This window comes from Chanodichthys erythropterus, chromosome 15 (genome assembly GCF_024489055.1).
Source record: "Chanodichthys erythropterus isolate Z2021 chromosome 15, ASM2448905v1, whole genome shotgun sequence".
Lineage (NCBI taxonomy): Eukaryota > Metazoa > Chordata > Actinopteri > Cypriniformes > Xenocyprididae > Chanodichthys > Chanodichthys erythropterus.
In genome coordinates, this window is record NC_090235.1 from 34,723,532 (window position 1) to 34,795,620 (window position 72,089).

A 72,089-nucleotide genomic window follows, 5' to 3' on the forward strand; every position below is an offset into this window, starting at 1 on the left:
AGTAATGAATTTGCGTTGTGTTATGAATTACATGCTAAAGGCGCAGTCACTTTTAATGTTTACCAAAGTTTTGTAGGTGAACTCTAGTAATTTTTAACAGGAATCCACACAATTAGGAATTTTGCGTGAGGGCACAAGATTTCCACATGCATGTTTTATGACAGGTTCGTGTTAAGGCAAGCTCACACTACATGACTTTTGGCTGGATTTTGCTGTCGCAGACAGATTTCCAAGGTCCCCCAGATCGCAGCCAAATCGTTGCTTTTTTAATTTCCACAATTCCCTGTCTTATCATATCATTCCTCTAGTTCAAGTTCACTTCCAGATCTAAATCCTGCGTGTGAGCCCTATAAAGTTGGAGGCCATATTCTAGTGTGGTTTCCACATCTTAAGAATGAAAAAAAAGAAACTGGGACTCGACTCACGCATCCAAGCAGGAAGTATTAGTCAAAGTACCGTGTGTTGCCAACCCAGAGGGAGTGAGCCCCAGCGCTCTCTCTTTGGACAGGCTCCCGTAGCCCCGAGCCAAACGCTTTTCCCTCCCTCCTCTCTTCCTCACATGCGGTGACATTGGGAGGCCACATTGTTGGCGGTGTCCCAGGTGTGAGGAGGAGACGCATTCCTGGGATGGCCATCGGCTCTGCCGGAGCAGGAACGCCCAACCGCCCCCTCTCCCACACTTTCCCGCCCCACTCAGACAAACAGTCTAAAAACTGTGACTTATGTAACAAAACACCAGCCAGCTAAGAGAGAGGAAGGATGGTTGTTGAAATTAAGAATGCCAGAGAACTAGCCAATGATAAAGGGAACTTGAGGACATATCAGGAAGGAAGAGAAAAGAATGACAATTTTAATTGGGGGAAAAAACTATGCTATCGTAAACACTTGCTATATGACTCAAATTTCTCCTATCCCAGCTTAATATGCACAGATGACTGTAAGTAATAATATGTAAGTTATCTATTTCCCTGAGAAGTGTAAACACTGCATCTCTGTGGTGTTTTAAGAACATTAATCTGTTTGTTGGGGAATAGCCTGATATTGCAAAATTGGCTCAAACAAATGGCAAATGGAGTTTGAGTTTTTTGAGTTAAAAAATATTGAGGACATATCAGGATATTGACGTCTGCCATTGGTGAAACAAACAAAAATTGTTTCACCAATGGCAGACTGGGGGAGTGTTCGGGAAACCTCTTTAAAAAGTCAATATTTTTGCAATTCTAATTGGCAATAGTGCCAAAATCGAGCACTTCAGTTTTGAATAGTTATGTTTATTCTTATTTTAGTTAGTTTTTATAAATTTAGTCTTAGTCCTGTGTCAAATGAATTTTTTATTTTTTATCACATTTAGTCAACCTTGCTCTGGTTTTGTTTAGTCAAATTTTAGTTGACTAAATGTTTGGAAATTTGGCGTTTTAGTCAATGAAAACTTCTTGTCATGCTGCGTAATGGTTAAATTGATAATCATGATTATTTTGATCACAGTGATTGTTGTTAATTTTTAAATTAAATCAGAATTATTGCAGTTACACCTATAAGCACAAACCAAGAGAATGTAAACTCATATGCATGATTTATTTTACTTCATCTAGTGTACTAATTTATTATAGGCTATTTATCATATAAATTAACACTCTCTGACTGGTAAAACAAGAAACTTCTGAAAAACTGAAAACAGTGAAATTTTGAATTCCTAATAGTAATCATTCCAAATTACACACATATAAAATGTGTGTATATATATATATATAATATTTAATTGTAACAACAGCAAAAAAGACTTTGTATTGTCACACAGAGGTTGTGTAAGTGCGTTTATTTAGCCACCACAATCACAAGTATAGTCAAGATCCATGTTTGGATTTATTACAGCTGAACACTATGAAGTCACTATGATCGCAGATTTAGTCGCGGCAAACAGCACAAGCGGCTCATGACAGAACACAGACTGACTGAATGACACTTTCATTTAAGCTGAATATTTCAAATGCATATCTCTGAACTCCAGCTTACTTGTATGTCAGTGCTTTCAGATCATTGGCGGCATTTCCACAGTGTAGAGAGAGCGCATGCACATAGTTGCCAGATTGCAAAAATTAAGCAAAGCATTAGGCAGAAAATGTATCCTTTTAACTCTTTCCTTGCCATCATTTCTGATAATTTTCACAAAACTGTCATGGCCCCCAGAATATTTTGTTGTATGAATATCTGAACATGCAGAATATCAAAAGAAAGAACAGTGCACTTTAAAAAAAAATAAATAAATAAAAAATAAAAAATTCATAAAAAAGCAGCATTTTGAACAAAAACCTGAGTCTCCTTTTTGTCTCCTTTTTTTTCAAAACAAACAAACAAAAAAAACCCAGAGATTTTGGTGAAAAAAATTTTTTTGTTTTTTTTTAACTACATTTTAGTCTTGTCTTTTTTTGTCAATGATATTGCATGTTGATATAGTCACAGTTATTGTTTAATGACGTTGATATCGTCTTGTCATCGTCTTGCCTTAGTCATGGAAAAAAGGTTGTTGACGAACATTTTTTTTATCATAGTTTTCTTTAACAAAATTAACTCTAGTTGTTCCAATCACTTCCATGGCCACAGGTGTATAAAATCAAGCACCTAGGCATGCAGACTGCTTCGACAAACATTTGTGAAAGAATGGGTCGCTCTCAGGAGCTCAGTGAATTCAAGCGTGGTACCGTTATAGGTTGCCACCTGTGTAATAAGTCCATTCATGAAATTTTCTCAATACTAAATATTCCACGGTCAATTGCTTCCACTTTGCATAACAAAGTGAAAGCAATTGGGAACAACAGCAACTCGGCCACGAAGTGTTAGGCCATGTAAAATCACAGAGTGGGGCTGGTGCATGCTGAGGCACACAGTGCTCAGAAACTTTCTGCAGAGTCAATAGCTACAGACCTCCAAACTTTGTGTGGCCTTCAGATTAGCTCAAGAACAGTGCGTAGAGAGCTTCATGGAATGGGATTCCATGGCCGAGCAGCTGCATCCAAGCCTTACATCACCAAGTGCAATGCAAAGCGTCGGATGCAGTGGTGTAAGGAGCAGTGGAGACATGTTCTTTGGAGTGACGAATCATGCTTCTCTATCTGGCAATCCGATGTACGAGTCTGGGTTTGGGGGTTGCCAGGAGAACGGTACTTGCCTGACTGCATTGTGCCAAGTGTAAAGTTTGGTGGAGGGGGGATTATGGTGGGGTTGTTTTTCAGGGGTTGGGCTTGGCCCCTTATTTCCAGTGAAAGGAACTCTTAATGCTTCAGCATACCAAGACATTTTGGACAACTCCATGCTCCCAACTTTGTGGGAACAGTTTGGGGATAGCCCCTTCCTGTTCCAACATGACTGTGCAACAGTGCACAAAGCAAGCTCCATAAAGAGCGAGTTTGGTGTGGAGAAACTTTACTGGCCTGCACAGAGTCCTGACCTCAACCCGATAGAACACCTTTGGCATGAATTAGAGCAGAGACTGAGCCAGGCCTTCTCGCCAACATCACTGCCTGACCACACAAATGCGCTTCTAGAAGAATGGTCAAAAATTCCCATTCACACTCCTAAACCTTGTGGAAAGCCTTCCCAGAAGAGTTGAGGCTGTCATAGCTGCAAAGGGTGGGCCAACACCATATTAAAGCCTACGGATTAAGAATGGGATGTCATTAAAGTTCATGTGCATGTAAAGGCAGGTGTCCCAAAACTTTTGGCAATATAGTGTGTGTATATATATATTCATGAATATTCATGTGTATATATATATATATATATATATATATATATATGTGTGTGTAAATATTCATGTGTATATATATATATATATATATATATATATATGTAATGTATGTATATGTAAGCAAATGTAAGCAATTAAGTACGAGACGAGAGGCTGTGCTGTATCGTGAATAAGTCACGGCTGAAGGGCGTTGTAAGGCACGACATGAAGCGGAGTGCCTGCAACCCCTTCAGCCGTGACTTATTCACAATACAGCACTAGCCTCGAGTACCTTATTGCTTTTATAAAATGGTTACCACACAGTACAAATATTAAAGCCAGACATATGTATCAATGCAACTTTCATGAAGTAAACTTTTTCTAAAAGCCTTTCTTCCTCTGGTAAAATTGTTCCTGACCATGAACAGCAACAGAAGTTGCATTATTACGCCATTAAATGGTGGCAAAGACTGTCTTTATGAGTGTGCCAGTCAGTAGCAAAGACTTTTACTTTGAAAAGACTGAATTGTTTTGAAAACGGAACAAGACGCAACTGACAAATACTTTGACTAGCGCTGTCAGTCACAGGAAAACCCCTTAACTGTTAAAAGGACAAGATGATACATTCGACATTTAAATTGATTTTTTATTATGAACATAGGCCTGACCTGAAGGAAAATGCTAAATCTGAATGCAGGTTATAAACTGGCTCATTCAAACTTTTCCTCACAACATTCTTCTTCTGACACAATACAATAAACCTCAATGAACAATATCAATTGAGAACATACAATTTATGTATGTGAGTGGTTGCTGGGGGTGTTGTGTAGTGATACACAGAACCCTTGGGAGAAGAATCAGAATCAAAAACAGGAACTAACCGTTTTATATTTATAAAACAGCTCTTTAGGGTTCTCGAATCTGATTGGCTGATAGCCATGGAATATTTTAGTGATAACAGCACTCCTACCTTTTCACCATTTGTATCACTCCGCTTGAAGCAGCTGTCATGGCAGCCGAACAAATCCACTGTTGTACCACAAACTGTAGTTTAAGAGTTTGTGAGAATGTAGTTGTTTAGACCTGAAATATTTACTTTTACAATTTGTTTATTAGACGTTTTTGTGGATGCGATCTCCAGGCCGTCAGCGGCCAGTCAGTGCTCGTGTACATGCCGAGAACAGCTTCATCTCAGTCAGTGCTTCGAAGATTTGCCACTGGCTTTCATATTGGTTGAACATCAGATATAATTAATTCTGGATACATAAAATGGGCAATCTTCAATCTTATTCATTTATAACTTGTTCCTGAGAAAATCAGATTGGGCTATGTTAAATTTAATAATTTAATATTAATTATTAAACTGGCTATGTCGTTGGCAATGTTATCTTAACTGGTAACACTTTACAATAAGGTTCATTAGTTAACATTAGTGCAATTAGTGCAACCTCACTGCATCTATGCAGTTGTGCTTTTTAGCATGGTACCATTGTGATTGCTAGTATGTTCAGTGAGGTTGCTAGGGCATTGATATGGGGCTCACTGACTTGATATTAAAGAGACCTATGTCTGTATGCCTTTGTTCAAAGAGGTATCCAATATTTTAACAAATTTTACTCAAATACATTTGGTGGATCACTTATTCTATCACTTGAACAATGTGAAATCTAGTAAATTGTGAATGAGTGAGAGGATCTGGACAAGTTGTATACATGAATGTTTAAAATACAGTAATGCTTCTGATGCTTATGCTGTCTCATGCACCTCATGAGTTCAACACCACAGTGAAATGCTGTAATGGACATAAGCAGAGGCAAATCTGACAGCTACTCGGTTGATTTTAGTTGTACGAGAAGGTCTCTTGGCTGATGAAAACACTAACTTAGAAACTGATGTTGATATACTGTACCATATATTGACTACACACTCCGAGCAAACTGATACAGTTTCATCACTTTCTAAACAAAATAAAACAACAAAAAATAACAGTGTGGACAGTTAGTCAAAAAGAATTGAAAACTGAAGATTGAACAAAGCCACATACACTCTTCAAAACAAAGGTTCCAATGGGTATTTTCGAGGTGATGCCATAAAAGAACCATTTTTGGTTGCCCAAATAACCTTTCAGTCATCAGTTCTTAAAAGAACCATAAATAAATAAATACAATTTGAATATACAGAACTCTATAAAGAACCTTTTGTGCAATGGAAAAATTCTATGGATGTTAAATGTTCTTAATGGAGCCATCGATGCCAATAAAGAACCTTAATTTTTAAGTTTAGCCTATATGTGACTAATTTACATCATTCAGTGTAAATCTGTTGGATTTGAGGTATCTTTAGCACAAAATACACACCAAAGGGACTAGAGGTTTGTTCAAATGACTAATCCGAAGAATGAGCAACAGTAGTACTGATGCTTGCCTTAGCAAACACCACTAATTAGAAAAGTACAAAAGGAAATGTGACAGTAAACAAATAGAGATAAAGAACAGAAAGTAGGGTTGTGGACAATGCAGTCCTACATCTAGCTGTAAATCATTTTAAGCGTATTTATTTGATGCCCTAGTTTTGCTTCCCTATGACAGACCCCTTAGTGCAAAGCACTCTGGTTTTCGTACAGTGTAATCTCACTGACAGAGCTCTGATGTGAATGCTTGAGGCCCGGTTCAAACCCAACAGCAATTGCATGTTTACTTCCTTTAATTTGCTGTCAAAGATATTCTCTATCACCTCAGTGAGTGTGTGCGTAAGTGTCAGAATAGTGAGATAGAAACTGAACAGTTGAGAAGAGCAATTAAATATGGAAGATCTGGTATGCAGAGATACAGTAGTGTGATAGAAAACTCCTAGCTGAGACTACAGAAAGGCTGTGCATTGTATAGTATGTGTGGCCTTCAGATTTCAGCTTTAGTCTTTAAACAATCATAGCCAGATTTTAGCAAAAGAAAGAAAAAAGTTAGTTAGTTTTCTTTCCCCCCCAAGAATCTTTATCAATTTATCCTGACACCACAATCAACACAGGTTTTCAGTCCTGGGTCTGTTGGTAGCCTGAAAGGTTTGTACTTTGAAGAATTCCGCCTCAGGGCAAACTGTTCCAATGCCATGTATCTTTCGACAGTGATGAAATAAAGAAGCTTTGACTTGGTCCCTTGCATATTTATTCAAATATTTCACCAGCCATATATCTTCAGTTTGACAGAAACAGGGTCACATAAAGAAAGGAATCCTGATTTGAACTTCACTAACATTATGAATGTAACAACATGGGTGATGTTCTCTAAGATTATCATTGATTTAAAAAAAATATGTTTTTTAGATGCATATTAAAAGGTACTGTCTTGTACATATTGTACCTTTACTAGTATTCCACGTAAAAAATTAAACAACAAAAACACTCAATTCTTTAACACTCAGGCCTAGATGGAATTTCTATTTTCTATTCTGATTTGGGATGGCAATATGAAAGTGTATACTACTAATCAAGAAAAACATAATTTCCCCTGTAGACAATGTGTAAAATGTGTAAAACTGAGCTCAGAGTACTGCATATGCTCTAATTGGTAGCATTTTGAGTTCCTACTCTGTGAAATATTGCGGAGCTTTACTGTGGAGTTCTGCAAGTGCAGATTCCGTGTGGGCCTGCTAATAAGCTTAGATCAATTGTAGTGAGGGAGGATCAAGTCTAAGCTTCTTTACCACACGAAAAAAAGGAGTTTAACATTTAAGTAACTAAATCACAATTACAAATGAAGCTGCGAAGGTGGGTCACATTAGATTTGTCACCTTAGCCAATTAGCAGTATGCGTCAGCTGCAAAAAAAACTATCTGAGAGTCAGGCATGTGGATGAGTTCCAAAAGTTTTTCAGAGAGGCCGGATTGCAAGTGCATCATATCATAAAGCCTTGAAATTTCAAACATTTCTACCATTATTGGCCAGGAAAAAAAAAGTATACAATTCATTACTTTTTTTACTGTTTGTGATAACTTGCCCAAATAGCTGCCAGTAAAACAATTTAAGCAATACAAAACAGTTTAAGAAATGGAGGGGAAAATGTTAGAGATATTACAACCCGAATTGGGACATTTTTTAAATTTGAATAAAATGAAAACTAATATTTTATTCACAATAGAACATAGATAACATAAATGTTTAAACTGAGAAATTTTTACAATTTTATGCACAAAATGAGCTCATTTCAAATTTCCATGCCTGCTACAGGTCTCAAAATAGTTAGAACAGGGTCATGTTTACCATGGTATAGCATCTTCTCTACTTTTCAAAACAGTTTGAAGACATCTGGGCATCAAGGTTATGAGTTTCTGGAGTTTCAGTGTTGGCATTTGGTCCCATTCTTGCCTGATATGGGTTTCCAGCTGCTGAAGAATTTGTGGTCATTTCGTTTAATGATGCACCAAATGTTCTCTATAGGTGAAAGATCTGGACTGCAGGCAGGCCAATTCAGCACCTGGACTCTTCTACGATGAAGCCATGCTGTTGTAATAGCTGCGGTATGTGGTTTTGCATTGTCCTGCTGAAATACACAAGGCCTTCACTGAAATAGACGTTTTCTCGAGGGGAGCATATGTTTTCTCTAAAACCTTTACATACCTTTCAGCATTCATAGTGCCTTCCAAAACATGCAAGCTGCCCATACCATATGCACTTATGCACCCCCATACCATCAGAGATGCTGCCTTTTGAACTTAATACGGATAACACGCTGGAAGGTCTTCCTTCTCTTTAGCCCAGAAGACAGAAAGAGTCCATTTTAAATGAGCCTTGGCCCACAGGACACGACAGCACTTCTGGACCATGTTCACATATGGCTTCCTTTTTTGCACGATAGAGCTTCAGTTAGCGTCTGCAGATGGCACAGCGGATTGTGTTGACCGACAGTGGTTTCTGGAAGTATTTCTGGGCCCATTTAGTATGCAGTGTCGTCTGAGGGCCTGAAGACCACGGGCATCCAATAAAGGTCTTCGGCCTTGTCCCTTACGCACAAGATTTCTTCAGTTTCTCTGAATCTTTTGATGATGTTATGTACTGTAGATTATGAGATTTGCAAAGCCTTTGCAATTAGATGTTGAGGAACATTGTTTTTAAAGTATTCCACAATCTTTGTATGCACTCTTTCACATCTTGACTTCTGAGAGACTCTGCCTCTCTAAGACATCCCTTTTATAGCTAATCATGTTACAGACCTGATATCAATTAACTTAATTAGTTGCTTGATGTTCTCCCAACTGAATCTTTTCAAAATGTCTTGCTTTTTCAGCCTTTTGTTGCCCCCGCACCAACTTTTTTTGAGACCTGTAGCAGGCATCAAATTTGAAATGAGCTCATTTAGTGGATAAAAGTGTAAAATTTCTCGGTTTAAACATTTGTTATATTATCTATGTTCTATTGTGAATAAAATATTGGGTCATGTGATTTGAAAGTCTTTTAGTTTTCATTTTATTCAAATTTAAAAAACGTCCCAACTTTTCCGGAATTCGGGTTGTATACAAAAAATATCAAACAATTGTTTTGGCTTACAGAAAGAGTAAAATATGTCACAACCAATTCGTATGTATTTTACGAGGTGACTAATTCATACAAATTCCTACGAACTTATTTGTATGAATTCATACAATTTGTCTAATCCCCAGTGACCCCCTAGGTTTAGGGGCAGGGTTAGGGGTAGGTCATTCGTACGAATTTGACAACTCGTGAAATACGTATGATTTAGCAAAAATCGTATGAGTGAGGTCGCACCAATTTGTACGAATTAGCCACCTCGTAAAATACATACGAATTGCCATGAGTTAGCGTTAATAAAGCCAAAGACTTTATGTATAAAAAAGATGGTGCACTTGTATTATTATGAATGAGAGATCATTATGTCTGCAGTGGCCATTAGAAGCTATAGTTCCTATAGAAACAGTCAGACATGCTTAGACTTGCCTTGCGCATTAGCTTGTTCCAGCCTGAAAAATGCAGTTTTTTAGTCATTCTAGAGTTTAGAAACAAAATTTATGAAACAGTTGTCAGATTTCACTGGTGATTTCAAAGCCCATGTGACAACTTGACCTTTATGAACTTAGCCCTTATCCTGAGAAAGAAGGTTTTTTTTTTTTGTTTTGTTTTTAAACATTGATTGTGAAGTTATGGAAGAATTGCAAGATATAAACTCGCAAAATTGTGAGATACGACCTTGCAATTCTTACTTTTCTTCTCGCAATTCTCACTTTTCTTCCAATTGCGTGTTTATATCTCACAATTCTGACCTTATTTCTCAGAATTGTGAGTTTATATCCTGCAGTTGTAAATTTAGAACATGCAATTGAATTATTACTTTTTATTTATTTTTTTTATTCTGTGTCGGAAACATTATTTCAGTCAGGACCACTTAAGTCAAAAATTACAAGAGACAAAATTTAGTCAATTTTTATTGCCATATTTGCTAAAGTTACAATTTGGCGGTATGGCTCTGTTCTAAATTCCCCGTCCTTTCATGAGCTTCATGAAAGCCAAGACCGGGAACAGCAGCAGCTTCTGGGGACAACCTCCCATTTTTTTTAACTGGGAGAGCAGCAGAAAATCCCCCTATTGAGAACAGAGCATGCATCAATGACATCAGAATGACACTGATTAAGTTATACACAAGTTTAAGGAGGAGCTGGGGAGGAGGTGGGTTGCAAGCAGCGTGCAGTGGAAGCAGCCAAGCAGGCAGAGAGACGGAAGCTGCGTTTAAGTAATGCGCCTTATTTTAGATTTGCCAATGGAGTCCATAGAAATTGGATCAGCTGATATGGGTGGGGTTGGAATTTGAGAATCAGCTGATAGCGGAGCTTGACTACGAGGCCTGCCTGAACTAACGCTGACGCTTAATTAAGGTGACTGTCAGTGTTTTTTTTTTTTTGTTTGTTTTTTTTTTTTTGCTATACAACTGCAGGAAAAAAAAAAAATATGATGCTGATACTGAAATTGTGGTTCGGTGGACATAATTTACACAAAAAATATTATATTGTATTATATATTATTATTATTTTTTTGTACTTGGTGTTTTATATCTACATTAAATCTTATATAGTATCTGTGACAACTAGCCCTGGTCTCCTCTATATCTCAGCGAAGGGTCTTATGTTTTTGCCCCGGGCTCTTTCCATTAAATCTGTTAAACTGGCTAAAGCTCAGTGTTTTCATTCCATACTGTAGGAGTCACACCACATTCCTGTTACAACTTCATTGTGGTGCATAAAAATCTCCTTTCCAAAACCACAGGCCCATGTGTTATGAATTAAACCTCTGTTTGTTCTCATTTACAACATTTCTCTCTCTTATCCCTACCTTCCTCTGCATGTACCTCTCGCTCTCACTCTCTTTTCCACATTTTGTGTTGTAAAAGCAGCATTTAATCATGATGAAAGCATTCCACTACAAAGCATTGGAGGATTAGGTTGCCATTGACGACCAGCTGTCAATGGTCCACCGTTACGTCACCGTTGGGGGATTTTCCACCCGAAAAGGGGGTTACGGCTTTTATACATGCAGATTGTTACCGCCCACCTGTGCCACAGGACAACCAATGATGACAAAGCAGCGTCTGGAGGCGGGTGATGATTTGCGGAACGCGTCTGTGAGCCCCTCCCGCCTGTCAGATTCAATAGAATCTGATACGCGCGCTCTGGCTCGCGGCGTGGGCGGAATCCCCTCGGTCAATTTATCAGCGAGTCACACACGAACTGTACACTGAATGTCACACTCACTCGTGTCCCGCCCACCGCACTTGTTCATAGACAAGAGAAACGCTTGCCAAGAGCCATCATTTCCAAAAGAAATACACCCCTCCTCATCCGAAGCACGTTTGGCAGCTTTTTTTTTTTTTTTTTTTTTTTTTTTTTTTGGCGCTGCAATGTCTCTCATGGATAATATGATGTTGGGGTGGAGATTATCTACTGACATGCATCCATGAATAGCTGCTCTTGACTGTTTTTCATGGGAATTCATCATGTGGGCAGTAAAACCGTGTTAAATGCATACACGGCCAGTGCAGGTCGCGCATGGCAGCGGGAGCGCGGGGATTTCACGCACTCTGGTCACATCCCTCCGCCTGTCAAAGCAACAGGTTGCATTGCATTTCCGAATATGAACAGACAAAATGCTGACAAATAAATGCAATAATTAATACATTCAAGTACAAATGCATTCGAATTTCGTTCTTTCTTCTCCTTCTTAAAAAAAATAAAATAAAAAATACTTTAAATCTTTTGAGATATATGGCAAGCTGCTTCAACATTCATTATTAACAAGTAGGCTATTCATTTATTCATATATTGTAGTATAGCCTACATAGTGACTGGTAAACAGTCAGCACAGTAGTCTTTTACAGTTTCATAACTAGATACTACTTGCTATAGCGTCTATCTATTCAGTATGTTGCTTATAATAATTGTTTAAATATAGCACTTATTAATTTCCTAATCACAACCAATGACTATTGCATTATTACCTCTAACAAATGACATTTTTTGCCACTGATATATTTTCCACAGATCACAATTGAACTATTCAACTAGTATTTATTTGTACTTATTACAGTTTTAATATTGATTTATCCTTTTTCGTAACTAGTTATTAGTAATAGTAATATCAATGTTCCTAGTAATACTGAACAGACACGACTTGTTTAGACAGCAATGTATTCCATTTGGCACTAGCAACATTTTTGCTCATCATGTAAGATTTTTGAATTAAAAATTCACATAGTGTCCTAATTACAGTAAAATCAGGCTTTAAAATATGATTACGCAACTTTTTTTTTTTTATTAAAGTAGTTCGTTTTAAAGAATAAATGTTTATACGACTTGCCATAAGAGATGGACGTGCAAGGAAATTCTGCACATGTAAATCTTTCTAAAGAGGCATGAATGTTGTGTGGTAGAAGATGCGCGTCCTCCGGATAAACCTGTTCTGGAGGGAGTGACTTGATTCAAGCGCCGTCCAATTATCTGATAGCAGCATTTATCCGCCGCTACAGCCCCGTCTAGTCATCCGAAAACAGGCGTGAACCGACGTGGAAGGAATGCTCGTCTGAATATTTTATCTAACGAAAAGAAAGAAAATAAAAAAAAAAAAAAAAAACGTGTGGAGAAATATATTATCGTGGAAAGACGCGGCTGAATTGTGCCGCTCCATTCACACGACCCTATTTTTAGGGCGCTCTCGCCGTGTCTACTATCAGTAATAGTGACTGCGCTCGCGTGAGAGACCGCTTACAAATCTGCAGAGAGAAAAAAAAAAAAGGACCGGAGAGCTCCAGACAAACGGAAACTGTGGCCAGACTCCAGAGGAAGTCAATTGATTTCGCCCTTCTTGATGAGATAGATTTACAAGCTTTGCCCAGCGTGTCTGTCAGACCGTCTGTCAAAGCAATCAACAGTTGGTGCGACCGCGCGATTAAAGGGACTTTGCATGCACGAGACGCTTCAGTGATGGGTGTGTGATTTCAGCACCTCAGTCCTATGGACACCCGCTTGCGTGTGACTGAATTGTTCAGTAATATGGAAGACAGACTGTTGCATATCGTGATGCATTGGATGCTTTTGCGTGTTTAGTACATTACAGCAGACTAGAGACACAAGAATGAGCAGTCTATTCATGGCTCCCGGTGCTTTTGCTTTTATTCACGTCTTGCATTTGGTGTAAATAGACTACAGACAGAGAGATCACATACAGTCCATCTTTACTGGATTTAAGGGTGCATTGTTGTTTTACCCTTGACCTTGCCTTTTGACGCTCAAAAGCATAATGTTAATGATGGAGAGCAGCGGGATAGACGCGCATCAGGTTGAACTGGACGCCGACTACGAGCCGCACTGCCGCCCGAGGTCATGCACCTGGCCGCTGCCGTGTCCGGAGGAGGAGACCCGAGCGTTGCCTGTGAAAGTGGAGCCGCGCAACGTGCCGGCGTGCCGGAGCGGAGGGGCGCCGACGGAGTTCAAGCATCCAGCCGGCGCCCCTGCCCCTATCGCGGCCGCCCCTGCGTGCATGTCCGGCGCCGCGCTGGATGTGGCCGGCCAGCTGCGCAAATCCAAGTCGTCGCGACGGAACGCATGGGGCAACCAGTCATACGCGGATCTGATCACGCGTGCCATTGAGAGCACCCCCGAGAAACGGCTCACCTTATCGCAAATCTATGACTGGATGGTGCGATTTGTGCCCTATTTCAAGGATAAAGGAGACAGCAATAGCTCAGCCGGCTGGAAGGTACAGTTCCCACCTGATCATAATAGTCATATTTTAGAATTTCATGTTCTGCGCTCGCCATGTAGGTATCTCGCGTTATACAAAAGGCTGTTCGCTTATGTCAGACAGGCTACCTGACACGTTGTGGTGAAGGGAAATTCTCTGCTTTCCAATACATCATACATTTCCAGAGCAATGAGTAGAATGGGGAGGCGAGCAGAAGGAGTAGAGTTCAATGAGTTCATTGCTCTTACAATATTTTAAATGTAAAATTTTGGCCGTTTATGACGCAACAATGGCGTTTATGACGCATTGAGCTTGATTATGACGCCTTCATCGGAATGATCTGTAGTGCGCGGGCCGCGCTCGTAAGGCAGGTCACCTGGGGGACACGCACGGGTCCGGTCAGCTTCCCCGCGCGTCGGCCACGCATGCACGCAAGCACGCCTGTCTGTCTGCTTTGAGATCTCCAGCACGCACCCTCCTCCTCCTCCTCCTCGTAACCCCCTCCCTCCCTCTCTCCCTCTGCTGTCTCCTGTTCAGCCCTGACATCCATCCAAAAGACTATGGGAAATAAAATAGGCGGTATAAAATTGTAATTAAAACATTACATAATCGAAAAGGGTTATTTAGTGAAGCAAATACAACCGCATAATTGCACCACATTGGTTGGCAAAAGAATAAACCATGCTGAATGTTTCAGCTGTTCAGTTTTTGTGTGTCATATGGTTGTGTCAAAGGTTTTAATTAGATCAGATTTGATATTTTGAACTATGCATGCTCTCAATATACATGCTTCATTCAGAACCCAAGGGACCTTTGTCTGTCTGTCTCTCTGTTTCCCTCAGCACCAACATCTAACTTCGAAAATGATAGTCAGGCACAGCTGAATTTGAATTCTGTTTCTCCCTGTGGTTTGTGGCTTTCTGTCAAGCATTTTAGTTCACCGAGATAATATCATAAAACATCCAGAAAGGCAGACAATTATGAAGTGACTTCTTTCAACCGATCAGTGGCTATTTATTGTATTTTTTGAGAATGGCCTTTAATAAAATACAAAACCTTACAGAATATAAAGCCGGAAAAACATCTTATTTTTGTACAAGGGAACTTAGTTAATATTCTAGTTAATGTTTCAGAATTAATACAGGTTAAAAACATGTTAATGTATGTATATATTAAATATATCAATTGATCAATTTACCCTCATTATTTATGGTTTAAGAGGATGGCGTGCTTTTGTTTGAATTCATCATGTCTTAGAATGTTTTTGTTTGTCAAAGTGTGTGCAATAGTTGATACACACAGGCCTTTTATTACATCATCAAAACAACAGGAGATTTTAATATTTCTAAATGGGATATTTACTGTACCTCACGCTAGATCCTTGTTTTTTCATTGGATACAGGGGACAAAGAGATGGGCTAAACTAATCTTAAGCCTGTAGTTTTAAACTGAAATTAAATCTGGTTTAATTCCTTACGACTTGTTTGTGCTGCCCAGGGATCCACAGCTGTATGTCGCTCATATGTTCCCATAAGGCGAGAGATTTGATTGGCCGGCAGGAGATGAAAATGGAGAAAAACAACTTGATTCAATCAAAATAAGGTTGTGGAAAACAGACCATGCTCACACATGTTGGCCCCATAACAGTTGGCATCTGATTTTAATGCGCATTTAATTCTGACACATGCAGACCGTGCGCTCGCACTAACAATACACACAAATATGCATAACACACACAAACAGATATTTACTTCAGAATGTAAAGCACTCTTATATGATAGATAGATAGATAGATAGATAGATAGATAGATAGATAGATAGATAGATAGATAGATAGATAGATAGATAGATAGATAGATAGATAGATAGATAGATAGATAGATAGATAGATAGATAGATAGATAGATAGATAGATAGATAGATAGATAGATAGATAGATTATCCACCAGTGGCAAGTTGATGATGGAACTGAAGGTGGTTTGGAGCAAAGAAAGATCACATACAGTCAGTGCACTGAAAGCACTCTTTAATAGCTGTTGTGTAATCCTGCTTGTCTACACTGTGGCAGCCAGTTTCGTGTGTCTCGGCTGGCCTGGCTCGGACATTGAGCCTCGCCGTTTTTGGCATCAATTAGCTGCTATTATTAGTTCTGGGTTTTCTGTGACGGGTTGGATTATGGCTGTTGTACGGTGGGCAAGAGGGCAGAGAAGAACATGCATGGCTCATTGTGATGACCAGTGCTTGTGGTTTATGGAGGGATGCCATGTTGAAGTGTTTTGCTTTTATGTTCACATTCTTTTAAAGTGTGTCTATGTATTTGTGGTATAACATGAGGTTTTCAGATGAGCCCGGTGATGTGAAGCATCTCGTATAATAGTACGGCAAGAGTGTGTCACATCCTGTTACTGACTGTTGAGATGTAGAAAATAACTAATCAGGTTTTCTCTATCCTTCCAAGTATTTATTGCATTTAACTGTGATTTATTGTGATGGGAGCTTAGCGTTAATGCATGTGTGTCTACAGCCGTTTATAGGTTTTTCCAGACTCGTATAATATTTTGAAGATGTTGTCTATATCACTATCAATACCCAAAGTAAAATTTTATAGCTCAGTAGTTGCTTTTTCAAAGGTCAAGAGACTTAATGGAGATCTAAGCCACATTTCATTTAAGTATTATTTTGTCTCTGAGATTTTCCCTAAAATTCCTAAGGAGCAATAAAAATAGATAAAATGTACAGTTGTTGACATACAGTAAGAGTTTTGAGCTATAAAATGAATGTGGATAGTAGAACTCAGATCATTCAGTATGGGGAGATATTGATGAGAAACTTGATGATGAGTTTGAGCCATTATATAAGATGTTGTTGTTGTTTCAGGAGACTTCAGTAAAGGTCTCAATTTTATTAATCTCAATCTCAATTCAATTGAGATATTAAGGAAATCTCATTTGTGATTGTTGTGTCCTAGGTGTATTTATACATCTATGTAGGAAGGAACAGAAAAAAGGGAAGTTAAAAGTAAAAAAAAAATACTTTCCTTTTATCTTCATTATCGTAATCTTGTTTTAAGAGCATTAAAGTGAGAGGAATAGGCATGGAAACTGTAGAAGAGATTATGAGCACACACAGAAAATAAAGAGTGAGAAAGAGACAGAGATACATGAGCAACAGTGACAGTAATTTTGTAATAGTTGACTGGGCTTCTCAACCACCCCAGCTGTGACAGCTCTGGCCAGTCTGGCATTGATGCAGGGCAGATCTCAGTGCCAGGCTATTTGGCCAGAGTCGACGTTCAGTTGGATGCCCTCAGCTCTGGAGAAACACTGTCATCGTTACTCTCACAAAAAATATGTAGAAGAAGTGACTGTAACACAGTTGGCCATATTGGCATCCTGAGGATGATTTGAGGAGTGTGGAATAGTGAAAACTGCACATTTACTGTGTGAAAGCTGGATTTTCTTTAGAAGTAGACTAAAAAGGATAAAAATGCAGACAGTATTAGTTGAAACATGACATATAGAAATTAATTATAATGGCTATTAAAGGGATAGTTCACCCAAAAATGAAAATTATCCCAAGTCAATTGAGATATTAAGAAAATCACATTTGTGATTGTTGTGTCCTAGGTATATCTATATATCTATCTAGGAAGGAACAGAAAAAAAGGGAAAAAAGTAAAAGTAAAAAAAAAATACTTTCCTTATATCTTCATTATCTTCATTATTCATTTTTAAATATATCTCTGATTGTGTTCGTCTGAAAGAAAATCATCATATACACCTATGATGGCTTGAGAGTGAGTAAATCATGGGATCATTTTCATTTTTGATGGCTATTATGAAAATGATCATGGGATCATTTTCACATTTGGGGCTATTATTGGAGACAAGATCAGTGTTTGAGATATTTGAAAGAAAAATCAGTATGTCTTATCCACAGAAGGGTGTCACAATATACCAGTATTGATGATAGCCATGATATGTAAAAAAATAAAATAAAATAAATAAATAAATGATCAATATCATGTTAATACTACATAAAAGATAGTATCGTAACTATTTCAGCATCAGTAACTGCATCTGGTTGACACTCCAACATAGTAGGTGGCAGTATTGCACTGGGCACCACCAGTCATCATATATAGAAGAAGACAACACAGTCGTTCTGCCACAGAAAATCAAGTAGACGAAAATTGCTTGCCAGCGTGGGAGTTTTTTTTGGATTCTGTAAAAAAAAGATGAGGTATTAGACACCCCGGTCTGTAAAAAGTGTCGATCATCAGTAAGTTATTTTTTTACATTTTTGTACAGTGATGGTTACAGACTGTCTCTCTCTGTGATTCCCATCGCATTTGTTTTTTTAGTGTGATTAATTAGCCAAAAAGAGAAAACACATAAAAAAAAGTAAAAGACGAATTTGACTGATAGCATTATTTATTTATTTAATTTATATAGATATTGCAATAATATCGTTATCTTAAATTCTTTTGGCCACTAATATTGTATAGTGAAAATCTGATATTGTGACAGGCCTAATTGGCAGACTGCTACGCAACATCTGGGGGTAAAGGTGCAAAGGTTTTTATTGTTAGAAAACAACATTTGTTTATAAGGTTCAGAAGTGAAAGTGAGTTATTTGAACAGGCTGCCACTGTGTTCTGTGCCAGGCTATTATTGTGGTAGTATGAATTCCATCAAATTCAAACACTTCTGCAATTTACAGCCACAACTGTGGCTGGTTGTTGTACATGTTAGTCATATGGTTTCTTAAGTCGGTAGTTCTTAGCCAGAATAAGTAGACCAGACTAATAGTCAAATAATTTTAGTCAGTGAAAAGATCCTGTTATCTGCAAGAAGGACTTGAATTCATCTGGCAATCTTATGCGTTGGCACATGTATTGTGCTGGAAATGCTTTGAGATATGACTAGGGATGTTCTAATAGGTATCAGTTGGGTGAGCCAGGAAAATACAAAATGTTGGTTTGATGTCCTTTCTTTGCTAGTGTACTCTTAAACATGGCTAAATTAATTTTTAGTTGGTCATACATATTTAAAATGTACCTTTCTCTTCAAGTTAAATGGACCTAACAGTCTGTGGTGTATGTAAAGATTTGTCCAGTAAAATGCTCTATAGGAAAAGAATGTCTGTTTCTTTAAAATTCTTTAAAAGTCTGTTTTGTAAATGCACTTTCCAGGTCTTATGTTCCACCTCTCATTGACTTACAATAGGGACAGGAACTTTGATATGCCCTGCCTACATTTCTTGTTTCAAAAAAGACACGTTCTGATGGAAATTTCTAACTATATTATGTTTTGGTGAATTGGTGGTGAATTTGAATGAATTCATACAATCTCATTTGTACATTTACATATGATTTTCTTACGGCCCACTGGTGGTTAGGTTTGGGGTGTACCTTCATGCTTATTTTATTTCTCTCAAAAACATAGATTTGACCATCAATACAAATTGACCATCAATTTATCAAAACTTAAAATACTTACCTTTTTTTGCAATATGTTCACACAGAAAACTTTTCATAGGCAATTTATATCAGACCAGGCCACCTTCTTCCATTGCTTCCAATGCTCCGTGGTCCAGTTCTGATGCTCATGTACCCACTGTTGGCACTTTCTGCCGTGGACGGGTCAGCATCGGCACCCTGACTGGTCTGCGGCTATGCAGCCCCATACACTGTGATGCATTGTGTATTCTGACACCTTTCTGAAGCAGTATTAACTTCTTGAGAAATTTGAGCTCCAGTAGCTTGTCTGTTGGATCAAACCACACGGGCCAGCCTTTGCTCCCCATGTGCATCAATGAGCCTTGGCTGCCCATGATCCTGTCGCCGGTTCACCACTGTTCCTTCCTTGGGCCAATTTTGATCAAATCCTTGCGCTTGCCCATTTTTCCTGCTTCTAACACATCAACTTTGAGGACAAAATGTTCACTTGCTGCCTAATATATCCCACCCACTAACAGGTGCCGTGATGAAGAGATAATCAGTCATAATGTTATGCCTGATTGGTGTATATATAGTTATATATATATATATATATATATGGCAGTGAACGGGTCCAACGAGTTTGAAACTCAAGAAAGTGCATCCATCCATCATAAACAAACTCCACACAGCTCCTGGGGATTAATAAAGGCCTTCCGAAGCGATGTGTGTGAGTAAGAAAAATATCCTTATTTAACAAGTTATAAAGTAAAATATTTAGCTTCTGCCAGACCGCCTTCCATATTCATCTGACATTGTGTCTGTTATGCTTATTTCTTAAGTTGAATACGGAAGGCATACGATGTAGTGTAAGCGTTCTGAACTGCGAGAGGCATTACATTTTCTTCTTAAGTTGAATACGGAAGGTGGTAGCATCACAAACATCAAAAACAGCTCTTACGCTTGAGCAGGAATGTCTCAACAGGTAAATGTAGGCTACTTTCAACATATTAGGAATACTTTTAGCTGATTTGCTATGTGTCATGAGAGTAAGCAACTGAGTAGCCAACACTCTTGTCTGGAGTGAATGCGAGCGTCTCACTTATTATTAACCCATCCAACGTATCTGCACCGGGCACATTCTTTGACATTATATATATGTATATATATATATAAGCTAATACTCTAACCTCCGGTTTTAAAGACAAAGCTTAAGCTAGTTCTGGACTAAAATGCATGTTTGAGCTGTTACAACTGAAAGCATCTTGTACTGACATATCTTAAAATATGTCAGTGCCATTGTTTTCTCTCAAGGTGCACACCAGTAATGTGTTTTTTCTAGTGTATGTATATAAAAGCTACTTAAATATTTTAATTGAACTAATGCCAAATCCTGGCTAAGACTAAGCCCTGTCTGTGAAACTGGGCCTAACTGTTTGATGATCCATAAATATTATATACATGATGTGTTGTACAACACAAGATACTATTTGTGCATTATTATATGCATGTTCTGGAATTGTTTATTTGCGTGTGTGAGAGACAGTCTGACGGGATTTCACGTCCAGGGGGGTGCAGCTCTCGTTAATAATTCAGATGAGGCTCGTTATCACGGCAGCACAGATCCTGCTCTGATTCCACCTTAATTAAAGCCATGAAGCTCTGCTCACACACTCTTTAACACACACACATTCACAGCCTCCAAACGCTCACACACATCCTCGAGTGTCACGTGGCTGCTTGCGCCTTTTCCATTGTAGCTCTTGTGCTTTCAGAAAAATGCTACAGTAATATATTGTAATCAGATTCCCAGGCATGATTTTTCACCTGGTGTTGCCGCCTATAGTGGTTTAGCCTCAGAATCGAGTAAGACAGGCGCCTTCATGACCTCTGACCCTGACCACAGTTTATTAGAGACCTTTATAGAGCCTGTACACATTAAAGACAATTGACTCTGAAGCCTGGCATGTGCTGCTATTATCAGGTGCTTACATATTTAATCAGATCTTCATAAGATTCCCCCCCACCGGAGCGCTGGGCAAACTGAGATTGATGAGCTGTAATGGGCGAGAGGAGAGCAGCCATGATTAATGCATGCGCAGAGGAAAGCCTGCCAATGCGGCTCACTGGTGCACTCGAGATCCAGTCGGGCACCTTCAAGTGTATGACTGACCCTAGTCTCATAGAGCAAACTTTGACTATCCACATCAAGTATGGTCCACTTTGCTGCTTATTCATGACAAAAACCACCAACTTAGACAGGAAGAGTATGGTGAGTGACATTTAAAGTGATGAACCACAGATTTTGTCTTTATGTGTCATTTAGAGGTGGAAATGAGGCCATGAGATATCTGCAGGCTAAAATTTGCAGAAACGTGTGTAGACTAGGGCTGCATGATAAACCACGTTATTTTGTTTTTCTGCGATATATATAAAATAAGTTCACCAGATTACTTGAATAGCTCTATTTGGAAAGAATGAATAATTCTAGAAAGATTAGGGTGATTTAAATGAAACAAGCAGTGCTTTATATTTTTTCATTTAAGTTTTCAGGTACAGAAAATGAATAATCAAATGTAAAATAAAACTGCATAGTCTTCACAAATTTAATGTAATCTGTGTGAAAGCTGCAAAAGTGATTTTCTCTGATTTGATAATTCATGAGGACACAGAAAGCAGCAAGAATATTAGCCTGCTGTCACTTTAACCCCGAACATGCGCATACAATATAATGATACATATCCGTTTTCTTTGTTTGCATTACCAAAGCCATAAGCTACTGTGTTTACAAGGATACTCGCAGAGACGGACATTTTGATGTAATTTTGTGTGTATGTGTCCGTTCAAGCAAAAACAGATGCAAAAGTGAACGGAATTTGGTGTTTATGTGCGTCTGCTTGGTTTTGTATGTGCGCAAAGAAAACACACGAACACAACTGACAGGACCTAAAATGCGTAGAAATGATGAACTTTTGCACTATGATGGTTAAACTTTGCAATTAATCCAAAAAATTTGAACTGTGGTGTTTGGTCCATACAGATGCTAGACATCGCACATCCTGCGATGTGACTATCACGGCTGCATACATCGCGATATCGATGCTAAAACGATACATCGTGCAGCCCTAGTGTAGTCCAACCTGATCTCACAAGAAAAACATAACTATTTTACAGTTTTGCATGAATTTGTATGATGTTGCACGAAAACATAATTTTTAGAAAAAGTAAACAACACACAGACTGTACAAAAAAGCACAAATGAGAATTCATTCAAATGAATTAGCCACCAAATTAGAGTGTTTCATGTAGACTTACTGCCCTTTTCCAAGTATGATATTTCTAGAAATGGTTTGGTTTACTTACAATGTAAAGCCCTGTTCACACCAAGACAAATGTTTTGTGCTAAAATTTGGCGCGACAAACTATTTCATTTGAATTAACGGCTGTTAACGTGTCTGTTTAGACCGACACGGACATTCACATGCTGCCAATGAATTTTTTTTTTTTACAGAGTGGTGTTCTAAATGATTTCTAACCCACTGCGAAGAAAGTTGGCCGACCAATAAGATTTGCTCCTTGGGTCACATGCCCAGCTCTGCTGTTACATAACACTACAACTTGGTGGCGCTAACAAACAAAGTTTTCTTCTAAGCGGTAGTGAATGGCAGCAGAACAATTCAGATCTGACTTGTCTCTGTACTTCTCTGGTGTCAGAAATGGATATTTTTTGAGTTTCTAAAAATGCTTTCAGAGAGTGAATTTGCATATTCATTCAGTTCGTCTGCCTTTTTTTACACATTGATCTCAACAGACAAATTGCATTATGAAAATTGGATTAGATTTTGTGTTGAATTTTTATGTTGGTCTGAACAGGCCTTAAGTTTAAAGCATTTTTCTTCATCTGTGTTATCGCTTGCCAGGTGAAAATCAAACCTAATTGCTTATAAAAATCTTTTACTTAGCTAAATGAAGTACCATTCATGTCTATAACACAAACTGTTTGAGGAAAGTTATGCTAACCCTAAAGCTTAGCATCAGGGGTTTGTTCAAATGAACAATCAAGCAATAGTTTGCTTAATGAAATGTTAGATCCTGCCAGACAAACCAAGAATTTGGATCCACTCTCTTTACCAGATCCTGTCAGAAGATATCCGTTTTGTCCGGTATCCAAAAGCAGTTAACGTAGAGAGGGGAAGAGCAGGAAGCAGGAGACAAAGTTATAAAAAAAAAATGAGTTTATTGAATAATCTTAGCTATGTATTTATTGATGGTCAGTTGGACTTCATCCTACAGAATTTCGCTGGTCACATTCAGAATTGGAAAGTTTGTTCAGAGCAATATGGTTTTGAGATCAAGGTGATTTTTCTCTTTGTGTTTCTTGAAGGTATTTCTTGTCATGGAAAGAAAATGCAAACTGGTTCTCTCTCTACATATTTCACTCCGAAATATCTGAATATTTACTTTCTGGCTTGTAAATTTTATTTGCATAACTAAATGGGAGATAAGCGTGTGTGTCCGGGTGGAGGAATATTTTTATGAAGCAGACAGTGTGTGGATTTTGTTTGTCAGTTTGATGAAAATGGGTCAGGATGCAGGCCCAAGCGTTTAATATGCTGCCCATGTCACTGCTAACTCTCAGACACGACACATAGCCTGGAATGAACCCTTGTAGCACGTCCCCCTGTGTCTCGCTCCCTGCTCGACAGTCTCATTCTCTCTCGGTGTCTATGGATTTTTTGGTTTCTCTATCTTTTACACACTTTTAATGATATTTGCATATTTTTTCTTTCTTTGTGTAAAAATTCATAAAGTAATGAATACAAAATTTCTGTTGGAATTTTTATTATTATTCGGAACCAATCCTAAAGGATTCTAATGGGATCAAAGGAGAATTCTATAAGATTCAAACAATATAAATTGAAAATTCCACTTTATCCACACTATGTGTCTTAAACAAATTTCTGTATGCATGGAATAGCTAGATGACCTACTAAATGTTTCCATATCACAGAGCAAAGTGTGTGTGGAATACTGTATCCCACTACACATTGTGCTTCACCTGGCCTTCTATTTCAAGTGTGACCAATGAATCAGAGGTAAAATCCACTGTGATTTTTAGCTTTGTTGACTGTCAGACTACCAAAAATGAAGTTGTTTTTATAAGATGTTGACTGCCCAGTACATGTGGTCAATTGTGATGAAAGTCTTTTGTAAATCATACAGTTTGGTATATACAGTTCACATTGGCTTTTACCCAAGATTCCACTGGGATCATATCCTTCACGCAACAATTGTAAATAACAGAAAAAATTGACAGTGTGCACCCAGCTTTAGAGGATCTTTTAGGATTAGTTTCAAATTATGATAGAATAGGAAGCTTGAACATATCACTTAAAGGGATAGTTCGCCCAAAATTTTGGCATTATTTATTAACCTTTATGTCGTTCCAACCCTGAATGACTTTCTTTCTTCTGCTGAACATAGAAGAAGATATTTTGCAGAACAGTTTTGGTGACCAATGACTTCCATTGTATGAAAGCATCAACAACACTGAGACATTTCTAAAAATATCTTCTTTTATGTTTCACAGAAGAAAGCAAAGTCATACAGTATTGGAATGACAGGAGCGTGAGTAAATGATAACAGAATTTTCATTTTTGGGTGAACTAAACCTTTAAGGATTTTGTTGACTTCGGAATCTAGTGTTCATTTGAGGTTGTAATTTTCTCATTCTCTTTGCAATAAGTGTGCAATAAGTTTGAATGAAATCTTTCTTTATGTCTCTTAACATACACATTCACACATGGTTGAGTTAACATCCCTAATGATTTATAGCTTCACCCCAAATTTTGACTGCATCAAATCCTGGATTCCATTAGGCATCTTTATTGTCTTTGATGGCTTGCCATCGGACTCCATCAGTGTGTTAATAGTGACATTAATCTGCGTATTAACTAGTGCCAAGGAAAGAAGGATGGAAAAGAAAACCATGAGGGAATTAAAAAGAGGAAAAAGACTGTTGGAAGAGGGGTGGTAGAATTGAAATGAGACAGACATCTATTTGAAACAGTCCGTTTTGCTGTTTGAAATGATTTAAATCTATGTCAAAACCAGACAGATTTTGGAGCCTCATTTCTTGAGTGACGCCATACTATTTCATTTGATAACCTCACAATAAGAAAGAATACTTATCAAACATTACCATAAAACATAAACGACAGCAGCTTTAGCTATAGTTTCACACTAAGCTAACAGCAATATAAATAATACTGTACTCCCTCCCCCATGCAAAAACAAATGCTGTATTTGTTTTTTGACTAGTCACAAATCACAAATGAATGAACTCTTATGAACATCATTATCATTATTATTTCATAATAAATTGTTGTTTTTCTTCTTAAAAAAATAGCATTTTATTTTTAAAAAAAAATGTTATGAAAATATAATATAATAATATAAAATAATAATATAATAAAAAAACACATAAGGCCGTCCAATTAAATAAGTCAGTTTAAAAGTGTTACAATTGTGGCTATTCAACATATAAAAATCTGTAAGATTTTAAATGCTTTTCAAAGAAGTATCTTCTGCTCACTAAGGCTGCATTTGATTGATCAAAAATACAGTAAAACAGTAATATTGTGAAACATTATTACAATTTAAAATAACAAATGATTTCTATTTTAATATATTTTAAAATGTCATTTATTCCTGTGATGGTAAAGCTGTATTTTCAGCAGCCTTATACTCCAGTCTTCAGTGTCACGTGATCCTTCAGAAATCATTGTAATATGCTGATTTGGTGCTCTAGAAACATTTTTTATTAGTGTTAAAACAGTTGTGCTACTTGCATGTGTTAATACATTTTTAAAAAGAACAGCATTTATTGAAATATATATATATATATATATATATATATATATATATATATATATATATATATAAAATAAAAATTTATAAGTTTTTACTGTCACTTTTGATCAATTTAATGCGTCCCTGTCAAATAAAAGTATTAATTAAAAAAAAAAGCAGTAGTGCACATTTTAATATATTTTATGCAAATAAAAAAATTGCATACTGTGTACAGTATACGTATTGCATATTTCAGCAAGATGTATTCAGAATGTAGCCAGTGAGAACTACACAGAGGAAAAGACACAGAGAAACATTAAACCCTGTGATTGGGAGACACTCAAAGACATAAATTGAAATGAGTTTGAGAATTGGACGGATATGTGGAAAGACGGCTGTGTGTTTGTGGCTGTAATTGCGTGACTGTGAACAGTGAGTTGGCCAGCCTGCGTTCTTCTCCTCTCAAGACAGATAATGAGAAGCCTAAAGCCAATGACACACTACTTCTACTATTTTTGCATTTATATATATATATATATATTATAAAAATGCAAAAATATATATACACACAGTATTCAAAATGATGTATGCAGAACACCCGGATGACCTATTTCAAACTTTGCCAAAAATGTGCAGTATATAAATATGCAGTACAATATGCAGATTACTGTATGTGTGACCAATGTGTCCAGTGAACCAGAAGTAATACAACAGCTGTGATATTTAACTTAACTGACTTATTTTTTGATCATACAACAAAAGTTAATAATTTTTAAAAAATCGCTGTATATTGTGTACCGTTTCATATAATATTTTAAGAAATATTAATTGTATACTATGTAGTAAGCAGTATGCTACTGTTCCATTCTGAACACAGTCTCTCTCCTCCCGTCTCTGTTAATGATCTGCTCGGCCTGCCGAGCTGAATCTGAGCGATGCCCACCGACAGCGCCACTCAGGCGGAAAGACACACACACTCACACATAGACATATAGAAGAGAGGAATATCGCAGTCCAACATTTATCCAGAATATATGAATAAACCCACACTGACACAAAATCTCTCCATCACATGTGCAAGGGCAGACCTCAGCAGTTCAGCACATGTAGAGTTCAGACTGTAATGCTGCATGCTAACACGCTCGCATAATTGTGGCAGAAAACACTCACAAAAAAAATCACAAATAGTGTACAAAAGGAGGCGTAAAGCAATATAACACAGTGATAATCGACACGGTTAGTGTTCCTGAGTGTTCTCACTGAAATACGTGGAAGAGGTCAAAAGTGAGGTCATATTGTCTCATGCCTCAACACTTGATGCTAATGTATCTTGAGACTTTAATGCTCATTGAAAGAGAATAAATTTCATATGGTCAACACCACTTGGTATCACCTCTCTGGACTCCTTGAGAAGATCATATTTGTCATATTATTATTATTAATATGTTTTAGAACAGCTTTAGATTTACATGACACCATTAACTAAAAACTGAAAACCTTTTTATACGTTTTGGCCGTTCATTTACACGACAACAGCGTTTTGGTTTCCTGAAAATGCAAACTTTTGAAAATGGGTTTTAAAGTGCAAGTTTTTGAAAACGGTCTCCGTGTAAACAACAAAAACGCGAATCTACGATTACGTCATGCACATGCGCATTAAATGTTCAGTCCATAGTGTTTCATAGACATCTAATGGCCTGTCAGCAGAATACAGCGCTGTTAGTTGTTTTCACGTATACATATGAATGGGGATCGTATTGACAATGGTGTCGCCTGTACGTGGAAAACTTAAAGGAAAAACTTCTCTGTTTTAAGCATATCACTGTCATGTAAATGACCCTTAGAAAAGAACCATCATGTACTCACCATCCTCATCATCCCAAATGCATATAATTGTTTACTTCTGTTAACAACATGAGACGTTAATGTTCTCACAATTAATTTAAGTGTAATTTAGGAGTCTTGAGACTGCTGAACTTCAAAAATGGCAAAAAATTACTATGAAAGCACCATAAAACTGCTTCATATGAACAATGTGCTATTTCATATCTTCTTAAGTCATGACATGTTTTAACAAACAGACTGAAATTTAAGTTGGTGTACACTGAAAGTCCTATCCTCTTCTGAAACTCTCAAAACTCATTTAAAATTTTGAATACTCCACAAGGTTTGAATATTTTCATTGAATAACGATAATTCAGTAGTGTGTTGAATATATGAATTTGATTAAGCTTTAGAGCATTTTTTTTTCATTATAACATAGTCAAAAGAAGCATCCCAATCAATCACAACACCCATTACATGAGAACATTTTGAGACATTTTAGAGATCTCTTCTGAAAGTCTAGAGGAGACACATAATAAAGATGCATTTTAGATGATTTCTTAAGTGTAACGTGTAATCTCATAGTTTTTGAATGGAATATTTAAAATGTCATCATTATACTGTATGTATGGCTATTCCAAGATTATATGTTTCATACATTGTTTGGTGACAAGAAATATTTTGCCTATAGGTCTTTGGGAGATGTATATTAAGTGTGTGTGTATGAATGTGAGGCTGTTGAATATTTTGTGTGTGTGTGTGTGTGTGTGTGTGTGTGTGTGTGTGTGTGTGTGTGTGTGTGTGTGTGTGTGTGTGTGTGTGTGTGTGTGTGTGTGTGTGTGTGTGTATGTGTCTGTGTGTGTATAGACTTCAGCTTTTTAATGAAGTTCTCCGTTAAGTCTCCCAAAGACTTCACATTCCTCATACCCCCCCCCCCATACACACCCCCGAGCACACACACACAACCAAATGACCCCTCCCCCCATTGCAACACACACGCTCACACACACAAACACTTAAAACACACATTCCAAGCATCCTCATTAGCAATTCATGAGCTGAGTCTCATTAGACACTAAGTTTTAGCGCGGGCCTCTGAAGTCGATGGCTAGAGCTGTTATTAATATTTCATATGTCTTCCCATTGAGGAGCTAAAAAAAAGAAGTTGCTTCGCTTCGGCTACAAAGTCGCTCGAGCTCTCCTCTTTTACCCCTCTTCCTCTATTTTCCCTCCTTTTTCCCCTTCGTTAGACTGCTTTTATGGACTGCCTCTTTCTTCGCCGCTCCATATCTCCGCCCCTCTCTCCAGCGCACAGACCCTAACTCAAACTGACTTAATTGGGCTGTCTTTGTTCGAAGAAATGTGGACCTACCTTACATTTTCCCATAGATTCAGACCAAAGAATGAGACAAAACACAAATGAGATCTCTTTAATATCTCAAAAGTAATCTCAGATGTCTCCTCTAGACTTTCAGAAGAGATCTCTAAAATGTCTCAGAATTTTCTCAGATTTAGAAAGATACCAAATTCTGCAATCAGAGGTTTCAATATGAAGTCATCAAATAATCTGAGCTGTTATCCAAATTCATTGTATAGCTCTATACTTTTAGTAAATGTCAAAAAATATCTCATTTGTGTCTATTTTTATTTCTTCAAATGAATTTTAGGAGAAACATCTGAGACTTGATCATTGTAAATTAAAGATATCTGAGAACTCAAAGCTGAAGTGTGTTTTTGGATGTTGTACACTATATGTTGAGAAAACTTTAAGCAAGCCATCCATGCAGTAGGTTGATATTCCTCAAAAAAGCTCAGTGGAGCATTCAAAACATTGCTCTATTTGAGAATCCTGATCAGGGCTGTGTTTCCCAAAAGCATCGCTAGCCAAAGTTGATCATAGAAACCATTGGTAGAGTGGTCACTGTGATCTACTTAGATGTATGATGTTTTTGGGAAGTGCAGCCAACTCAACCAATGGTGGACTGGGCTATCTGTTGACCGACCAATGGCAGACAGGCAAACAATCCTTATTTTTACAATTCTGTTGCATTCGTTAGAATGAATGAAGGTGGAATGATGGAAAACTAATGGGAAGAAGTAATAAGCAGAGATATAGCAGAATGCTGTTCATGTAGAATTAGAGACAGCTAAATTGGGAGAATCCCAAGTGAACCCTACAACCCCTATAAAGAGGTTGGGGGAACAGAGGGGATCAGGGATGGCCGATACGTTGTGCTCTGGAAATAAATGCATGCATGAATAAGTCAATAATGGTCATGTCTCGAAATGTGTGCATAAACAAATGAACGAATATGCGTGTGTGTGTGTGTGTCCATGTGGAAGGCCAGACTCCCTTTCTCGACAGACGCCACATTCCCTGTGAATGAGAAACAGACCCGGACAGAGGGATGAGAGACAGATAGATGTCTTTAACAGCCTGATTCAACTGTCTCTGAGTGAATTCCGAGAGCCCCCTCCTTCCGAAACCAACTTTATTCCCACTTTATCTATGGGAGAATATGTGCCAATGCTCCTCTGTCTCTCATTTAAACAGAGCTGTCATGAGATCCGTAATCAAACCAAAAAACCTCACAAAGGCAGAAGAGCAAGGCAGTATGGAACCAATTGTGATCTAACAGCAGTCAAAAAATTTACATCTGAGACAGCGGATTCAGATTCAGCTTTCTCTCCTCATTTGACCCTTTTCTCCTAAGCTTGATCAATATCATCTCCTTTTCTCTTCGTCTTCCCACGTTTTCTGTCACTCTCTCATTCCAGGATGTTGTTTCCACAGCAGCACCGTTGCGTTTTACAGGGGTGTTGATTTGTTGCGATGATGTTTCTTGCGTCTCCCCTGAATATGTTGTTTAATGAATCTTTTGCGCAGTGCAGCGTAATTAATTTGTATTCTGTCAAGTCTTTTATCAGACACACCTGTTATGACACGTCGCTTATATCAGGTGATTTGATAAATGGGAGCTGCGATGTGCTGTAGCGCTTAATGAGGAATCACAGAATCCAGTTTAAGAAACTTCCCAAAAGCCAGGCGAGTTTTACGGTAGTTTAACGAGCAGGGCGGGGTCGCTTGATGACACAGTGCATACTGGGAGGTGACGTTCAGCATGCTGGAGTGTTTGCTTTGAACAATTAGAGGTAGTTTGCGGCCATCTTGTGCAGTCGCTGGCGGACTAGCACAATAGGACGTGGTGCGGTAAGCCGCCGAGCCGTTTCATGGGAAAGAGCGCCTGAAAATGGCGCTCCGGAAGGCGTCCTCGCTCAGTCTCTTTACAAGCGCCTCTTTTATTTTCCCTCTTTCGAACTCTATCAATTTTCCCAGCACATTCTCTCCCCTGGTTTTGTGGTTTGTCTGCCACCCCTCCTCCATTGCTACCCTGCTTGCTGTGTTCTTTATAAAGTCTTTCTCTTTCAACATCATACCCATAACCCCTTTTACACCCCCAACACACCCTCACACGCACTCCGACTCTCCTACATTCAATTCCCTGTCTTCCTTTCTTTCTTTCTGTCTTTCTCTGCCTACTATGGTCAGGTCTCATGGGGAAAGACAGTTGGCAGGAAGCAGGCTTGCTGCCATAGCAACAGGATCACTCCCTCTCCCACAGGTCTCCTTAGCAACCGGTAGCTTGGCATTGTTGTAATGAGCGGACCCTATGTGCCAGGCTAACAGAGCACAAGTGTGTGTGTGTGTGTGTGTGTGTGTGTGTGTGTGTGTGTGTGTGTGTGTGTGTGTGTGTGTGTGCGCATGTATGTATCCGAGTGCATATTTATTTGCTATGTCTCATTGTGAAGATTTTCTTTGGGAGTTAATACTGAGCATCAAATCTGTTTTGTGTATTCAAAATATATATGAGGTTTTTGTCCTTTTACATGAACTTGAATATTAAAGGATACATCTTAAACGCATTAATGTAGCAGGTTTTAATTAACAATCATGTGACCAGGTGCTTCCCAATCTGTTTGGGGTTTGATTAAAGCGATCAGCTCATTCCACGCCCTGCAACCGAAATAATCGATGCGTGACTTAATTAATGATTTACTAATTAATTGTGCATGCTCTGCCTAGAACAGAGGATGACTTTGTGCTCGATGATAAAGTCAGTCATAGTTGTTCATGCTTGAGTTTTTGCTTGCGGAGAAGGCGACAGCACAAAAGACTTCAAAAAATTGCAATGTGAATCAGAAGCCTGCTTTTTTTTCTCTATACATTTATTCACTGTTATTTATCTTCGTAGTTGAGTCAAAAAACAAATAATCTTGTCAATTTTTGTGTTATTCATTCAACGTAGTTCTTTTACTTGGGCATCAAGACCCACTCTGTAAAAATCAATTTTATAGTTTCAGCAAAATATTTTAAAATTCTTAAAATTAGATGTTCATTTTTCTTACCTTTTTATATTTTAAGTATAAAATAAATTTGGTTAGATCTGAGCTTAAAACAAGAAGAAAAACATTGCCAATGGGGTAAGCAAAGCAAATCTTCATATCTCATGCAATTTTGCTTCTCATGTGAATTTATCTTGCTTTAAGGATGTTTTGATCCTTTTAATGGAAAACAAGACACAAGTACTAACTAATAAAATAATTTTATATAGTGTGTAAATTATTCAATATCATTTTATGTTGTTTTATCACAGCAAAGTTTATATCACAACAAGAAGTGTGCATCTGTGCATAAGACCCAGGTGTAAGACAGTTCTTCTGAGTCTGTGCGATCTCCCACAGGTGTCTGTACTCTCCACCTGTTGTGTGAAAGCTTAGCTGGGGATCGTCATCATTTCAAGCTAACGTTGCTCTTAGCGCTGCCCCAGTCTGGGCTGCATGCCACGCGACGACCGGGCAAACGTATGCCAGGGGGCGGCTGTGCTATGCTGTGCCCTGCTACGCAATGGCGAAGAACTGGCTTTTGTGCCCCGAAGGTCTGGTCAGCTCTGGCATGCAGGGCGGATTTTCCGATCCCCTGCACCGCTCTCAGATGCTCCTTAATCTGCCTGCTCTATTTTTAAACCTCCCTCCCCTCTTTTTGCTCTATCTGTCCATCCTTCACTTCCTCCTACTCTCCCTCCCTCCCTCAGGCTCTCCCCGTTCCCAGGGAACTTGGCCCGGCTCGCCCAGCAGCTCCAATTAGAGCTCGGTCCAAGGGGATGGAGCTCACTATCTGGCTGCTCCCACCTACAGGCCCCCAGGGGCTCCGGCTCATTTTCCGTGCCCAGTCTACCTCTCTCAGGTTAGGCTAAAGCTCCAGACGCAGCCCCTCCCTTCCTCCCTGGTCCCTCTGGTGTGTGGGCATTCCACAGGGAAGCAAGCGGTGAGAGAGGCCTTCTGTCACCTAAGCGTTGGCTGTAATTATGGCAATGCTCTGTTTTTAGGAAATGAATGCTGGGCTTCCATCATTAACAATGTCTAATTTAGTTAGTTTGTCGATTTGAAGACAAAACATTAAATGTTCAGCCAAAAATGAAAATTTTGTTATTTACTCACCTCATGTTATCTGTTTTTTCAAGGACAACCAAAAGAGGATTTTCAAAGCTCTTTTCCATATCACAACATTGTATAAAAAACAGTTATTATGTCAGAAAATCTCTATTACAGCTTTTAAGTAGCATAATCTCTACTGCAACTTTCCATATATTCAAACTGGCACATCCATTGGGGTTTAAGGATTAAAGATGTCAAACTTTGTGTGACATTTGGGTGAAAACAGGGGCGTAGTTTGTGGGGGGGATGGGGGGGGGGGAGGTAACCCCCCCAATATTCAAATGCTTCGGTTACAACCCCCCCAATATTTCATGAAAATCACAGTAGATCAAATGAAAAATATGTAGAATTCATTTATTATGTAACAATAATTTTGTTTCCATTCAAATATGAGTTTGTCATAATAAATTAGACAAAAAAAAAAATACCTCCCCCCCTCCATTGAACCGATTGGTAACGCCCAACCAATGCGCGTCACACTTTCACCAAAACAACGCGAGTGGCGCTCTACTGTTTGAATGGGAGAGTACGGGTAGCACCAAAAATTAAGAGAACCGCTGCCCAGCCGACTATATTAAACTTCTGTTCAAAGAGGGACTTTAAAAAGAATAAAGCATGTACTGAGGAGGTATGAGAATATTGTAATAGCTAGGTACACTCCACAATATTTTAGCTAGCTAATCCATTGCAATTTAGCCATAACTATCAGTGTGACTGTAACCAGTATCCAAAACAGTCGCCTGTTTTGTTAGTTCATTTTTCAATAGTGTCTGGAATTATCAATGACAGAAGTATTCACATCGGTGTTTGTTTTCTTCCTTAATTAATCTGACTTTTGAACGAATTGGCTGAATGAACGATTTAAGTGACTAACTCAATAAAAAAGCGAATCGCTGCCGCCTACTGGCGGTTTCAATATTTAACATAATTTCTTTCTTTTTAGGATCAGTTATGTTAGAATTTTATGAATGGTTATACATACATTTCATAAAGTTATGAAGATAGATAGATAGAAAGATAGATAAAGAAGAAATAAATTATCCAATAACGCTAAAACAGATTATTATTATTTTTTAATTAAAAAATAACAGGCAGCATACCAACATTCAACCCCCCCCAATGTTGAAACCAAATCTACGCCCTTGGGTGAAGATTATTAATAATGGCAAATAACAAAATTTCAGTCTGTTATTAGCACAGATTGTATGACTCTGAATGTAGCATGTCAGTCGTATGGAACCCTTTTTTTGGTGTGGGTGCATAAATAAAGATTCTAACTAAGAGAACAACACAAACTCAGATAAATTAATAAATAAAACACATTGTGTATTAACCAGAAATAATGATGTTAGCATGTATTAGAACTGTTGGATCCTATAATTTCATATTGCTCCATTCGTCACATTACCCACACCTCTCTCTGCTCTCCACTGTTCCCATTAATCGCCTGTGAGTTCTTTCTTTTTCCCCAAACAGTCAAGCACCGCCCGTGACATCACTCACAGGAAGTGCATCTTTAGCGTTGGCTAATTTCCATCGATTGCCTCCAGACAGGCTTAGCAGACGCGCCCTGTTCCCACACAGAACTCTCATTTTAAGTCTCCTCGCCTGCAGGAGTCCTCTCTCGCTCTCTCCCTCTCGCACAATGAACGCAGTCAGCGCTTTTATCTCCTACCCCACTTGTGCTTATTATCAAATAAATGCGAGGCAGAGAGATACCCATTGACAGTAGCATGCATAATGACTGCTGGCTGTGTGAAATGGATTAATAAATAATGGGTGAACGCGGCTGAAAACAGCTTTTCCAGTCCTGCGAGCGCACAAGAATGCTCGACAGAACAATCCCCCAACACACGATCCGTGCGTTCCGAACCGCGTCGAATAGAACACTGGGCAGAATGTAAAACAGAACGCTGCCTTGAATACTCATAGGAGTCTGCTCAGTAAATTAGAACGCTCCTTAAAATGAGAAACAGATCACTTGGCAAATGCATGGAATAGTTCGCTAAAACTTTGAGGAAGATAGCATCTTAAACATTGTCTTTTTTTTTTTTCTTTTTTTTTTCGACTGAAATATAGACACTACCATACATGTGGCCTTTTGTACTGCTCAGAAATTTAATCAAATCTTAGGCACTTAGTGACTTGTTTGACCTTGCGTGAAAAATGAGCTGCTATTCTTCCAAATCCCATTCATTGCCCATAGTGAAGTTGATCCAAGGGCCCTAATCCAAGGCCTATATCAATGAATAGTGGACTAAAACACTGTATCATAGCACCATTTGATTAAATCTCCTTTTTGGATCCACTTTTGGGAGAAGATTATCTGACTAGGGATCTTTCTTTTTTCAGATTTATTTACTATGACGTCTTTGTACACTCTCTTTTAAAACTTTTTTTTTTTCTCTCTCTCTGTAACATGTATTACTCTTATATTTCCTTAAATTTTACTCTCTGGATACAAACACAATTTATCTCTGATTTCTCCCAAGGCTTTCCATTAGCGTGTAGATCCAACCACTAACAAACCACTGTGTTAATGTAAGTGTTGAAACCATCCCTTTCTAGCTGTATGATATTTTGTTTTTGGTGTGTTGGGGCAATTGTTAAGGCTGAACTTTCCATGTAAAAGCAGCATTTTTATGACTTGTCGTGGGCAGATGTGCCTAACATAAAAACAAGTGGGCAGAGGCGACCAATGGCGCCAGGCGGTCAAAAAGGTAATGATCTTGGTTCATAAACCTCAATTTAACAAATACCATAAATAATAAAAAAAGAATCTTAAATTGTGAATAAAGTAATTTAGTTGCCTCTTGCTAAAAATAGGGTACAAAATAATTCTTGAAAGTTGAAACCATTAAAGTCAGTTGTTTTATTATTTTCTGTTATAAAAAAAAAAAAGAATGAGTTACACAGTTGCAAGTAACAAGTTAAATTAACCCAAATGTTGATTTATAGTTATTAATGAACCAAAGTTTACCCTATCTGTGGAATGTGCCAGTTCTTCAATGAAGCATGAGTACCCTGAATCTAATCTAGTCTATGTAGTTATGTAATGAAACTCTTCTAATTTTTTCCAATTTGATCTTGATGCCAATTATTACGCCCGTCATCACTCTTTCTCTACACACCTCATGTCTGGCCAACATATGATCCCTTCAATCCCTGTTACTTTGTTGCATTCCAGTGGTTATAATCAGCTAAGGGGCCGCCAGATTTAACCAGGATTAGCCCTAGATTTCTCTGGATTATGCTGGCTGGAGTGGGATTAAACCTGATTGCCAGATTTTTCCGGTTTGCCGGGCATATTTGAAAGTGTCTGTATGTCAGGTCTGTATATCAATGTGTTTGAACATTTCTTCCACTACATTCTATTTGGAAGCTCAGCCTTTGTGTGTATATAACTAGCAGGGTATTTTTAAAGTTGTGATTAAAATGCTGGAGGTCAGTGTTGCCCACTGGTAGACGTTACTTGACCGTATCAGATGGCATTGAGCTTCACTGTCTGCATTGGTAGTTGTTACTTGTGGTGGGAAAGTATCATCTAAGTTAATAGTTGCAGATGTGATAGTGTGCAGAATAGTTGCAGAGAGTGTGTTTTTGTGTATCAGAGAGAAAAAGCAGGTCATAAGCAGAAGGCTACATGGCTGGCCAGCAAATGACTCAGAGGTAGAAGAGCTTGAAGGTGTCCAGGTCAAATTCCAAACCACAGACCTGCTATTTATAACGCTCACCACAGGCCGCACCACCACAGCAATTGTGACTTCATGAATAATCTGCTTTCATCAAACACCCGGCACTCTACCTCCCCCCCCCCATCTTAATGGAGCCACTAAGGGCAAAGAGTGGATCTTTTCACAGACTAAACGACAGCGCGTGGCCTTTCAAGTCTGAAAGTTGTCATGTTTTAAAAATGCAAGCTTTCTTCAACAAGCTCATGTGTAGACGGCTGTTTGGTGAGCTGATCTGTGGAGTGGCGGGGTGCTGGTAGCTACTGTGAAGTCATGCAGCCTATAGTTGACTTGCTAATCACTGTTCCTCTGAGACAGCTCAAGCGACGGTGTGACTGCTGATGATTGAAGCTCTCTTGCGAGTTGGGCGAGTCGTCTGACTGTCAGAGATGAAAGGCTGTTTGCAGTTTACCTGCAGCATCAAACGGCATCTGCCTCTCTCTTCCCCCCGCTTCTCGCACATAGCTCGTCTCTTCCCGTTTCCACAGTAGTCATGGTTACCCCTGCAACAGAGCGCACTTGCCGGAGCTGTCAGGGCGTCGCGCTCAGATCACCTCGCGCAGGTCGTTTTGGTGTGCAGTTCCCATTCGTGACACCGTGCTTCAATTTGGCTTTGATTAAGTCGGCCCAGGAAGCATCTGGCTCTTTCACCAGCACGGGGGCTTGTGTAATTTGGCAGAATAACCGGTGGAGAATAAAGCCCCTTCCTGGGGGGTGAGGGGACGTAAATACATCTTGCTTATCCAATTTCTCACCGCTCTGAATGGGAGCGGCGCAAAAAGCAGCAAATCTGCCACTGGTGTTGGGGGAAGAATTAGCCCCTCAGGTGTGAGGTGACACTGAAACAGCACGCTCTCCAAGATTAGCCTGCTTTACAGTCGATATCCAGCTGTAGTGTAAATTTTGCCAAGGTAATTGGCTCTTTTCAGTGACTGATATCTGACCACTCATGTGAGCGGTAATGGTTCTCAGAATCACTACGGAAAACAAGAGGCTGCTTTCCGTAAGGGGTGCGATGGGGGATTATGGAGTATAGATGGGCTGATAGACGTACTTGAAGCGTAATTGTATTGTGGATGATTGAGGGACAGGAAGTAGCTTTGTTTTGTCTTATTTGAATTTTTTTTCTTCAGAGCAGGTGAATGAAATTAGTGGTGTGATTTGTTGCGGGATGGAGAGTGAGTGAAAAGAGAGTGATAAACAGATGCGGGACACAGGGAAAGAGATGAATGAGTGTGAGAACGAGGGAATCTAAGTGAAGTAGGGTGTGAAAAGGCTTTGTAGCTTTGAGAGGGAGAGATGCTGTGTGTTTGTAAAGAGTGGAGCTCGCACTACATTACTGTTGCTGTGTACACATGTCAACACATTATATGGATTGCTGTTAATGTTGAGAATTTGATGGACAGATTATGGTTTTCCTGCTGAAGAAAGAGAAGCTGAGAGGGATATAGAGATCAGATTGAGTTCTCTGAATGATGCGTATCAGACCTGTTGTCAGGGATGGACAACTTGGAACATTGTCCTGGGACCTGTAACGAGGGCCCTCTATGGTATAGCCTATTCATTGCATCTGGGGGAAAGGGGCCAAGCATAAATATTGTCCCAGGTCCCAGGAATTTTAGGCATGACCATGGTGTGAACACAAGGGTACTGTGATAAGAGCATGCAACAGGGAGAAGCAGATTGAGGGATTTGGCCCTGTTGCGTTTTTCAGGGATGGGTAGGAACATGCTGTTCCAGTCTGTTCTGAGTATTGATGCTGTACTGTCTCAGAGTTGTTGGCCTCATTCTTTTTGTCTGTCTTTCTTTCTTTATGATGTTCTGTTAACCTATCACATCATTCTCTCCAGCTAATCAAAAAATTAGCTATTTTCAAAGGAATCCATTCCAACCTTAGTAGAAACTAATCAATAAAAATATTTGATTACAAGAGATTTGTATAACACATAAAATTATTTTAAAAATCTTGTTGGTTTTAATTATTTCTGCTATTTATGTGTGAAGGTAGTGGATAAATACTTTTAACGTGCTATTGCGAGTGCAGTCTTTACACTGAAATAATGAAGTTATAAGGTATGGGAGACCTTGCTATATTGTGAAAATTGAAGTGCATTATTAGACATGATGCACACCGGAATGTTTTGCGAAAAGCTTTTGCTGTGACATTTATAAATGTGACTGACTTTATTTACAATATTGCACAGTCTTGAGTGTTATATTGGTTTATTAAACTGCATAATAATAAAATAAAGTCCACATAATTTCATTATAATTGTATTTATTAAATCCAGAAGACATGTGAAGTAACAGAAATTAATAGTGGGCTCCTGTAAGTTCTGTGCAGTAATATACACAACAGCTATGTGAACAAGTGTTTCACATCTTAGTTGGTATATTTCACTGCTGGAACAATGTATTGACCAATTCACATTGAGACTGTAACTATCATTAACATTCTTGACTCCATTGTTGTTGTACATCAAATTAATAGATGCATTTCTCTGTTGCATCTGTATCACTGAAGCCTTTCTCTCTCTCTGGTTTTTGTTTCCTTTGTCTGGTGCTTCTCCAGGATCACTAGCGTGCCAAAATCACGCCTCGCTCTCGCTTTCTCATCTCACTCTCTGGCTTTCCCTCATATTTCCCCAAGACTGCAATCGATAGAGGCGTCTGTGATCAGGTTGCCACGTGTGATTCATTTGGGTAACCTTGACTACGGTTTGATGTGCGTGTGGACTTGGCTTGGCTAGCTGCAGCGTGAGTCAGAGAAAGCGTGTGCCGTGCAGGAGCTGGTCTGCTTACAGTATTGATTTGCCTGAGCAGCCAAGAGGGGTTTCACCTCTTCCTGCAATGAGTGCCCTGAACTGCTTTAGAGTTTTTATAGGAACTTGCATAATTCTTGTGAGAATATCAGTTGGTTTGAACAATGCTTTTGAATACACCTTTAAAAAAACAACAAAAAATCTTGTATACCATTAAACATTTCTTAGAATAATCTTTTTAATACATCATAGTTCAGGGGTCTTCTGCAGGGGGTGTCCATAAATTACTGTTTAATTTGTGCAAAAAAGTGTAAATATAATATAGGCATTAAACTACGGTTTTGTACATCATCAGTGATTAATTTGGCTCTACAATGTTTGTATTATAATATAAATGTAAATATATGGTGCAGTATGTTATTATTGGTCAGGCTTCTACCTATCTACCAGGGGACCTTAGCCTGAAAAAAAGTATGTTTAAATATCTTAATCTTCTACATAAGTTGAAGACATACAATACTAACAATCTCACTAACAATCCTCAAATCTAAATCACTAATGCCTCAATCTTATTTCTTCCTGTTTTCTCTCTACAGAACTCCATCAGACACAACCTCTCCCTACATACTCGCTTCATCCGTGTTCAAAATGAGGGAACAGGAAAAAGTTCCTGGTGGATGCTTAATCCAGAGGGAGGAAAGATGGGTAAAGGACCCCGCAGACGAGCTGTATCCATGGACAATGGCACTAAGTACCTGAAGAGCCGAGGCCGAGTCAGCAGGAAGAGAGCTGGAGCTGTGGGAATTGGCCGAGAGCTTGGAGGACCTGGAATACAAGGTTCACCAGAACATGGAAGTCCAGCGGGAAAGGGAGTAATGGGAGTTGGGGGTGAAGAGTTTGATGCCTGGACAGACCTTCACTCCAGAACAAGTTCCTCTGCATCAACATTAAGTGGATGCTTGTCTCCTATTCTGGCTGAGACAGAACCTGATGAACCAGAGGAAGGAGGATTATCCTGCTCTGCCTCCCCACGACTCTACCCTAGCCCCACCAGCACAAGATCTCCAGCCCTGGGAACAGGCGGACATTGTCCATCTGTCGAGCTCCCACACCTAGCTGATCTAACTGGAGCCATCAGCTTGGAAGAGGGCTACTCTCAGCCTCTACCACTTAAGCGCAATGGCTATCACTATGGCCCTGGACCCAAAGGAGAGACCTCCTACTGTGGAACAGTCTATGGCCAACCATCCATGGGCATGCTTAGGCATCATACGCCTATGCAGACGATTCAGGAAAACAAGCCTACCAGCTTCCAGCGTGCCCTTAGGGCATACTCAGAGAACAATGCCCTTGAAAGTCTGCTTGCTGGAGGGCCACAATATTGTGGTAAGGACATGGTTGTGGGGCAAGGAGGAGCATCCCATTCACTTATGCCACAATCTAACAGTGCTGTGCACTCTCATGGCCACAATCAGAGCCACAATCACAGCCAGAATCACAATCATAACCCCGAGCATGGCCACAATCGCAATTCCAGTCAAAGCCTACACAATGGCCATGGAGTAACTCACGAGCAAAACCCAAGCCATCATCATAATCCCAATCAAGCTCATAATAAGCATCACCCAGGTCTTGACTACAGTCACCACAAACACCACCGTGGCCATGACTATGTTCAATCTCATGACCACAAACTCAATGCTAGTCCCAATCCCAACCACATGCACAATCACCTGCAACACAGCAACTCCAGACAACCAGACCTTTCTCCCAGGGTAAACAATGACATGTTGCAACCCTACAATCACAAATCACCCAGCGTTTATGGGTCACGTGCTCACCTCCCTTCCACTGCTCTGCCTCCTAACCCTGCCAGTGTCTTGGATGTACCCCAAGACCCCTGTCGCTTGGCTTCAGCCCCCCATCCTCGCCATCAGTCCTACCCAGGTTCCCACCTCCATCAGGGCATGACAGAACCCTGGCAGGGGTATTACCACACTTCACAGAATCCTAATTACCATGGCAACCACCAAGCTAACCATCACCAGGATCCTCACAACCGGTTGCAGTCTGAGCTGGAAATGGATGTGCACCAGAGCAGTCTGGATTGCGATGTGGAATCCATCCTCCTGAATGACTTCATGGACTCAACAGAAGGAATGGACTTTAACTTCGATGGGTCGCTATCACAGGGTGTTGGCATGGGAATGGGTTTGGGGATGGGAATGGGAATGGGGGTGTTTGCAGGACCTCAGCAATCACACAACAGCCAGAGCTGGGTGCCTGGGTGAACTGTGGGGGCATTGCGGACCTACATACAGGCAAACATTCAACCATACAGCCTTCTGAAGGGCAGCAGGTCAAGTTGGGAACTCAACTGTACAAATTGACCAAGATTCCCTTTTGGTGATGTCAGATTCTGGACTCATAATTATCCCTTGCCCATCCCCTTAAAATCCCCACCCCCTCCTTCTATTCCATTTACCCTGCTGTGGAATAATGTCATAGCACCCTATCAGTCCTTTCTGTGGTTCATGTCCTTCAGTTTGTGCTCAATTCATCACTTTGAAGCACTTTACATCGCCATCCATTCCAATGCTGTAACGACCACCCCGCGACCTGGGAGGAATCACATTGTCCGCTGGCCTGGGTTTAATGTATGCAAACGACTTTGTTATCCTTCCTGAACAAAAAAGTAAATAAATAATTAAGCGTTGGTGTTGTTTTACTAAACATGAGTACAGGATTGAGCAGTTGCTATAGCTGTCTGAGTGTCTGTGCTGTCATTTGTGCATTTGTCAATGTGTGCGGGTGTATGAGCGTCTGAGTGTGGAGCTGCTTTTCATTGGTAAATGTACGCACCTCCTCCCAAGGAGGTCTATTGGATGTCCCTTTATTGTGGGCCAGGACAGTCATCCATCAGACACACTCTATTGATATTCAGCATATCCTTTTTAATCTCCAAAGTAATGCACCAGCTATGCATCACTGTTGCAAATAGAATGTGATGCTTGGAGTGCGCAGGGCTGTTTTTCCCCCGGACACACAACGGCTTAATGTGTTTTGGCGAAAGTGATGATTAAAGTCACTCTGCAGTAAGTGGGGGGCAGGGGGAGGGGGTATTAGAAGGAGGTAGGGAGGGCAGAGATAGAGAGATAGAGGGGGAAAAGGAGAAATGCAAATATTATCACTATGCCCCCTTCCTCTCCATTCTGTGAATTTATAAAGCTTTCCCTGTAATGAAATAAGGAACGATCCAACACTACCGCACATCCTGTGCAGAGCTCTTTCCTGGTTCACCTCGGCCTTGCTACTCTGTGGCAGCCTTTCTCGCTCTTCAGCCAATGCACTGGCTTTATTTTAGATACAATAGCATCCTCCATTATCTGTCTGTGTTACCCTAGGTAATCAATGATGATTGATCAAATCTGAAGCTTTGTCAACCCTCATTAACTGTGTGTTCATTTAATACAGTGCTGAAATTGGGAAATTTATCCTATATGAGTTAAAGCTTGACTAACCTGACTCAGTAAATATTGGATGGTAGTGCTACCTCAAGGTTGCAAAAAGGAAGGTGTCTCATATTTGAGGTCATAACTTCACAATTCCACCATCTTCCAGAGCTTTTCTGTCCTACACTAGTGAACTGCATGTTGATTAATCCAGTCAGCAAGCAAAAAATGGGTGCTATCTTCTCTTTGCAGACTTCCCCTATTATGTTGTCCTTATCCAGTGATCTCGCAGACAGTAATTAAGTGCAAGTGTGTATTTTCTCATTCTGAATGTAATAAAACACTAAGGATTCAGAGGGAAGGACTCCTCAAATTATGCCATGACTTGGTGAGGTTGGAGGAAACATGCGGGACACATTTATGCATACAGTAGAGATACAAGTTCCAATATCCTATTATGGCCACTAGATAGGGATGGACAAAGTAATGGAAACACCACATGGAATAGGACCAGAATGAATATAGCCTATTAGGTTGACTGCCAATTACAAAACATTTCAGGTATAAAAGAGATCTGACAGTTAGCACTTTGATATGAGATGCTCGAAGCAACATGAGACAACTAACAGGCTTTCAAAGCTGAATAGTCTGTATGGGAATTGCTGATGCATCCATCTCAAAAATTTCTAAATTATTTGTTTTGTCAAGGGAGACAGGATCAAAAATAATGATAGCATATGCCAAACATAGTTAAACTCTATTGGCAAAGACAAACAGAGGTCGAAAACGTACAAAGTGCAGCGTCAAAAATTGAAAGCTATGTGAATCAGCACCTCTCTGACAAACTCTCCACAATAGGTATTTTCAAGAATTAGATTGTAAAGCACTGTTCACACTGCAGTGTTTCATAATTAAAGGATTATAATTGCTTCATGCACACTTCTAAACAAATTCAAGAGTGGTTTCATGGCTGCAAGGGTAAAGTCGTTCTCCACCAAATCATTTTTGAATTTGTATGTAATGTTGTAGAGCAGTGGTTCCCAACCACATTCCTGGAGTACCCCCAACACTGCACATTTTCCATGTCTCCTTTGTCTGACACACCCATTTCTGGTCTTGGAGTCTCTGCTAATGAATTGATGACTTGATTCAGGTGTGCTTGATCAAGGAGACATGCAAAATGTGCAGTGTTGGGGGTACTCCAGGAATGTGGTTGGGAACCACTGTTCTAGAGCACAAAGAATAGGTTCCACCCCCATCATTATTTAAGAATTGGAAAAGTCTGTTCCTTTAGAATTCCAGCAAGAACTGAATTTGTGGAAGAACTTTTATTAGGTCCTCGATATTAATACTGTGTTTGGTGTTTCAGGTTATTTTGTCCACTCTTTGTCTCTTTATTTGCTTTTGTCTACCATTATTGATGTTGCGTAAAGTACACCCCCTCCTTTTTTCTTTTTAAAAAGATGCTGCCAGGTGCTTTCTCAGAGGCTGAAACTGTCCACAGATACATGACTTGGATTCAGCTTTTTGTTCTACTTAAATTTTGATGAGGAAAAACGTACATGGGGAGAGAAATGGAGAGGGCGGTTAAAAAATATAGAAGAAGTTGACAGAGAGCGAGTTGAAAAGGACGGCACTAGGTTGCTTGAAAGGGGAAAAAAAAGCCCTCACAGATAGAGATGGTGTGTGTGCATGAGAGAGAGAGTCTGTCAGAGTAGCTTCCCTCAGCAGAGCTGTTTGAATCAGGCCAAATGTCAAGTGGCTCTCTACAGTGTTCCTCACACAGCCCGATCAGATAGCCATCCCTCTTTCTCACTGTCTCTCTTTTCTGCCAAGGACAATGAGCCCTGTCTTCATCCGCTTTCATTCCCATCTTTATGTTCTTTTCGAGGTGGCCAGGAATCTGTTGTTATCCAACTGTGTTTTTGATTGCTGGCCCACGTCTGCTTCAGTGCTCAGCTTCATGTGTATGTATGTGTGTGTGTGTGTGTGTGTGTGTGTGAGAGTGTGAGTGTGTATGTGTGTGTGTGGAGCACAGTGACGTACCTGAAATAATATGAAAATGAATTGAAATTGTGCCCTGGTATTTACCTGGCTATCAATAATATAATATACACAGTTTATATTTATTGGGTATAAAGTTGGGCTTGTGGATGATGGTATGGAGCTCCTGTATCCCATTCATCTATATTACAAGATCATGATTCTATTACAGTTAATTTCTGTTTCATGCTGTACAAAAATCTGTATTGAAAAAATTGTATAATATTTTTTGACAAGCAAATATCAGTTTTATTTCTTTTTTTAAATGATGTATCTGCTCATCTTGTGGCCTGTAAAATAAAACAAAAGAGAACTTGGAAAAAACTTGAATGCCTTTTTCTGCCTGTGTGTCTAAAGAATCATGACTAAGAAAAGAAAAATCACAAACGAGAAAGCTTTGATGCTTCAGTTGTTTCTTTTAGACAACAATGCACTTAATAGTCTTAGTGAACCAGAAGTTGTGTGACCAAATTTACAGTATTGTGACATTTTGAGTGAAACTGAATGAGAGTAAATTGAGGGCAGGACTGTACAAGCTGTACAACTTATGTCATAAGAGAAGGCACATCATTCCAAGAATATTGACTAGAGTTACATCAACTTTATTTCCCCTGTAAATGAACTTGCACTGATTAATTGTTCACCACTAGTAATGCGCTAATAAAGTAAATAGTCAATTTTGTTTTCATGCGGACATCAAAAGGAGATATTTTTTTCCACTCAAGTTTCAGAAGAGATCTGAACAAAGTCTCAAGTGTGCTTAGATTTGCCAAGATACTCAGTCTTAGATTTCAATATGAATCATAAGGTTATGCACCCACATTTATTTATGTCTCTCTAATTATTATCTTGATTATCCAATTGTCTCTTTATACTTTTACTGTATGTCAACAAATTCCTATTATTTAGGAAAAAAAAAATATGATAAACAGTAGAAAATAATTCAATTAAGTCTCTCGAACTATAAAAGAGTGACCCCTGAGCAATACATTTTTTTCCTCTGGGATGTAATGGAGGTCAGTGAGAATAATGCTCATTATGCATGTTTCCATGGGTGTCATGGGAATTTGATATGGTTACAACAGGAAGTGTAGTTCAGAATCAGCTAAATCTGTACCTGCGTTCCTGCTGTTACTGCCTTCATAGGCAGCTGCCTTTTAAGGTGACTGCTTTGAAACTCCATTCAAAAATGGCTCCTCACACAAATCGCATTTAAATTGGTTTTAGTAGAGTTTTACATTAGCATGTTGCTAAGCTAACAACACTATTCTGTAATTACCATTAAAATATATAAAACATGAATACTGTGGAGAAAAATACACTTTTATTTACACAGAATTATTTATACTTTTCAGTAATGAATAAAATATACACTTATTTAGAGTTTACATTGTTCACAACTCTGCCCTCATGAAATTTAGTAGGCTAATTCATTCTGGGATTGACTTCTCCCAAAAAAAATAGAGTATATATTGCCAGTTTGGCTAAAATTATATAATTATGCTGCCTACCTTTTGGAACAGTCTTCATATTGGAAGCACATTTATGATGTAGGCAGTTCATAGGTTTTGGAACAGAATGTGTACGCGCTAATGTAAAAGTGCATCAATTACTATGCACGTGTGTGTGTGTGTGTGTGTGTGTGTGTGTGTGTGTGTGTGTGTGTGTGTGTGTGATAAGGCTCGTTAACACCCCTGATGCTATTCCACAGCTGTCCTTGTCCCTATGGAAGCATTCTCACTGAGGGAATGCCGGCATCTGCAGTGCCATACTGTTCCACATCTTTCTCTCTCTCACACACACACACGCGCGCGCGCGCACACACACACACACATTGCTGCTCGTCTAATTGACTCCGCTCATCTCTGGCTCTGCCTCGCCTCCACAGGCGACTGTGCGTGAGCGAGAAACGGACAACTGAGTCGTGAGAGAAAAAGAGAGAAAAGAGAGAGGGAAACAGTACTGGAAACACATGCTCACTCTAAACATGACTCCTCCCCTCATCCCTTGGGAAAATGATAACTATAAAAACAGATTATTTTAATTTAGCTTTAAAGGAACAGTTTACCCATGAAAATTCTGTCATTTTGTATTTACATCATTAACCTATTGTTCCAAACCTGTTTGGTACGCAAAGCTTCAAATCAAGCTGACTATACTCTAACACTATGTATAAATGTTGTAAGGTTATTTTGTGATTTAACATTAGCCTAAACGCCCCTCCTTATATTACATATAATATGATAGAATATACGTATTTGGTGTTATGTCCGAGGGGAGGACAGAACACGAACTTGGAATTTGGTTCGAACCCCGAGTACTTCCTCTATCCCTGGCTGTGATAGGAATAATCGAGAGTGAGGAGTCAGCTCTCTCTATATAGGCCTCCTCTTGCACTGATTGGTTAGATCTGAACGTGCTTCTCCTGAACTTTGTTAATAAAACATAATTTGCATTTTCTTTCAAATGATCTTCTCCTTTCCTGAAGCCCTGAATGTATGTATGTTTTTAGATTCAAAATAATTTTGATACCATTTAAATTTGATTTGCTGCAGAAGGTAATGACAAACTTCCTTTTTTTCCTCACACAAAGGAATAATCAGAGTATTATACAAGATTGAATAAGATACTTTTATGGTGCTTTATGATTTTTATTTTTTTTATTTTTGGAGTTTGAAAAACTATGGTTATTATGAGCTATCATCTGAAAAAAACTGTGTGGAGGTTCTTCAAATATTCTCCTTTTGTGTTTCATGGGGAAAAAAAGTTACAGCAAACAATTTTGAAACAAGATGAGGGTGAGTAAATGATGGAATTCTTCAATTTAAGTAAACTAATCCTTTAAAACCACAACTCTACATAGGAAAAGTGTCTTTGAGAGTGGATGGATGGATGATTCTATACCATTCCAAATATCAGGTATAAATTTAATGTAATATATGCATGAAAGAAAAAATCAGCAATGTGTCCAATCTTACATGCGAGGCACTATTACAGGCCTCTGTCTCCACGTATCAAGAGCACCCATTAACGTCAGACAATAGAAGCTTCCGGATTCACTAGCCCTTTTCATCCCTGAGAGCAGGATTTGTCAAAGCAGCATGTGTTATTGAACCCGGGTTTCTCACCATGCTCAATGCAAATGAGAACAGCCTGATTTATTCCTAGTGTTTGATGGATTTATTCTGACAGAGGAAGTGACAGCGCTGTGACAGCCAAGCCCCCCCAACCTTTTCTATTTCAATTCTTATTCTATAATGCATTCTATTCTGAAATTCTTTCTCAGCTCTCAGGGCTTTTTCTCAGCATTGTGTTGTAGAACGGATTGCATTATTCATGATCATATATTCATTGTCATTTCATATACCACCTCTGATTTGCATTCAACTCCATCCTCATACTCTCTGATAACTGTGGATACTTTGTAAATATTGTGTAGAATAGGCTGATATGTATTTTCAATGACTTTATTCATGCTCATGATGTACAGACCATGAAGTTATATGGACTTGTTGAAATAGTGTTTAATATGGCATGACACATAAGCCTAGAAATGTATTTGACTGAGTGGATGGTTGTTTTAATACCGAAGCTGCGTTCAGACCGGCGGTGATTTCCAGTGGCAAAGCTACCAGAAGTCATTCATTTTTAATGAGAGTTGGTGATTTGGGGCGACTAGCAACAAAGTCCAGCAGTTTAACTTTATGTAAATGAGTAGTAATGTAGGTAGCATGTACAATGACGCACTTACACTGACAAAGCCACAACTCCATTAAATTTTCCATTGGGAGTTGGTGATTTGACATTACAAATGCAAAAGACAAAGATCACTGTTGACGCAACTTAGTGCTCCAATTCATACATATGCGGATGCGGGAAACTGGAAACGCAAGCTCATACAGAACATTTTGCATTCTGCTGCATAAGAAAGAATTCATAAATGAAATATGGCATGTGATCAAAACAAGATCTAAACATCACAGATTAGCCTCTTGTCTGAAACCAAAGAACACAAACTTGCTGGAAAGGAGATTAGATGTATACTTTCTTGAATGAATTGTTATTTGTGATTACTATTTATTAAAAACAGAAGCCCTAAAGCATGATATCCTGACCAGTATCCAAAAAATGTTTGCATTCTCAAAGACAAGAGCTGATCGTGGCATGAAGGCATAGTTTCCACCAAAAATGGCAATTATGTTATCATTTACCCTCATATTGTGTCAAACCCTTCATCATTAGAACATAAATGAAAATAATTTAAATACTTTCTCATCATTTTCGTCCATCCATTGGAAGTTTACCATGTTACTTTTGCATGATAAAAGTAATCAATGTGAATTGAGCAGTTAAATCCAAATCTTCTAAAGAGACACAAACACTTTATAATATAAACAGATTTACTTTAGGCTTTTATTCTTGTATAAACATCTATTAATGCAGATACATAAAGTAGAGCACAATGAATATTGTAAACCGAAACACCTCATTGGTTCTTGCAGAATTTCAAACTTGCTTGTGTAACATGCAAGAACAACCTCATTGGTTTGTCGCCAAATCTGTGATATTGTTTGTTTGATCACTGATTTATGAACAATGTAGCATTTCAAAGTTTCTGGCTAATGGCTATATCAGCTTTTTAATAAAATAGACTAGATTAGAAGCTGAGAGCAGTAAATGCTCAACTATCCTCTTACACAGCAAATACACCTATCCTCAGGCTTGCAGAGGACATCAATGCTGAACTCCTGCTCTTCCTGTAGGCCGCTGGTCTGTCTGCTATGATAATGATGGTGATGGGTTGAAGGTGATAATAACTGTTGTCTGCATGAATTCTCCAGGGCCGTGCTATGATGGATAACATCGGAGGTGTTTCGTAACATGCCGGACGTGGGTGGAGGTCATCCCTGCTGCACTGATATTGCTATGTGGGATCAAAAAAATCATCATATATTCATGCGGTTGCCTTAACTAGTCCATAACGAAAACAGTTTTTTTTTTTTTGGTATCAGTTTGGCGATTCAGAATTGCTGTTGGTGAGGGGTGTGTGGTCCCCCGCTGGCTGGGGTCCCGGCTGTTTGAAGCACATCGGCCGCAGCGCTGGTTTTGATCAGCGCTGAATCTGGGAGATCAGAAAGTGGATCAGGAGCTCCCAGGGGAGTGTCATTTACACGTGCCTCCTACTGAGGGGAGAACGCGCAATTATGCGTTTGTTAAGATGCTAATGCTTATCATTGCCCCTCCCAACACACACTCATTCACAAAGGCCTTTTTTTTTTTGGCCCACACTTTGCTTTAAAGGAATATTATGGCTTCAACTTTATGTATTAAACTTAACATGATAGAATCACTTACCAGCTTTGTCTGTGCAAAGTTGCACTTCTGGTCAAAAGTCTGGAATAATTAAGATTTTAATAAAGAATATGTTTTTGAGAGTCTCTTTGAAAGTCTCTTATGCTCACCAAGGTTGCATATATTTGATCAAAATACAGTAAAAACAGTAATATTGTGAAATATTATTGCAATTTAAAAGAATTGTTTTATATTTAATATTTTAAAGTGTGATTTATTTATGTGATGGCAAAGCTGAATTTTCAGCAGCGTTTACTCCAGTCTTCAGTGTCACATGAACACTTCAGGAATCAGTTTAATGTGCTGATTTGGTGCTCAAGAAACAATTCTTATTATTAATAATGTTGAAAACAAATGTTTTTGCTACTTAATGGTTTTTGGGAAACCATGATACATTTTTTTTTCTTTTAAGAAATACTTTTAGTGAGCAAGTTTGCATTAACTTGATCATAATGGTAGTAATTATGTTACAAAGGTTACTAAAGGTTATAAAGGTTTCTATTACTCAATGAATCCTGAAAAAAAAAAAAAAAAAAAAAAAAAAAAAAAAATTATAATGAGAAAACTATTAAGCAGCAAAAACTGTTTTCAACATTGATAATAATAAGAACCATTATTAAAAACTGAGCATCAATAAAAACTGATAAAAATGAGCACCAAATCATTATATGAATGATTTCTAAAAGATCAGCTGACAATGAAGACCGGGGTAATGGCTGCTGAAAATTAAGCTTTGCCATCACAGGAATTAATTACATTTAAAAATACATTAAAATAGAAAACAGTTCCTTTAATTTTTTTTAAAGTGTCTTCTTTCATAAGTGACCAGTAGTAAATCCAATCGAATGAGAAAGTAAGCTCAGCTGCTTTTATCCATATCAAGGAAGAGATGAGGAAGGGATGTAATGCTAACATCTAGTCCTTGATTTTGTGACATGAATGCGCAAACAACACTACAATGTCATATTTATCAGTGAGATTTTCATTGAGCCTATCGTTTGGTGGAATGTCAATTAAAGAATCATGGTGAAAGCTAATTGGGTCATTACTATGTAACACATACTGGTCACTGGAAGGTCAACATGGCACCTCATGGCAAAGAACTCTCTGAGGATCTGAAAAAAAAGAATTGTTGCTCTACATAAAGATGGCGTAGGCTATAAGAAGATTGCCAAGACCCTGAAACTGAGCTGCAGCACGGTGGCCAAGACCATACAGTAGTTTAACAGGACAGGTTCCACTCAGAACAGGCCTTGCCATGGTCGACCAAAGAAGTTGAGTGCACGTGCTCAGTGTCATATCCAGAGGTTGTGTTTGGGAAATAGACATATGAGTGCTGCCAGCATTGCTGCAGAGGTTGAATTGGTTGGGGGTCAGTGCTCAGACCATAGGCTGCACACTGCATCAAATTGGTCTGCATGGCTGTCCTCCCAGAAGGAAGCCTCTTCTAAAGATGATGAGAAGAAAGCCTGCAAACAGTTTGCTGAAGACAAGCAGACTAAGGACATGGATTACTGGAACCATGTCCTGTGGTCTAATGAGACCAAGATAAACTTATTTGGTTCAGATGGTGTCAAACGTGTGTGGCGGCAACCAGGTGAGGAGTACAAAGACAAGTGTGTCTTGCCTGCAGTCAAGCATGGTGGTGGGAGTGTCACGGTCTGGGGCTGCATGAGTTCTGCTGGCACTGGGGAGCTACAGTTCATTGAGGGAACCATGAATGAGCAGAGCATGATCACCTCCCTTCAGAGACTGGGCCGCAGGGCAGTATTCCAATATGATAACAACCCCAAACACACCTCCAAGACGACCACTGCCTTGCTAAAGAAGCTGAGGGTACCTAAACCCTATTGAGCATCTGTGGGGCATCCTCAAACGGAAGGTGGAGGAGCAAAAAGTCTCTAACATCCACCAGCTTCATGATGTCATCATGGAGGAGTGGAAGAGGACTACAAGGCAACCTGTGAAGCTCTGGGGAACTCCATGCCCAAGAGGGTTAAGGCAATGCCGGAAAATAATGGTGGCCACACAAAATATTGACACTTTGGGCCCAATTTGGACATTTTCACTTAGGGGTGTACTCACTTTTGTGGCCAGCAGTTTAGACATTGGCTGTGTGTTGAGTTATTTTGAGGGGACAGCAAATTTACACTGTTATACAAGCTGTACACTCACTACCTTACATTGTAGCAAAGTGTCATTTCTTCAGTGTTGTCACATGAAAAGATATAATAAAATATTTACAAAAATGTGAGGGGTGTACTCACTTCTGTGAGATACTGTATGTATGTATGTATTTATTTATTAAAAAGATGGAAATAATAAAATATTATTATTAATTTTAAAAAATGTAAAATATGTCATTACTTTGTTTGGTTTGGGATTTTTGCTATGTTTCTAGGTTCTTTGCACTTCTACAACAACAATAAATTTATTTAAAAAAATAAAATAAAATTCCAGGTGTGTTCTCCTTTTTTTCCTTTATCTAAATATTTCAAAAAATATAATTTTAATTTATTAACAATTTACAGGGTTTAATTTTAAATTCTCAATATCTCTTTCCATCCTGTTTGTCTTTGTAATATCCTTTTAAGTCAGTTTCATAAAGTCATCCTCCTCCTACAATTTACATAATTTTTTGAGGAAAAATAAAAGTCCATACTAGTAATAAGAAATGGATTTGATGTATGTCGTCCTCTTATTGTGTATAATCAAGCTATAATTAGGCTATTTCTGAATAATATTTCTGAAATTTCTGTTACACTCTAAAAAATGCTGGGTTGTTTCAACCCAAATTTGGGTCAAATATGGACAAACCCAACCGTTGGGTTAAAAAATGCATTTAAAAATTTAACCCAATGGTTGGGTTTGTCCATTTTTGACCCAAACTTGGGTTGAAACAACCCAGCATTTTTTAGAGTGTATATACAAAATGTTCCTTAGAAAACAACACAAGCATAATTTCTTTTTTTTTTTAAAAAAAAAAAAAAAAAAAAAGATTTTTACAAACCTAATTTGTTTGTATATATTTTGATCCTATTGATGAAGAATAAACATAAAGCTTGCCACAGATACAACTAATTATCTGGTTCATGAAGCAAAAAATAAAAAAGTTGGAATCTGTGATTAAAGAGCTATTCCTGATCTTACCCATATATCTAGTTTTATTGGTGTAACCTTGGTTGATTCATTTATTTATTTTATTTTATTTGAATAAAATCTATTAATTTAGATGACACCGAATGAAGCTAATTTTTTTTCTAGGTTACCATTTTTTCAGTGTATAACCAGTTCCCCTGTATATACTGTACACAGCCTCCAACAGACAGACACACATCCACTCTCAGTAGCTAATAATGAGCTGTAATGGATGCTCATCTCTGCTCACTGGATCACTGGTCCTGTTCAAGAGTCATTTACTGAGATGACACAGCAGCCATAGGCTGAGCTCAGGAATGAGTCAGATGATCTGTCAATCACCGGTCATGTGACTACTGACTGACTGCCCATTAGTGTCCATCACTGTGTCTGCATGTGCTCATCACATCAGTAATTGTGTGTCTTACACTGTGTATATGTGTGAATGTGTGAGCCTGCTTGAATTGATAGTGTTATTAATGATTTACATTTTAACACTACCATCAATCAAAGCGTGTGAAGCCATGTGTGAAAGTACAAGTCACACCCTCTGTTTTTTTGATACATGTCTGTCGGTGTACTTAAGAGAATTTCCCTGTAGACTGCAGGCCTCTTTTCATAGCCATTGTTTATTACCTTGTGGATAATATTATTATTAATAATAATTACTAATAAAAACAGTATTGGCACTGTTATTAATAAAACAGTATCAGTGCTGTAAATGTAGACATTGATGGTATCATGAGGATATGGCCCCCAATATTAAGATTGTCAACAATCTTAAACAAAATAAAACAAGCAACAAACATGACCAAAAACTTTTGGTATATTTAATATATGTATTGAGCTTTGCTTTCAATCAATCAATCAATCAATCAATCAATCAATCAATCAATCAATCAATCAATTGAAGTAGAGTAAAGGTAACTAGAATTAATTACTTATTAACACTAAGAAACTTTGAATCATGTGATTACGTGATTAAAAAGACTTGTCTTGATGTCACGCAAATATGATGGGAATTAAGATTATTAAAATGGGAAATGTTATAGCATAACAGGACTGTACAGGACAAAACAAATTCTGTATTATTTCAGAAACTGTATAAATTTTATTTTAGAGAAGAAAAAAACAGACAGTGAAAACATGATATTTTAATCTTTATAAAAGCAAGAGTTCAATATAATTATAATTCTATATAGGTAATTGAAATGTAATGATGATGAAAGGGAAGATGCAAAAAGGCTGATATTTTATTGATCAATAAGCAGTAGCCTACCACTTTACAATAAGGTTCAATTTGATAATAGATTATATTTTTGCATTTATAAGGCATTAAGTATCATGAATTAACACTGAATAATACTTTCACAGCAGGTTAACTTTAATTTCTACATATACTAATATATTTTTAGCATTTCAAGTGAGTGTATTATGTATCAAGTTAATTTCATTAGTTACTATGTAATGAACAAACATGAAGTAACAATGAACAGTATATTTATAAATGGACATTAAAGGATTAGTTCACTTTCAAATGAAAATTTGCCCAAGCTTTACTCACCCTCAAGCCATCCTAGGTGTATATGACTTTCTTCTTTCTGATGAACACAATCTGAGAAATATTAATAAATATTCTGACGCATCTGAGCTGTATAATGGCAGTGAACAAGAATGTTAGTTTGTAACTGTACTTTGTAAACTGCTACTAATAAAATTAATAAACGTGTTGAATTTAGCTGAACATTATGCAGTTTAGAAGGCACTAGATCAGATAGCATTGTCTTTACTATATCAAATTTGCAACTTTCAAATGTTTTGTTTATTTGGATCCCCATACCCAGGGGTTAAATTGGGCCTGGGCCGTCCGGGGCTGAGCTAATGGGCTCGACATTAACGCTTACTTTTTTGAAGGGGCAAGAGAAAGAGAGTTTTACTTGTCCTGATTAAAACATCAATAATAAAAATAGCTAGGGAATCACCAAAAAGCAAGCATGATTCTATTACATTTAGAGTAAGTGGAGTTGAGTATTATATGTAGAGTATTATATATATATTATATATAATAATATATAATGTATAATGTGCTGACAGTAACAAGGTTGCGCTGTTGAGGCTCATGCAGCCTCTTGAGGAGAAATCGAAAACAAATGAGTGCAGAACAAAGAAAACATGCTGCTGTAAAAATTCAAAATGTGGAGGTTTTTTTATATTTATAACATATGATACATTTACGTAACATCACACGACCAAGAGTGCTGTTTTCCGCGTTATTGGAATCACGATTGAAAATGTGACACTACTTTTATACATTCAATAATAAGTTAATTAAGTGAATTCAATACAAGTTAATAAAGTCACTTACATTTTATACGCATTACTGACTGTTTTTGTTCTATTTCAAAATAGTTCCAAACAAAGATCTCAGCAGAACCATAGCGCATCTCTCACATCGACACTCAGCTGCGTTTTATTACTGAATGATTCAGTGTTTTGAACAAATCGGTTGAGTCAAAGGTTCAATGGCCCATTCCAAAATACCTGCTTCATTTCTTGAATGAATCAGCCATTTGAACGAATCGTTTGAATGAATGACTAGGACAGTCACTTGCCGCCACCTACTGGCGGTTCAGTTTCATATTTAAATTTTCCCAACATTTCTTATTTGTATATTCAAAAATATTTAAAGAATATCATAACATATTTTAATGCAGTTGTAATTTTTCAGCATAAATTATTTAATTTGATTTGTAACAGTCCTGCTTTATTGATCTTATTGAATTTATTGATCAAATGTTTAAAAAAAAAAATGAAATAAAAGATGATGCATGTAATAAGATTAGGGGTAAAAATGCCCTTGGGGTAAATATCACAAATGTGCAGATATAAATATGCAAAAGCTGATGGAACACTGTTGAAAATATAGCTTCAGAATAAATTATAGCTTAGCATAGTTCATTGAATCTTATTAGACCGTTAGCATCGCGCTTAAAAATGACCAAAGAGTTTTGATATTTTTCCTATTTAAAACTTGACTCTTCTGTAGTTAAATCGTGTACTAAGACCGACAGAAAATGAAAAGTTGCGATTTTTTAGGCTGATATGGCTAGGAACTATACTCTCATTCCGGCGTAATAATCAAGGAACTTTGCTGCCGTATCATGGCTGCAGCAGGCGCAATGATATTACGCAGCGTCTCTCACAAACGTCTCCATGGTTGCAAGGCACGTTCCCTGTGCAAGCAGGTGCTCACGGGCGCTGCGTAATATCATTGCACTGCTGCAGCCATGGAACGGCAGCAAAGTTCCTTGATTATTACGCCTGAGTGAGAGTATAGTTCCTAGCCATATCAGCCTAGAAAATCACAACTTTTTATTTTCCGTCTGTCTTAGTACACGATTTAACTACAGAAGAGTCAAGTTTTAAATAGGAAAAATATCAAAACTCTTTGGTCATTTTTAAACGCGATGCTAACGGTCTAATCAGATTCAATGAACTATGCTAAGCTATGCTAAAAGTGGTACCGCCAGAACCGGAGATCGGCTGAATGGATTTGAAAACGGTAAAACTCAACTGTTTAACTCTAGGGGAGTTGGAAAATGAGCCTATTTTCAAAAAAAGTGGAGTGTTCCTTTAATGTTGAACCCTGCATTTTGTATTGATATGCTCTCCTTTAGGCCTACAGAAAGATTTTATTGTTATCAGCTTTGCACACTCCCAGCATCTAGAATGGTTTTGATCTGCATTTTAGTGTTCATAGCAGAGGGCTCTGTCAACTTATTTTTTACAGTTTGTCAATTGATACGATTTTGTAGGCTTTGCATACACATGTGCACTCTTCGAAAGCATGAAACCACAGAGCCCCCCACCACCACCCATACCCATATTTTTTCTTTCAATCTTACTGAGATATTTTGCTATTCCCCAGTTCTCAGCATTATCATACCACTGCCAGATTTCATTCATGGTCCAACTCACTGAGAGATAGAGTGAGAGATAGAGAGAGAGTGAGAGAGAGAGATAGAGAGAGAGAGAGAGAGAGAGAGAGAGAGAGAGAGAGAGAGAGACGTCTAAAAAGGTGTCATAGACATCTCATTACATTTTCATGTGCCACTAACTGCCCCGTATCCAGCGGCAGGTCACGTGGCAAGAGGCACAGTATCATCCATGATTTAGGGAACTGTTTTGCTAGAGGCAGACGCCTGTGCTCACGCTCCTGAACGTTAATTAATTTCCCACTCGTCACTTCACACTTCCTTCCCTGCAGCCATCTTCCCATGCTCTGTTTCAGGTAGCATCTTGTGTGCCTTGGATTATTTCAGAGTGCTTTATATTGACAGGTCAGATCTAACAAAAGTCTGGAGGTGCTTAATTGCCTTGTTAGGGCTTCAGGAAGCTAGCCTAAAAATGAGGAAGTAATCCCTGGCCAGTCCATATGTTTGATGGTGCAAGACGATTTAGAGTGACTTTTCTTTATTCTTGAAAAACTGCATGTGGAGATTTTCATGTTACACAATGATGCAGAAGAAAATGTGTTCTTTCTTTCATAGTTCAGGAGACTCAGTTATGTTTCATTTAAAGGATTAGTTGAGCCGAAATGAAAATGTATTGAATGAAAAATTCTTTACTAACCCTTTGGAAGCTGTTTGAATTCCTTTCTTCTATAAAACATAAAAGCAATGCTGACGCTGCTCTGATACAAATGGAGAATGATACGGTGAAGCTACAAAAATAAAACAAACAAAAAAAAAAAAAAAACACAATAAAAGTAATCTATATGACTTGTAAGCTATATTAAAAATCTTCAGAAGTCATACAGTATGACAGCTTTGTGTAAAGAACAGATCCAAATTTATTTGTAGTTCCAACACAGGCTTAGGATATTTTTTTTCTTTCTTTTTTTCTTCAAAACTCCAAAACTATACATATGTTATGGACTATGCTCAAGATTATCGATTACCCAATTATGACGACTTCCGCCTCTGAGAAACCCGGAAATGTGAAAAGGATCAATTCTGTGTATTCAGACTTGCTGCTTCTTGATTGGTCACAAGTCAAATTCGTTTTGGATCGCAGAAGCGGGGGCTATCAGGGCTAATGAGGTCTTGTACAAAATACATAGGCTATAGGCCCATATACATACACAGTTAATCATTAAAAGGCTGCAATCTCGATTTAAACACACCCGTGATCTTATTCCTAAATGACATTTGAAATTATGATCACACCGGAATATTTAAAGGGTTAGTTCACCCAAAAATGAAAATTATGTCATCATTTAATCACCCCCATGTTGTTCCAAACCCATAAGACTTTCGTTCATCTTCAGAACACAAATGAAGTCCCTCCCTTAACAGTCCACACAACTACCACTGTGATGCTTCAATAAATTTCATATAGAGATTGTAAAACTAATCCATATGAGTTGAGTTGTTTAGTCCAAGTTTTCAGAAGAGACTTGATCGCTATATATGATTTATTTTATTTATTTATTGTCTGAAACTCTAGAGAAGATTTCAAGTTTTAGATTACTGGAGTCTTTTCTCAGGAGAAACCTCTGAAACATAAAACCAGAAGTCAACATGAAATCAAAATTGATCATTTACTTTCTAAAAACACATTTGTGGACTTATGAATGATTCTTTGGTGCACATTCCACTGAACAATATTCCTATTTGGCTCTCACTTTTACAATCCAGTTCTTTCTGACTAGAAGAAAAAATCAAATCAGCCTACATTTTTCTCATTGACTATTTTATTTGTAAATATATCACATAATGCAAGTAAATGGCATTATTTTATGTTTACTCAAAAGTCTCAATTTGCGGTCTATTTAATCTCAAAGCTTTCTAAGATAAACATTTAAGCTAATAAAGAGATCATTTTAATTTTTCTTTTCTCCTATGGGCAGGTGCTTACCATTCATGATGCATTGGAAAGTAAAAGCTGCCTTTCTTGTGGAAGATATCACGGAGACATGAACAGACATGCACATGCGGTGCCCTGCGGGAGGTTTGAGGAGATGGTAGAATCAGACCCCCCATTTGCTGGAGGGGTTGAAAGAGAGGGGGGAAATGAGGGAGGTGTATCCACACCTCCACTCATCTGCCACACTACATCAGTTACTCAGGCTTTGAGTCTACAGGGTCCCAGGACCACATCCCCACAATGTCAGCAAATTCAACTTATGGATGGCTCCTACACACACACATTAGAGGGCTAACACAACATTCTTAAAGGGATAATTCACCCAAAAATAAAAATTCTGTCGTCATTTACTCACCCTCGTGTTCAACAGAACAAAGAAACTCATACAGGTTTAGAACAGCTTGAGAGTAAATAAATGATGACACGATTTTCATTTTCAGAGTGTCTATTTTCACTAGATGCAACTAGTGTCCCTTGTTGGCAAACGCTATATACGCTAGCTCCGCCCACCAATGTCTGGTTGAGCCACTCAAGTTTTATAAAAGATGCTCAGTATTCAACATCTTCAGTGGTGCGGTTGTAGCGAGTAAGACTCGCAGTTGTAACTTTTACCGTGATCGACGTGAGTTCAAATCCGACTCTTATTCTCAAATTTTACCATCACATATCACATCAGGAAGACATTTATTTTAAATAAAAATGAAAATAATGTTCATGGAAATAAACTGCCTAATGAGTGTTTAATAATATTAAAAGTATTTATTGGGTAGGGTTAGGGGAAGGTGTAGGGAGGGTTTTTATTCTCCTAATAAGGCAGCATCCATTTAATAATTTTAATAAATATAATCATTTACACTCTATGATATTATTGAATTTTGTTAATGTACAAAAATACTGAGGTGCAAATAGTATCCGCCAATATAAAGTATATATAGCATCTAATTGCTATTTACACTTATTGCAAAGAGCAGCTATTTTACATGGTGTAAATACACTTCCCGGCCAGTCGCTGTTTGGATTTAAATAGGCGAATGCTTAAGAGTCTATGACTGGATCATATTGCAGTGATTATTATGTTTCTAACATGTTATATGTTTGGCAACAGTTCTTATAACTCTAATTGATGGAGTGTGTAGCTTTTCATTTCTGAAGCAACCATGTAGGAAGAGGCATCATGGCCATATTCCAGGATGACAACGCCATGATTCATCAGGCTCAAATTGTGAAAGAATGGTTGGAAAGGAGCATCAAGAATCATTTTCACACATGAATTGGCACCTCTGAGTCCCGACCTTAAATTTATTGAGAGTCTTTGGGATCTGCAGGAGTAGACTTTATAGAGTGCTCGATTCATGTATTGTCAATACAAGGTCTTGACCAAAAAATGATGCACTTCTTGATGAAAATATATATTTTGTGATGTTATTTCCATCAAGAGGTGCATCAATTTTTTGTCAAGATCTTGTATTGACAATACATGAGTCGAGCACTCTGTAAAGTCTCCTCTAGCACATCCAATACTCTCAATATTACTAGACTACACTCTCAATAGCCTACATTTAAAGCCCGGGATACACTGTGCGATTTTTGGCTGTCCCAGACAAAAGATTGCCATCGTAAAACAATCGTTGCGATTTCTGTGATCGTGGCTCTTAATCGGTGGTCCTATGTCTTACAGTGAGAGAGGTTCAAAAACAGCAATTTTCCCGGTCTTGCGACCAAAGATAGCCTAATGATAGTTTTCTGACATTGTCAGAAATTCAGCATGATCAACACACCGTGTGTTTGCTGCTACGACCCACGTCTACTGACCAGCCAATAAAAATGTGACATGAAATCAAAGCAACATGGCGCTGAAACTTAAAACTGCTTTTCCCTTCTTCTTTCACCGCTTCCTTTTTTATTTTCAGCACACATAAAATCTACAACTGCCAAAGTGTGATTCAACATGGTATTTTTGTTAACCACTATCGCATACTGATGACGTTTTATTCTTCTATAGAAACTTGTATCGTAGCCTACAAGTCAATAGGTGTCATCATCGCACATTTTACATGCATGTCGTGCCCGAGTTCAATGGATCGCACAATGTGATTTGTAATGATCTTAAAGGATTGCAAAAATCGTGCAGTGTATCCTGGGCATAAGGTCCTTCCCAACCATTCTTTCACAATTTGAGCCTGATGAATCATGGCGTTGTCATCCTGGAATATGGCCATGATGCCTCTTCCTACATGGTTACTTCAGAAATGAAAAACTACACACTCCATCAGGGTTTAAAGAAGTGTTGTCAATCATATAACATGTTAGAAACATAATAATCACTGCAATAATGATCCAGTCATAGACTCTTAAGCACTTGCCTATTTAAATCCAAACTATTTTTGCTATTTTGTCTTAGTGTAATAGCATCTAATTTCTATTTACACTTAGTGTAAATAGCAACTATTTCTATTTGCACTTAGTGCAAATAGCCACTGCCTTTCATTTTTGGGTGAAATATCCCTTTAAGGTCAGTGTGTATATAATGATTTACTTATCTGTTACATTAGAGAAACAAAGTAAATTTTAACAATGTTGAATGTCAGACAAAACTGACCAAAAAATCTGACAAAACCTTTTGTAACTCCCCAAATAAATGTTGTTTAATTTTATGTTCTATGCATTATGTATGTTTATTAAAATATGTTTCATTTTATTATTATTATGTAATATGCAACTATAGGCCATTCATAAATTTATTTCTAATGGAAGTATAAACACTGTCTCTACGTATTGTGTGGCACTACAGTTTAAAAGGTTGGGGTTGGTAAGATGCACACTAAGGCTGTATTTGTTTGATCAAAAATACAGTAAAACAGTCATTTTTTAAATATTACAGTTTAAAATAACTGTTTTCTATTTGAATATATTTAAAAATGTCATTTATACCTGCAAGGCTGAATGTTCAGCAGCCATTCCTGTAGTAATTCGGTGTCATCAATGTCAGAAACAGTTGTGCTGCTTAATATTTTTGTGCAAACCCTTACACTTTTTTTTTTTTTTTTTTTTGGATTCTTTGATAAAAACGTCTGTGTATTTGACAAATATTACATCTATTTTGCTTCATAAAGTATGCAAACACCTTGTGAGCATCACTACGGGAAGTAGTAAGTGTCCAATTTTCAAGTCCTCCCGAGTGGCAAATCTCAGCGACCAGTTACATCTAGCCACAGCCGAAGACATAAGCATTCTCAACAGAGCAACATTTGCATAATGTTCTGGTTAGGGGCGGGACCATTTATGGACTGACAAATGTGAGTCAGGGGGAGTGTTTAGGAAACTTTGAAAATAGTCATTATTTAGTGATGCAAAAAAACCTCAAATTAACCTTTAAATTTAGGGCTTTAGACCCTGACCTTTAGAGTTAGGGCTAATTTGTAATTGTTATTAGCTATAAATCATAATTTTATTATTAAAACATTAAAAGTCTTTATCCTCAGGTTGATAATTATCAAGGTAAATGAGTGTGTTTGTGTGTGTGTGTGTGTGTGTGTGTTCTAGATAAAAGTGACATTCTGTGGTCTCGGTTGCAATCATGCAATCATATAAAAAAAAAAATTGTGATTTGCATGTATGTGTGTGAATAAGGATTTGTTTTATGTGGTGAAATTTGCATGTTTGTGTGTGTGTTATTGGGTGAGTGTAAGAGTGTGTGAAGAGAGCTGAGGTTTCAGGCCTCCTCTGAATTCACACGCAGCATACAAATACATTCAATTAAAGGCAGTCTATGAATGCTGAATCTGAATGGAAGCTGACTTTTAATTATCCTGTCGTTTATCTGTATGTGTGTGTGTGATCTGTCTGTGTGTGGGACAGTGTGTGTTGTCTTTGTTGTGTGTACTCTCTTCTGGTGCTGTGATCGCCTCTGATGAGCTCTGGGCTGAATAATTGATTGGCGGCTCTGAAAGTTTGATGCTTTTGCCTGCAGGCGGGATTAACCTGCAGTCTGTCTGTCACACACACATAGCAGGCGCCGACCTGGTCGTATCACCACCATCTTGGTGCTCATCTACAGAAGCTATATCTACACCCTGTGGCTCTCATTGAGAATGCACCTGCTGTTCACAAACTGATGTTTTTATCATTTATTTACACATTTTCATCCAGAGTCTCGACTGAATCTTTTTTTTTTTTTTTTCTTTAGTTTAGTGAAATTCATTACAGTTTGTTTAGTTTTGGTTGGCATACATACGTTCAGCTAAACTGTGACAACTAAAAATTTATTTCACTGCATTGGCCCCAAAATATCAAAGCAATGTCATCTGAGGTCAAATGCTGCTACAGCTTTTATTTAACTTCACTTTTTGCAATGACCTAGTGTTTTGGTGATTTTTAGGTGTTCTAAAAGAGCAACCAAGTGTAGAGATTCACATTAACTATATCATTGAGAAAAGAAGAACAATTTAGCATATACCTAAAAAAGATTTGTTGGTTTAACTTAAAAAAGTAAGTTACCTGGTTGCCTTAAAATTTTGAGTTCATTGAAATTAAACATTTTAGTTACAATGAATGCGATTGGTTTAGTCAACAGAAACTCAAAATATTATGTTATCTGAACCACATTAATTATCTAAGTTGATTTGACAAAAGAAAAAAATGTTGTGATAAATCATGAAAACATTTTTTTTACAGTGTACTTTTAAAAAAAGAGTACTTAATTAGGAACTGAATGTAATTTTTTCGGAACTGCATGTTATTTACAATAAAATGATAGGTATTAGCTATAGTTTAAATATACATTAAATGTAAAAGCAATGCAAGAGTGCTTATTATACAATTTAGTACATCGTTATATGTAATTTCATAACTACTTTCAAATATGGTTAAAGTGTACTACCGAATACTGTAATGCTGTAATGTCATCTCTATTGAAACTTGCATGTTGTGTATTTAAAAATATTTGCCATTACACATTTTTAATGATAAAGTTGCAATTCAGAACATTTAAAATATTTTAACTTTAAATGTAATATCGGATAACTCACTACAGTTAAAATTATAATGAAGTATTTTACATGTGCTTTAGTATGTTAATCAACACATCAAAATTGTGAACTTCTTTAAAGTAAAACAAAAGATAAAAATATATTTAAAATGTACTTAAAGTAAACTTTTAATTTGACATACAAAGTGCACTTTTTTAAAATTGAACTTGAAGGTAGGGTATAGGCAAATGTTTCTAATAAACACTTTTTGTTATACTGGTTGAAACTCTTTCACATACTGATAGCAAACAATATGTCTAAATATTTAAAAATGTACATGTTTGAATTTGTACATATTTTTGTTTTGTTTTAATGTATTTACTACTTTTTTGGACTTTGAATTACTTTGTAATTATGTAATTACGTTGTCTTCTATGGGGGATTAAAAAAAACAAACATTGGATTTCATCAAAAATATCATAATTTGTGTTCTGAAGATGAACGACGGTCTTATGGGTTTGGAACGACATGAGGGTGAGTAATTAATGACAGAAAATTCATTTTTGGGTGATCTAACTCTTTAACTATAGTGATGAAAGTGTACTTTCTTTAAAGGTGCCGTAGAATTGAAAATTGAATTTACCTCGGCATAGTTGAATAACAAGAGTTCAGTACATGGAAATGACATACAGTCAGTCTCAAACTCCATTGTTTCCTCCTTCTTATTTAAATCTCATTTGTTTAAAAGACCTCCGAAGAACAGGTGAATCTCAACATAACACTGTTACGCAAAAGTCGGGATCATTAATATGTACGCCCCCAATATTTGCATATGCCAGCTCATGTTCAAGGCATTACACAAGGGCAGGATGTCTGGATCTGTGCACAGCTGAATCATCAGACTAGGTAAGCAAACAAGGACAATAGCGAAAAATGGCAGATGGAGCAATAATAAGTCAAGTCAAGTCACCTTTATTTATATAGCATTTTTTACAATGCAGCTTGTGTCAAAGCAGCTTTACAGTGATAACTGGTATATAATTTTGCTGTACAGCAGCTCTTAAAGAATAGTGTCAATGCAGGCAGATCAAAAGCACTGTTGAATAAATGTCAAGAATACTGCTGAATATCGAATGTCAAGTGTCCCCAACTAAGCAAGCCAAAGGCGACAGTGGCAAGGAACCCAAACTCCAACAGGTGACATCAGGTGGCAAATAAGTGTTAAAATGGAGAAAAAAAAAACCTTGGTAGAAACCAGGCTTAGTCGGGGGGGCCAGTTCTCCTCTTGTGAACAGTGCTTTGTTACAATTCAGGTTGCTATCATAAGTCTGATGGGATCGCAACATTCAAAGTATTTATTCCAGTTTCATCCAATAACTGACATGATCCATGATATTTTTAGTGATATTTGTAAATTGTCTTTCTAAATGTTTTGTTTTCATGTTGCTAATGTACTGTTAAATGTGGTTAAAGTTATCATCGTTTATTACTGTATTCATGGAGACAAGAGCCATCGCTATTTTCATTTTTAAACACTTGCAGTCTGTATAATTCCTAAACACAATTTCATTCTTTATAAATCTTTCCAACAGTGTGTAATTTTAGTTTTAGCCACGGAGCACTATCAAACTCATTCAGAATCAAATGTAAACATCCAAATAAATACTATACTCACATGATCTGATGCATGCATGTGGGGTATTTTGAGCTGAAACTTCAGGGGACACTGTAGACTTATATTACATCTTGTAAAAAATGTTCTAGGGCACCTTTAAGTACACTTACAGGTGGCCAATTATTTCATTAATATTATATTATGCAAGTATATACTTTTGAGGTACACTACTTCAATACAAGGGCACATTCAATACAATGACACTTCTTTTTCACAAGGGGAAAAAATTATCCACTAATGTTTCACAATCAAATTAATTGTGAATAATCTTTTTATGAAGTGTTTTGCTGGAAAATTATGGTTGTGATCTTTCTTGAAAATCAATGTCAATTAAATGACAAGTATGTCACTGGATATTTATAAAGTGTTATAAAAAAGTACTGGTAATTTTCTTCCACTACATTATCTGTTAATTTCACATTTACATTAACAGTATATGTTTTTTTTTTTTAACTCTAAAACACAACACAATGCAAACCTTCATATTAACACAGACCCTTTTTTTATACTTTTCTTTGAGTTTATATTAATATGTTGCCTCTTTATAGTTGAAGTAAATTACACCCTAACCCTAACCCTGTGCAGCTAATTGCAAAAATAATGACTGTTAAACCTGGGATATTGGAAAATATTTTTAAAAATACACACAGCACAATTACAATTTTACAACTTTGGGGTTCGTAGTTTGTAGTGTACATAACTAGGCTACTTTATCAAAAGAGTAAATTGACTGAATTATTTAAAATTATTAGTTTGTAACTTGACAAGCTACAGTTTCAAAGTAGCTTCCTCAGCACTGACTGATATGAACACATTTTATTTCACATGCATACATATTTATTGGAAACTGCCCTTGAAATATGTCTGAATTTAATGCTGCATGTTCTCTTTTTTTTGTTTCCTTTTCCTCTTGCCCTTTATTCCGTTCCCCATCCTGACCTCATTCTGCCCATCGACCTTTCTGCTGCTTTAACTGCCCTCACTGTAACATTTGCCAACGTGTTTTGAAAAGTCTCTCTCTCATTCTGTGTATTTGTCACTTCACTGATGTACGTCTGCTGATTTATTCATGATATGACACTTAATATTATTCACCATGAGAAGAGTCTGCATTCCAGAGTATCCTCTGGGCTGTCTCTCTCTCTCTCTCTCTCTCTCTCTCTCTCTCTCTCTCTGTGTGTGTGTGTGTGTGTGTGTTTGCATATACATGCATCAGGTTGTTTGTGAGTTTGTATTAGAAAATATGAGAAACTTAAAACAGTCTTAAGTAAATGCACAGAACAATATTATGAATATATTATAATATTCACAATATTATGACATTGAACATGAATCAATTTTAGATTGAGGCAGCAGCATTTCTAGAGAAAAGTCACAATATTTTTAGCACTAGTTTTCTACTTATTGGTGAGAAAAACCCACGATGAGAGACTTGAGAAAGAAATCCACTGACACTCTGACTTAATAAATTCTTTATCAAAATAAAAAATTCATTTTAGTCTTTAAATAAATGTAATAGATGATTTGAAGCAGGAATATTATTGTCATTAAAACAAAAACAAAACAAAAACATTTCCCTACCTGAAAAAAAAAAAAATGTTAATTGAAATATTTTTAATACTTAATTTATTTCGGCTAATTATATTTCTCAGTTTTGCTCAGTTCAAGTTGAAGTACTAAAACAACTAAAACCAAATAAACGAAAACTAATAAATAAAAACAGAACAATTTTCCTTTTGATACAAAAACATAGGAAGCTTAAAATTAACCAACAAACATAAACTCACATATACATATTGGTTAGCATTTGAAGCAGTTGAGCAGAAGGAGTTACAGAATGTGTACCAAGCACATGTGAACAAATATGTATGAAGTGTGTCAATGAATCAGTCATGACCGTTAGCATGTTTAAAGGGAGCACTGACACTGAGATGAACGCACACGCAAATGTGGCTGTTTTTAAACACCTCACTTTCATTTCAACATGAGTGTGTTTGTATGTGGGTTTGTGTGTGAATGCAAGACAACCTGTGTGGGTGGATGGGTGCTTTTCTGAAGTGTTTTTATGTTTAATTGAGCAGGCACTAAATGCGGCATTGATGTGCATGTGACAGCAAGTGTGAGCTTACATGTGCATATGCATGTAGAGATACTGTTTGTGTGGGAGAAACAGTTCATGTGAGTTAACGTGACCCTAATGTATCCATTTGAGGTTACGCTAAGAAAACAAACCGACCAATCAGAGCCCTCCTGCTTAAGTACCTCACTTAAACATGTCTTTCTTCATTTATGTTTCACGTTATAGACGTCATTACTACAATTAGTCTTAACTGCCTTTAGTATATTAAAAACTGAACAGACATGCTGTACAAACAGCCTTCTTATTAGAACAAAATATGTCGCTGAGAACCTGTATGAACACAAAAGTACAAAGCCCTGCACAAGATGTGGAAGACAAATAGACATCATTGTAGATTTAAAAGATATTTTTTATATTTGTTATAGGCATCCAAGGTGCGATATGCCTTGAATGCTTCCCTTGTATATACACATTCCTTCTCAACTAGGTATTCAAAGTTGTGTACCTGACTGACCTCCGGTAAATCAGACAGGTCTGTAGAAAAACATTGTCTTTGTTGAACGGGTCTCGTAGTGTAATTTTGTCGCATTTAAGTTTGGCAAAGTAATTGTTCTGGTAACCCAAAATAATACTGGCTAGACATAGTTTTAACTTGCTAGATAATGTAATTTACTTGTATATTGTATTTTGCTTGTTATCAGAAATAATTTACTCTAGAGGGACTCTGTTGTTATTGATTCTTTGCAGAAGTTAAGTTTGGGCCAGTAATGTTTGTTTATGTTGTTGCCGTTGAAACCATCTATATGATGCAACTCATGATATATATATATATATATATATATATATATATATATATATATATATATATATATATATATATATATATAGTATGAGTAAAGGAGGACAGCATTTTTTTTTTGGGTGAACTTGGTGTGAAAATTTTCTTCTGCTGTCTGAATTGTCATGGTCTGCTACACTGCTACAGGATTATAGAGATTGTTCACCCAAAAATGAAACTGATTCCATAATTTGCAAGCAATCCTAGGTGTATATTTGATATATGACTTATATATGTTATACAAATTTCTTCTTTCAGCCAAACACAATTGGAGTTGTATTCAAATAAATAAATAAATAAAAATCCTGGCTTTACCCAGCTTTATAATGGGAGTGAATAGTAACTGAGATTTAGAAGCCCAAAAAAGCACATCCATCCATCATAAAAGTAATCCATACAACTCCCTGGGGTTAAATGAAGTCTTTCTGAAGTGATGCAATGTATATTTGTAAGAAAAACATCCATAATTATAACTGGTAGCACTTTATTTTACAGTCCTGTTTCGCATGAACATACTATGTACTTATTGTAGTAATTACATTAACTGGGTAATAACTAGGTACTAACACTGAACCTACCCCTAAACCTTAAAGGGGGACATATCATGAAAATACTTTTTCCATGTTTAAGTGTTATAATCGGGACCTGGTGCATCTACCGACCCAGAAAATGTGACAACCCAGTAACTATGTTTTGGTAAGCCTTTCTCTGAAAGCATGTGGAAAAAAATGAGCTGCTCAGATTTCGCTCCCCTTGTGACATAGGAAGGGGGATCTTATTATTAATCTGTATGTTTCCACTCACAGCGCCGCCATTGTGTTTTCGCAAGCAACAAAAACAGTGTACCAGTAACCAGCTGTCCTGCACAGTTTAGCTACAACCCTGATCAAAAACACTTGAATGTCTTCAGGATTACTGAAGCTACATGAAGGAAGGTGAGTTGAGTTGGAGCAAAACTCTGCAGGACAGCAGCACTCAAGAAAGACCGTCCCTGAGCTTGTGATATGTCTCAGCTATATAAACATTATCACTGATCTGTTAACAGCTATAATAGTAAATGTATGATTCTCCATAAACTTCTGGCATCTGAGCCACTAAGGACGCAGTGGTGTAATTTTATTTATGAAAGGGAATGTGTCCAAATAAATTCATATACCAGTGTAACACAGTTCGTAAATATGGGAAGAAGGAGGCGGGAACCGGCGAACATTCAACGTAACTTTAATGTAAAATAAACAAAGAACAAAACGAAAGTAATGCCGGCAGACCCTCGCGGACGTCTGCCGGCCACACAAACATAATAAAACATAAAATAAAGTCCAGGCCTGGTCCTCTCTCGTCCTTCACGGTAGTCGCTCCTCCTTTTATGCTCCCGGAGCTCCTCCGTGAGGGCCGTTCCCTCACGGCTCTCGCCCGCCCTGGTCGCCACATACCCCCATCGCCACGCGCAGGCTGGGGGGTACTCCCGAGACTGCGCTCTACTCCCCCCCGGGGCCTGTCTCGGCGGCCGCAGCACCTGGCGGCCGGCGATGGCTCCTCCGACTGAGGGCAGCCGGCAGCGAGTCCCCCGTTCCCTGCTCCTCCCCTTTATGGCGGACGGCAGCAGGCTCCGGCCCACGGCGAACGGCGGCGACTCCTCCGCTCCCTCTTGGACGGCAGCCACCCCACCTCGTCCCAGGGGCACGGCCTCGAGCTCTCTGTCCCACCTTTCACTAGGCTCCAGTACCACCGCCTCGGGCAGCCTCTCGCGGTCTTCACTCCCGCGCTGCCCGAACTTCGCAGCACCGCAATCCCCCTCAGCAGCGAGGGCTCTCCGACAGCATGTCCCTCCTTCCTCCCGGGTTTCGGCACCAATGTAACACAGTTCGTAAATATGGAAAGAAGGAGGCGGGAACCGGCGAACATTCAACGTAACTTTAATGTAAAATAAACAAAGAACAAAACGAAAGTAATGCCGGCAGACCCTCGCGGACGTCTGCCGGCCACACAAACATAATAAAACATAAAATAAAGTCCAGGCCTGGTCCTCTCTCGTCCTTCACGGTAGTCGCTCCTCCTTTTATGCTCCCGGAGCTCCTCCGTGAGGGACTCAAGGCCGGTGCGCCTCCCAGGTGAAGCTCATTAACACTCGCGCCACCGGCCTCGCGCCGTTCCCTCATGGCTCTCGCCCGCCCTGGTCGCCACAACCAGTATGTGCAAGTCATTTTACACCAGACAGCTTTGCACATGAGGGTCACAACATGAGGGTAAAACACAGGATTTGCACAGAAGTTGATTCTCAAAGACGGATCGATACCAACTGTTCATGATCCAATTTCTTATCAATTTTGTGATGTTTGCAAATTGTCTTTCTGTGTTTCATTAGCACGTTACTAACGTTACTGTATTCACAGAGACCAAAGCCATGTCGTTATTTTCATTTTAAGGCAGGAACACACTAAGCCGACGGTCGGCCGTTGGGCAGTTTTTGTTTGTCGGCCGACTACGTTTTCTCAGTGTGTTCCACGCCGTCGGCTGAAGTTGGTCCTCGTCTGCTTTTTTTGGCCGATT

The 72,089-nt window shown here is 38.2% G+C and overlaps 1 protein-coding gene across 1 annotated transcript; it reads left to right on the plus strand.

Moving 5' to 3' along the window:
- The first annotated feature begins 13,517 nt into the window (after nucleotides 1-13,517).
- On the plus strand, nucleotides 13,518-42,357 carry foxo6b (forkhead box O6 b). Its single transcript, XM_067412096.1, has 2 exons — nucleotides 13,518-13,976; nucleotides 40,663-42,357. Exons 1-2 carry the CDS (start codon nucleotides 13,518-13,520, stop codon nucleotides 42,355-42,357), a joined length of 2,154 nt encoding a protein of 717 aa, XP_067268197.1.
- The last annotated feature ends 29,732 nt before the right edge of the window (nucleotides 42,358-72,089 follow it).

Excerpts from the sequence above, each read along its gene's own strand:
- foxo6b (XM_067412096.1), top strand. The coding sequence starts at position 13,518 with ATGTTAATGATGGAGAGCAGCGGGATAGACGCGCATCAGGTTGAACTG. Across the intron at positions 13,977-40,662 it reads ATAGCTCAGCCGGCTGGAAG|AACTCCATCAGACACAACCT; the intron begins GTACAGTTCCCA and ends TTCTCTCTACAG.